Here is a 72,089-nt window from a genome sequence, read left to right as displayed (position 1 = left end):
GAGTATGTCTGTAAGAAAAAGTCCTCTTTCATGTGTGTGGTTCCAAGGCTGCAGAGGATATAGATGTAAATTTGGACCATTAACTACAAGAACGGCTCCTCTGTTCTCTTGAATTTGGCAGTTCAGATATTCTCACGTAAGCTAAGGAATGATATTTTCGCCATAGGCTCATTTAAGACATGTTCCCCTACCGATTCCCCAAGGAATGTGCGACTCTCCACATGATTCCTCCGAGTTCTTATAAACGCCTTCCTTTGACACAATCTTCCGTGGGCACACTGCCGCAAATGTGAAGAAGAACAACCTTGCTTTTCTGCAGTATAAACACTTGAAAGGTAGCTGGGCATCCATGGGAATATGCCATGCCGGCTGTCAGTGTGAATCCCGCTCCAGCAGTCAGGCCCCTTCCTCCACCCAGAGTGGGTGCAGAGGAGGCTGGGTGTGCGAGGAGGCCTGATGTGGGAGGCCGGGTGTGGGAGTAAGCTGGGTACGGGAGGAGGCCGGGTGCGGGAGGAGGCTTGATGTGGGAGGAGGCTGGGTACGGGAGGAGGCTGGGTGCGGGAGGAGGATTGATATGGGAGGCTGGGTGAGGGAGGAGGCCAGGTGAGGGAGGAAGCTTGATGAGGGAGGCCGGGTGAGGTGGGAGGAAGGGTGTAGGAGGAAGCTGGGTGTGGGAGGTGGCCTGGTGCGGGAGAAGGCCGGGTGTGGGAGGAAACCGGGTGCGGGAGGAGGCTGGCTGAGGGAGGAGACTCGGTGCAGGAGGTGGCCGGGTGGGGGAGGAGGCTTGATATGAGAGGCCAGGTGAGGGAGGAGGCCAGGTGAGGGAGGAGGCTTGATGAGGGAGTTTGGGTGTGGGAGGAGGCTTGATATGGCAGGCCTGGTGAGGGAGGAGGCTGGGTGGGGGAAGAGGCTTGATGTGGGAGGAGGCCGGGTGCGGGAGGAGGCTGTTGTGGGAGGAGGCGGGGTGAGGGAGGAGGCTGGGTGGAGAATGAGGCCGGGTGAGGGAGGAGGCTGGGTTTGGGACAGGCCCGGTGTGGGAGGAGGCTTGATGAGGGAGGGTGGGTGCGGGACGGTGCTTGATATAGCAGGCTGGGTGAGGGAGGAGGCTGGGTGTGGGATGAGGCTGAGAGAGGGAGGAGGCTTGATGTGGGAGGCAGGGTGCAGGAGGAGGGTTGATGTGGAAGGCCGGGTGAGGGAGGAGGCTTGATGAGGGAGGTTGGGTGCGGGAGGAGGTTTGATATGGGGGGCCAGGTGAGGGAGGAGGAGAGGAGCGGGAGGAGGCCTGGTAAGGGAGGAAGGTTGATCTGGGAGGCCGGGTGAGGGAAGAGGCTGGATGCAGGAGGAGGCCAGGTGAGGAAGGAGGCTGGGTGAGGGAGGAGGCCGGGTGAGGGAGGAGGCTGGGTGAGGGAGGAGACTGGGTGGGGGAGTTGGCCGGCTGAGGGAGGAGGCTGGGTGTGGGAGGAGGCTTGATGAGGGAGGCTGGGTGGGGGAGGAGGCTTGTTGTGGGAGGCAGGGTGAGGGAGGAGGCCAGGTGTGGGAGGAGTCCCTTCCACACAGGGATGGTAGTTTGTAAGTCTTATTACAATAAAGCCTACCTTTTCAAAGTCCATTCCCAGGAATTGAGAGGCATTTAAAACAGGATCCAAGGGGATTTTCACAGCTCAGCTCCCAGCAGCAAGGAGAGGAGGATGCTATCACAACACTGGATTTTACTTGTTTAATGTTATATTTTTAATTTATTCTACAGTTCTTTGAAGAGAAAACACAGTATGGATTTATGCATATATATTTGATTTTAAATGTTCTATTTAAGAATGCAGCACCGTTTTTCTATTTTCATAGATATAAATGCCTGAATACAGCAGTACCATGACATATTATGTTAATTTTTATAATTAATGAAGCAATCATTGCTATTTTCTGTTTTAGTTGAAGCAATGGCCCGGACAGGTTAAAATGAAAGGGCTTGCACATACTAAATTCTAAAGGCTAGCAGATTCTGGAACATTAACAGATACTGAGGAGATAAAATAAAAAGCTTGCCAGGTTCCTAATGGCTCGTGCCTGAAATCCTTGCTATTCGAAAGGCTGAGAGCTGAGGACCTAGGTTCAAAGACAGCCTGGGCAGGAAAGTCTATGAGCCTTATCGATGTTTTCTTCTTTATCACCCTCCTCTGATTCCCTTAATTTAACAAGAAGTTTCCACATTTTTGTGTAAGAAGGGCTAGATTATGAGAGAGAATCCAGCAAGGTTTGTTCAGATGCATTTATAAAACTAATAACTTCTCATTTTTCCATCAGCGACTTTAACCTCGTGTTTATAAATTTTGTCATGCATTTCAGACTGTTAGATTTCATCTCAATATTTAAATCTGTTCATTTACATAATAAAGTATACTAATACTTAAAGCACACAGTAGATTAAGAAATTTGCAGGAAAACTGTTAAAAAATATGACCTGAGTTTTTGAGATGTTAATTTTATGATACCCTGTGCTCATCTTAAAGTGTTTTTCTTAAATAATATAAATATGAACAATATTTTGGATGTAATGAATTTGGTTGACCATTATAATACTATATATTTTATAATTTAACTAGCAAAATTATTGGTTATAATACAAACTGAAAAAGAAAAGTAATTTTCCAGATTTTTGCTTCAACTTTTGTGGTGACTATGATGTTATTGTGCAAATAAATGAAAAGATAATTACTTATATTACATAATCACAAATTAAGAAGTTATATTTGCATTAATGTAAAAGTTACATAATTAAATATGATTATTAGTGGCTATTATTATTTTGTATTTGGTGTTTCATTATTTACTTGCCAAGAATTTTTGCACCAAGGTACATCAAGTATCAATATTTGAATGTAATATTTTGTGAATAATAAATTATATCCTAAATGGCCCTGTAAAATTTTTCACTGCTAGCAATTACTTGAATTTTTTTCTTCTATTCCTTTGTCTTGACCTGAGGCTTAGGCAATGGAGTAAATGGTTTTGCTTCATGGATGGTGCTCTACCACTTGAGTCGCACCTCCACATCCAGCTGTTTTGGTGGTTAATTGGCAATAAGAGTCTCACAGACATTCCTGCCCAGATTAACTTCAAGCTGCGATCCTCAGGTCTTAGCCTCTTGAGTGGCTAGGATTATAGGCACGAGACACTGGTGCCTGTCTACTTGAGGAATTTTTATGTAATAGTGAGAAAAAGTGAGCCTCCAATCCATCAGTCCTCCCACGTGGACTGGAGCTGTCTTTGTATGCTGAGTTTCCTTCTGATTAGTAGATGGGATCACTCCTTTGGATCTAACCACTCTTGACCATTCTTGGTGGGGTGAGATAGAATACCAGTATTGTTGTAATTTGCATATTCAGTATGGACATGCTTATTGGCCATTTTTCACTCTATTCTCGATATCTCTAATTAGCTCCTTTACCCATTCATTAATTGGTGTCTTGGTCCTTTGAGGCATTAGCTGTTTGAACTGTTGGCCTATTCTGGATATCAGGTCCTTGTCAGATGCACAGCAGGAAAAGATCTCCATTCTGAAGCCTGTCATTTTTGCTTAGGAACTGTGTCTTTTGCTGTGCAGAAATTCATAGCTGGATGCAATACCTTTTGTAAGTTCTCTCTCACATTTGCTGAGCTCTGGAATTCTATTCAGAAGTTCCTGCCTTTTCTAGTACATTCTTTCTCCTACTCCTTCTTCTAGTGGTTTCAAAGTCTCCACTTGAAGAATTAACTATTTTGTAAATGCAAAGTTCAATGTTTCTAGCTTTCTTCTACTTCCTTCTTGTCTACCTTTCACTATGGCACGCCTTTGAATTCCATGCCCAGCTCTTCCTGAGTCAAGAACTCAGTGATTGTTTCAGATTCCTGGAGATGAAGAAGAGTCTTTAATTCACCAAGATCTCTGACCATTTGCTGAGAGAACATTTGGACAGATTCAGTTTCTTTGGATAAATTTGTTTATTAATTAGGCCAGACAAAAATACAAAGTATCATCTGAAGTTGGATTCTCAAGGGAGAATTCACAGGATATAATTACTTGGAAAAACCAACTTGCAGTCCAACAAAATGAATACCAGGAACCTGTCACTTGGAAGCTGAGAGGGGCCAGGGAGGAGAGAGGGGAACACAGCGTAAGGGGGGGAGAATGTGATCACGATTTTCACAGCATGTTCTACCATTGGAGGGGTTGGGTTGGAATGGTAGGGGAGAAGGATACCAGGCTGGCTTCAGTCCAGATGTCATCTTGTCATCTGTATTTGTAAACTGATATGTTGAACAGTAACTCCTTTGTACAACTACCTGAAGATAATAAAATATAGATAATATATAAAAAATATCCAGAAGTTAAGAGAAGCATGTAAGGCATTATCACTAGTTGGGAAATATGTTTTTAATATTCAATGCTTATGTAAATATATTTCTTTGAATTTTAGAGGGGGATGCCAATTTTTTAATAAAATATGTTCTCATTTTTATTATATATCTAATGGAAGAATCAATGAAGCTGAAACATAATTAGTTTTAATTAAGAATACTTCGTGTAGCTAATCATTTATTTGGTTTTCCTTGTTTTACATTAAGTTTTGGGTAGTGAGTGACTGATTACCTGGATTTTTATAATTACGAGCATAACTATTCGCCATCATTTTCACTACATTATTGAGTGTCCTCAGATTCCGCACTCTAGGAACCCAGCTGATATAGAAAATACACTTCCTCCTACACTCCTCTACTGTTTCTGTCCATAATGTCAGGTGGGCAGCTGGGTTTGATAGAAAGCAATGCTAATTTGCTTCTTCATTCATTATTCTAATGCTCACCTCTAGCTATTGATTGGATGTTAGATGACAAGAAAAAAAAACAACAACACAGCAATCTGACTGCAAATAAATATCCACTGAAGGTTTACTAATGACAAAACTACAGAAACCAAAATAAACAATGAAAAAAAAAAGTCAGTACTGGTACTCTTACAACTAGCTCAGGGATAACATGGAACACTCAATAATTAAGGTAGTCTACAAAGAGAATTTCAGAGCTAGTTGTAATTCACAGATTAGGTTATTGAGTATCCGTGTTGTCAATGGATCAAACACCACACAGTTATAAAGTAGTAAAAGCAGGACATGATGTCATTTAAGCACACGGTCTGTAGTACTATGAACTCTGTGCATGATGTTTGCTCATGCAGAACCCCCAGTGTTCACACGGGCAGATCTCACATGATATTTTCACCCCATGAGTCTTCTTTAAGAAAGCAGCTCTTCAGCAATGACTGTTTTCTCTTTCACTGGATGAGCACCATCTAGGAAAAGGAAGTCATTTTCAGAAGTTAGGTCTACTTGGACCATTGCACTATGCAAGTTTTCACCTTAGGGATATTTGTTGAGTTGATATGCAAGAAACATTTTTTTCCAGTCCTGGTCCTTGAACTCAGGGCCTGAGCACTGTCCTTGGCTTCTTTTTTGCTCAAGGTTAGCACTCTGCCACTTGAGCCACAGTTCTGCATCTGGCCGTTTTCTATATATGTGGTGCTGAGGAATTGAACCCAAGGCTTCAGGTATACAAGGCAAGCACTCTTGCCACTAGGCCATATCCCCAGCCCTATATTTTTAAATTTTTAATATGATGATAAAAAACTTCCATAGCTCACTGTTGTGCACTTGAGGAATAGTCATGAACTATCCCACCAAGGGCTGTCCCCAGTCTTCCCTTACCACTGGCTGCAGTAAAACCACCAACATTAGCAGTGTCTGGTAGAATTGTGGACATCTGTCTTTCCGGAAGAATAGGTATTGGAAATGTCTTACAAATCACTGTAGATGAATAATTACCAGGTTTCCATTCCCGAGCTATCTTGAATGCACACGGTGATGGCACGCTGTCCTTCCTCCCAATGAATGTCAAGATGGTGCATGCGAATTCACCATCATTAGTTAGTTATTAAAAACACCGAATGCCAGTCAGCTATAAATGGTCCAACAGATAAGAAACTCTTTTGCACAGGTTCCTCTCATGTGAAGGAAGAAAAGGAATATTGCTATTCCATTTTTCTACCAGTTTTGACAGAATCAGACTCAGTTTTAAAGTGGCCTTTGAACATCATTCCTGATTTCTCTGAATTTCTTTTGATGCTGAATATAAGGATCTATTTAGGAAACACTCTATGAGCTTTGGAAAGATGTTCCTTGATTTTTCACATTTTAAAATCATTGCTCAGCATTGTGATAACTACACTGACCACATACAACGTGCAAGCTCACGCTAGAATGACTTGCACCACACAGTACTTTTTACCCCTTGGCTATGCTTTGTGCTCATGACCACTGACAGCACGGTGTTATGAAATCATGCATTAGTAGACAGAGTTACATCTTTTTTTTTTTTTTTTTTTGCCAGTCCTGGGCCTTGGACTCAGGGCCTGAGCACCTTCCCTGGCTTCTTCCTGCTCAAGGCTAGCACTCTGCCACTTGAGCCACAGCGCCACTTCTGGCCATTTTTTGCATATATGGTGCTGGGGAATTGAACCCAGGGCTTCATGTATACAAGGCAAGCACTCTTTGCCACTAGGCCAAATCCCCAGCCCCAGAGTTACATCTTGATGTGTCTGTTTTTTACCTGTACATGGATATATGTGTACACACAGATATTATCTTGCGTATCTACCTCAGAAACAACATTACTAGGACTTTGAATGTCATGCATTAGGACAGGAGCCCACGCTGTGACCTCAGTTAGCTGACCTTGGTTGAGAGTTTCCCATGGCAATCCCATGTGTGCAGTAAGCCCTGGCTCTTGTGGAGTCAGTTCTACAGCTAGCAGCCTTTCATAAGCTCACAGGTAAAGGGGAAAAATCAAGATTGCAGGTGAAAGGTGCTCCTTCAGCTAGAAAATTGCCCATTCAAAGAGAAACAAGCTGCCCTGTCGACTAAGCCTTATTCTAATTCAGCAGGACTGGCCTTGGATGGGAGAAAAAGAGCCCACCGTGTTGCAATTTTGTGATTCTGCCACACCCCCTCATTTGCCCTCAAATAGAGCCAGAAGGAAACCCCAGTCTTCAAAGGTTAGGTTTGGATACAGGGTAGAAAAAGCAGTGAGCATATTTTAATAATTTAAAGTAAATGCTATCATTTAAAACCGTCTAGCCTCAGAAATGTGGGATTTGGTGAGAGCCCATAACAGTTAGTAAATATTCTATTTTCACTTTTTATTTTACTAAGTGACGGTTTATAAAAAAAAAAAAAAGTGAGTGAAACTACCAGTGATGTCAGGTGTGAATGTTTGTTCATACACTGGAAGACCTGCAGCGGCATTAGGCCAAGGTGCGGAGCCAGTCCTGCCTGGCGGGAGTCAGTGCAAGGGACCAGGGCCCCCACATCTCACACACTTCAAACGACAACCTGCCCTCTGGAAAAAGTAAGGATTAAATTGCTTGGAGATGTCTGTGTTTATTTTAAAAAAACATTACATCCTTGGAAACAAATCGGATTGCTTCTCATCCAATGCAGCTCCTTGTGCATCTGAATCTCCCATGACGGTGTGTGACACTTGGTGCAGGAGACTTGGACGGGTGCCATGCTCACATCCAAACCAACATCTGTCATTGCATAGAGAAGCTCCTGGAACTTTCTGGAGCTTCCTAGAAGTTCCACCAGCTTCTCTGACTTCAGTGACCCTGTGCAGATTGAGGGAAATGGTGATTTCCTATAGTCCAAAAGTGATTGGGCTAGCCAGTGCCTGCCCTCATGTTTCTCAGCTCCCGACTATTACAGTGACTGGGGATGTGAACATTCACAGGCACCGGTGGCCCACACCTGTCATCCTAGCTACTCAAGAAGCTGAGATTAGAGGATCTCAGTTCAAAACTAGCCCAGGAGAGAAAATCCAGGAGACTCTTATCTCCAATTAATTACCACAAATCTGTAAGTGGAGCTATGGATTAAGTGGCAAAGCACCAGACTTGATCAAAAGAGGCTCAGGGACAGAGCACAGGCCCTGAATTCAACCCAAGGATTAGCACAACAAAAAAAGAAAACTTAACGGGCTGGGAATATAGCCTACCGGCAAGAGTGCTTTCCTCATATACATGAAGCCCTGGGTTCGATTCCCCAGCACCACATATATATAGAAAATGGCCAGAAGTGGCACTGTGGCTCAAGTGGCAGAGTGCTAGCCTTGAGCAAAAAGAAGCCAGGGACAGTGCTCAGGCCCTGAGTTCAAGCCTCGGTACTGGCAAAAAAGAAAAAAAAAAAAGAAAATTTAAGACTCGATTCTGTTGCGGTCCAGTCTGCGTTCAGCCGCTGTGTGAAGAAAGCGGCCGTAGCAGAGTGATGCACTCGCTGTCTCTTTATCTGTTCCCTCAAATGCAGTAAAGAAGGTGTAAAAGGAAAAGAGAGACCTCAGCGGGCCTCCCTCCCTGTGGGGATAGCAGGCTGAACACAGTGTACAGCAGAGGCAATGGCTCGAGACTCACAGATGCATCTGTCAGCTGGCTCCTGGCAGCTTCACCCAGAGGTAAACTCCTGCACCCTAAGACACCCTAAGACACACCCACTTCTCCCACCAGAGGGAGACTTCAACCATATAGTATGGAAGATGAGGGCTGGGGATATGGCCTAGTGGCAAGAGTGCTTGCCCCGTATACATGAGGCCCTGGGTTCAATTCCCCAGCACCACATATATAGAAAACGGCCAGAAGTGGCGCTGTGACTCAAGTGGCAGAGTGCTAGCCTTGAGCGGGAAGAAGCCAGAGACAGTGCTCAGGCCCTGAGTCCAAGGCCCAGGACTGGCCAAAACAAAACAAAACAAAAAAAAGTATGGAAGATGGAAGTACAGTGTGCAAACAATGGAACAACAACTACAAAGTGCAGTAGAAAATAGGAATAGCACAGTGTCACTCTTTAATAACCCCTCAATAAAGATGACTTATTATTTATCACTGTACTAATTATACTACCAATCATTTGTGTCTCTGGAAGATAAACACATCTTCCCTTACAAAATGATTATACTAAACATACACACATATAATAATTTATTAATGAGAAATAGGTCCAAGTATTAAAACATTCTTGATGTTTAAAATTGATTGCTATCCTAATATTACCCTTACAGAATATGATAAATCAATCTTAGATTTTCTTTGCTTTTCAAGTGATTTCATAACATTTTTATTAGAAAACGAGAATCAAATCAATTCCTCTTGCATATTTTGTAATTAAGTCAAATATTGCAAATATTTGAAGGTTGTTAGAATGATTAGAAGTGGATTTTCAGTGTGTGGCTATCATTCAGAATCCATTAAACATCTTAATTGGCAGTTGGCTCTGGCAGGAAAAGGCAGAAGAGGATCTTAGAAGCTTAGAAGGGACTGGCTTTTTGAAAGTACAATACAATCTGCAAAGGGATTGGACAGGCTCACACTCAGTGCTGTGCAATATGTCTCAGAAAACTCTCCATCCCTAAGTTCTGAGTGTGTGTGTGTGTGTGTGTGTAAAATCTCACTAAACTGAGAATGCTTAGAAAGTGAGTTGGTGTTAAAACTTTATTCATTGGTACAGCACTCTCAGAAAAGGACAGAGACGCATAAATCTCTCTCCAAAGTTAGACAAGGCTGGTGAGCAGCATGCAAGCGCTATTTTCGGCTCCCTTAACTCCAGGTCAGGTAAGGTATAGTGGCCTTGCGCTTGTGTGTTTCTATTTGCACATATACTCATGATTGATGGTCCTCTCCTGGAAAGAGGTAAAGTGAGCTCTCCTGTTATTTATTTATTCACTTCCGTCTGTGTGGATGGATGGATGCATGATGTATTTATCGACAACACTAGATTTGGAATTTAGGGCCTTGCGGTTGGCCAGGCCCGCGTGGACTCTACCACGTGGATCACGTCGTGGGCCCCTCAAGCTTCAGTGTCTGTTGATGAGCGTGGTGAGCATCTGCCTGCCCTGCACGAGTCTGGGTCCTCCTGCTGACACTTCCCTCACAGAGGGGCTTACGGGAACGAACCACTGCGCCGGGCATCATGATCGCATCTGCACATTTGAAAGTTATCCTTTGATAACTTCGGGTGAACCATCTCCTGCCAGATTCCTGTTAAAAGCCTTGGGGTTTTCTCAAGTACAAAGAAATGTTTTGCGGCGGCTGCCTGGCTTGCTGCCAGCCATTGTGCATGCGTGTCCCGGGAGAATGACGCGTTCTGTTGAGGTCTGCTGCACACAGAAGGCAGCTAACCCCCCATCTCTGCCGGGTCTGAGCATCAGCTGGCAGGACCGGCAGCTGCCTCCAGTCACAGGCCAGGATGAGGCTGGGGCATTAGCATTCCATTCATATGTGAGGCCAAAGTGATGCCATCTTATTAGCACACACTCTTCTGGTGGACTTTGAACATGCAAGCTGCTGTGGTCCTGTAGCTACAGAAGGTGCAGACTGCCCACGCCTTCCTCCGCGTGGACTTGCTTCTCCCTGTACTCATCCTCCCGAGAGCTCAGCTCTGCCATGAAGAATTCACATGACTCTGCTGTACGTTTCCTTTATGTGGATTGACTTGAAATAGTGTAAACACTCGTTTCACTCCTGCTTTCTGATTTTCCTGACTGGCGTAGTGTCTCCAGGGCCTTGGTGGGCTTCAGGTGCTCCTCCCTCCAGGGAGGGGGGTAAGTACCGGTGCCTTCTGACAGCTCTTCGTGCCCATGCAACTGAACTTCCTACGTGATTATTTCCTTGACACAAATAAACATATATAACACATATAATCAGATAGTAAGTATTATACAATACATTATCACTTGTAATTACCTATTTATACATATATATTCATAGAATACTGATGGAAAATTCTTCCAGAAAGATGAATCAGACTTTGGGGGCTGAGATAAGAGGTGAGATCCTTTGGGATTTGAAGGAGGAAGTGGGGCTGGGGCCTATGCCTGCAATCCCATCTTCTAGGCAGGCTGAGGTTGGGGAATTAATGGGTTGCACATCTTCCAAACAAGCCCAGGCAACAGAACAAAGCTGTGTTAGAAAAACACGTGGGGAGAAAAACAACCCAGAGACAGGAGGAAAACCACCATTTTAACCCCACCTCTTAAGTAAGCGGCGGGCGGGTCAAGGAAGAACTGTCTCTCTGGTTAAATGTGGAATTATTGTAAGTGCTCTTTGCCTAGGAATGGATTGACAAGTGTAAAGCAACATGAAACAAGGCCAAAGAAGTCATTATTGGAAAATTTGGCAAAAGATATAAAGATGTAAGATCCTCACTGGTAGTAGAGTTTTTAATAAGTAAGAGTTCAGCAAATTATTTTACACCAAACTCTTCTCATCACTTCGCTTAAAATTAAAACTTCCTAAGACACAGATGTATTTAAAGTATTGATAGCATGCTTAATGAATTTTTAATTAAGCTACTGGTAAGTTAATCTGCCCGTGATGTCTTTTAGGTACCAGAAGATATCAGAGACCATTATAAACACCCCAATTTTGAAAGTAAAGATGAAATGTCACTGTAAAATGAAAGGTGTGTCTGATAGTACACTTTGTGTGTGTATTTACTCAGTCATTTACCATGTGTTTATGCATTCTGCTGGTAGGAGGGACTCAGGCCTTGGTGCTCCCCTTTATCTTCTTTGATCAAAGCTGGTGCTCTGCCACCTGAGCCTTGGCTGGAGCTCAGTTTTCTGGTGGTTGAGAGACAAAAGAACTTCTTGAGTTTGCCCGCCTAGGTTGTCAAACCTGGATCCGGAGTTCCAAGGTCCCCAGCCCCCATGTCCCTGCCCAATGCTCGGCTTTCAGATGTGGCTGACCAGTGCTCTGGGAAGAAGAATGGCATTTCGTTTTTACACGTCACGTCCCCCTGGGGCTTCCTCTGTCCTCAGGTGGTCTACCATCTGGACCACTCAACATATGTGTGCTTATGCACATGTCCACTCTGACACTTGTGTGTACACGCACGCGTACCATTGTATGGTGTGTGTGCCCACGTCATGCATGAACACATACATGCTCACTTCAGGAGGACGTGGCTGCCATGTGCTTGTGTGAAAATACTTTACTCAAAAGAAAAAAGATTCCAACTTTCATTTAGAGGAGGCAAACGTGGATGGAAATTGAGCTCCTAGAAAATAAAACTCTTTTTCTGGGCACTGGTGGCTCACTCCTGTAATCCTAGTTACTCAGGAGGCTGAGAGCTGAGGATCACGGTTCAAAGTCAGGCCCAGCAGGAAAAGCCTGTAACACATTTATCTCCAATTAACCACCAGAAAACTGGAAGTGGCACTGTAGCTCCAGTGGTAGAGGGCTAGCTGTGAGTGAAAAGCTCAGAGACAGAGCCCAGGCCCAGAGTTCAGGGCCCACCACCTACAATACTCCTCCCCAAAAAAACTATCTTAGCCATTCAGAGCTAGCTTGCCTTTTACTTCCCCACAATGTGAATGGAACAAATCCAGAGGAATAAAATTGTACATATGAGAGATTTCACTTCTATTCTTTAAAATAGATTCCACATCGTCCTGCCAAAAAATGCGAGATGTTCCTTTTGATAATATGTCTGTTTCATCCTCCACTTCCGAGCTGATTGAGGGGGAGAAAGTGGAATGTAGGGCCCAGCAAATACAGGCCATCCCACACAACATTGTGTAAGATTCCTGCGCATCTTCTTCAGCAGACTTGATAAAATATAAATATGAAATTTTCACAAATATTCTATCTCCTCCATAACAGGTTCAGAGCATGAGTTGGGACCTCCTCCTTCATTTCCATTGATTTTTATGTGAAAAAGTTCATTTATTTTTCCAGCGTGGAATATTTCACATTTAAAATCACATGCCTCCCACCCGGAACTCTCGCAACTAAGGATTCCAGAAGAAAAGTCACAGACATCTTTTCTTTCTACATAGCACTACTTCTTACACCCAGGGATGCAGTGCTGTCAGCCCAAGGCTTGGTGGTCTGGGAGATGCCAAGACTCCTTTAAGAAATAAGAAGTGGCCAGGCGCTGGTACTCAGGCCTATAGTCCTAGCCTCTAGGGAGGCTGAGATATGAGGAACAAAGCCAGCCCAGAGCAAGAAAGGTCAGTGAGAAGTTATATGACACCATGGCCAAAGCAACCTTTTGGAAGAAAAAATAAATGTTTGCTTCAATAAGCCATGCGAATTCTAGGGGTTAATTTTCATGTAATAGACTCTCACCATACTGGTAGATAAAATGCCAATTTGTAATAAGGGTTTTGTTATAAATGACATATTTGAACTATATTATTCCTTTATCAAGACAGAATGGCATTTCTCAGTCTGAAAGTAAGATTTTAGAGGGAAGAGCAGCATTTTGGAATTAATTCGAAAACTAAGTCAAGCTCCAAACAGAATTTTAGTTACTTAGGTATCTTTTAAAATAGCATATATTCACTTTAAAGGTTTATTGTATTTCAATCATTTAATGCTTCCAAACCCAAACAATATAAAATCTATTAAAAATGAAGGTTTTGTATTTTTCAATGTTACTTTTTACGGAACTAGGAAAATTAGACAGGCCATAAGGCATGGGTTAATTCGTCCAATAAATGACGCAGGAACAAAAGTATCTACTTGGCTTAGATCCAACACAACATTAAATGCTAAGAAGCATAGGTATATGGGTGTTTTCTTAAGCTTTGGCGTGGAATTAGAGAGGTAGGTAGGTAGGTAGGTAGGTAGATAGATAGATAGATAGATAGATAGATAGATAGATAGATAGATAGATAGATCGATAGATAGCCAGGGCTGTCATTCCAGCTGCTTGCGTGGGGAGGCTTGAGAACCACAGATTCCCAGTCAGACTGGGCAGCATCTCAGACCTTCTCTGAGGAAAACAAAAATCTGAGAGCTACGTACTTATTACTAGAGATTTCTCTTCCATGTAGTCTTAGGAAAGGCGTTGGTGATGAACCGCCCGGTTTATTATAGATGCTCAGTGGATCCTAGCGTCCACCTGGCTTGCACACTTGGGTTGCACCCTGTGACCCTTTCCTAAGTCCGGGCTGGAAGCATTCCTGGGTGTGGGGAGCAGCCAGGGACAGCTTGTGGGGGCCAGGGGCGCATCTGGAGATGCGGGAAGCCGCCCCCCAGTGCTAGAAGCCCGCAGCAACACCTGCAAGGATAGGAGTGCTGGTGTCGGACACCCAGAGGCTGTGGACCTGATCCAGCCTACTTCTTTGATTTCCTTCCCAGCCCCAGCCCAGTCGCCTAGCCGCTGTGCTGGCCACCAGCACCGGAAGACTCTTCCTGCATCCTTGTATACTGATGAACAGAATGTCAGCCAAGATGAAGGACAGACAGTGCATGAAGATGGACAGACAGTGTGAGGTGATGAAGGACAGACAGCACATGGCAGTGCTTTCTTCTCCACTAGGAGCTCTAGGAAAGAGCCAGGAAGCTCCCAGTCGCCCGGCAGCTGCCTTTAGCTCCAAAGCGGCTCTGTACACAGTGCAGCCCAGCGGCGACAGCCTGTTCTTGGTTCTGGAGTGGAGCTCCTCTACTGAATTTTAATGAATGTTTTTCACTTCAGATAGGGTTTTTTTCTTCTCAGGTATGTGCATCCATTAAAATGAACAAATGACATCATTTCCATTTCATTGAGAACATAAAAATAAGCTCGCCTTGATCCCAAATGGAAATGTGGTGGCCGAAAACTCTGTGAACCTGAATTCATAAGCAGAATCGCCTAAGGGTGTACAATGAGAAAAGTCCTCCTACAGTTGATCAGCAAATGATGCTTTATGCTCCCTAAAGTATACATTGCATTGCATTATGTAGCTATAATTATTTTATTATATGCAATACTGCTATATTATTTTATTATGCAATTTTTATACAACGTGATATGATTTGTGTACCAAAAACTAAGTTTGTAATTTTCTGTTCACTTGACTGAATCACATGGTGACACGACTAGCTTCTCCTGTAATTCACTCTTTCCTGATTAATTCACTTTTCCTAATCTGACACTGCTTTGAGAAATGTCCTGTAAGAGTTTCCCACCTTGTGTAAGATATCGGGCATGCTGATGGAAAGAGCACGCACCCTTCACGGTTGTGGTGACCCAAGCGCCACGCACGCACTGGTGGAAGGCAGGTTGCATACCTGGCCTGCCACCACCCACGTGCCAGGCCCAGGCTCACCAGAAGCCACTTCTGCATCTCATGAAGCCGTAATTCATCTGCAAATCCTGTGACCTCCTCCCTTGTCTGTACGGGGCACATTTACTTCGCTTTTCTCTTTAGATGACCATAAACATGTAACACATACCTTAGTGTCAGGATTCCCCAAATGTAAGGATTTCCTTGATTTCACTCCTACTTAAACTTCTGAGGTCATATCAGACTCACCTACAAACATGGAAAAATAGCACACAAGTGTCTGTGCACATGGAACAGAGTACTATGGGAGGCGATCTTATTACTTTCTCAGCAGGAGAAGCCTCCTATCACTACCTGGATACAATCTGCTATGAAATGTTTCCAATATTTCAGTTGCTTTACAGTTTGTTTTTGCCCTGGCTTATTCTATAGGGTATAAATTTTCTGAAAATTTATCTTTCTTTTTTCTGGCACTGGGATGCCTCCTCAATTATAACACAGTCAAGTTGGATGGTTTCAGTGCAACAAAGCACATATATTGGTTATGGAGACAACTGCCCCTTACCAGCATTCGGTGGCTCATCCCTGTACCATGGTGGGCCTCTGAATTCTGGAGGGTGGGGCACGAATTTGGGGGACACAGGTGGGAGGGGAGACCCCACTGTGGGGGAGCGGCCTCAGAGAGAGCATCATGGGGGCTGTCCTGAACATCTCCGAACTCCAGAAACTTCACTCCCTGTCCACAGCCGAGGACAGCCTGCCACCACTCAGCATACACAGCAAGTCTTACATCTCACGTTAGCAAGGACGGATTGGCTGTGCTTTGTTTCCAGGCACCTCTGCAGAGTGATTCAAGTCAAATCAGATCACGCACTTGCGCTTTCTTAATGTGGAGAGTTTGCCAAGGAAGCCCTCACAAGAACTCACCTGTGATCTCTGCCACTTTGTGTTACCAAATACATCCAGCTCCATTTCTACTAACACGCTTATCACGGCCTGATGGGTCCTGGAGCCCCACCTGTGCTGGGTGCCCCACTGTCCCCCCCACATCCCCCAGGGTCAGCATATACCATGCTGGGCGCCCCACTGTCTCTCCACTCCCCCCAGGATCAGCACACATCTTGTTTGGTGCCCCACTGTCCCCCACTGCACCCCAGGATCAGCACACACCGTGCTGGGCGCCCCACTGCCCCCCCATGTCCCCCAGGATCAGCACACACCGTGCTGGGTGCCCCACTGTCCCCTCACATCCCCAGGATCAGCATATACAGTGCTGGGCGCCCCAATGTCTCTCCACTCCCCCCTTGATCAGCACACATCTTGCTGGGCACCCCACTGTCCATCACTGCACCCCATGAACAGCACACACCATGCTGGGCCCCCAACTGTCCCCCTACACCCCAGAATCAGCACACGCCAGGCTGGGTGCCCCACTGTCCCCCCACGTCCCCCAGGGTCAGCACACACTGTGCTGGGCACCCCACTGTCCCCCACGCACCCCAGGATAAGCACACACCATGCTGGGCACCCAAGGCTGAGCCCCAAGTTTTGCCCAGAGCGGACCATGGACGCGTGGTGGCACGGAGGGACTCCCCCACGTGCCAGCCCCGCTCAGTGCACGGTGTGCTCATCGTTCCCGTCGTCCCTGTTATGTCCTACAAGCAGAATCTTCACGATGAGGAAACAGAGCCGTCCTCCAGAGGACTAGACCACTTCAGGCTCCACTGGAGAATTCCCCGGGGTTCCTCTCTCAGGCACATTTACTCCTGTCAATTACACGATGACTGTGGCCGGAGATGGTGGCTCATGCCTGTAATTCCAGCTACTCAGGAGGCTGAGGTCGCAGGATCACCCTTCCAAGCCAGCCTGGGCAGCAAGGTCCGTGAGGCTCTCATCTCCAACTCATCACTAGAAAGCTGGAAGTGGTGCTGTGGCTCTAGTGTAGCTCTAGCCTTGAGCATAAGAGCTCAGGGACAGCGCCCACGCTCTGAGTTCAAGCCCCACTCCTGACTAAAGAAAAAGGCTTCCTGTCTAATATTTCCATTTTCAAACACAAATATTATTCCAGGTTTATTTAACCTGCCCTGATAAATTACTGAGAATGTCAATTATCTCCAAAGCAAAGTATTTTTTCTCCTATCTGAGTCATTTTTAATATTAAAAATGATTCTATAGTAAATATAATTAGCCACATAAGTTAACAATGTTCTACTGTGATGTAGTTTTACTTCCTCACGTTTGCTTATTTCAAGCCAACTGCAAGCTTTGACTCTTGGTGTTATTTTCCAGACTCTTACGGTTTCTGCACACGGTCCAGCTACTGGCTTCACCGTGTGTGACATAATATGTAATATACGTGAGCCATAGGGAGCAAGAACGAATCGTTGTCCTGGAATGCTTCTGCCACCTTCACTACTCCATTCCTCACATTTCCTTTCCTATTTTAAATCAACACTATCGACCTTCCCATGGTAGTCACAACATAAGCTCGCCATAACCGCAGATATAGTACTTCGCCACTGAACTGAAGGATTTTTTCCTGATGAATTACATTATAACATTTTAAATAGCAGCTCCACTTTCTAATCCTTTCAATAAAGAGAGTTTTCACACATTGCAAGTTGATTCTTTTCTGGTCCTTAGGCTCTGGCTCTCATTCAAGTAGGTATTGATTTATACATCAACACTTAAGGAAGCTAGTGGAATACCTGCTTATAAGCCTTGCTGTAGTTTACAATAACACCGAGCTTTCCCTCTTAATCTATTTGTTTATAAATGCAAATTCATGCATTTTGCCTGACTGAAAGCCGTATAAACTTCTGCTTAAGAACAAGCTCTGCAATACTTTTCTCCAGAAAATACCTACAGATTGATTGCAATTATTGTTTTTAAGAGCAAATCCTCACGTGTTTCATGTCTAAATCTTGAGCGATTTCATAATCAGCACTCAGCAAATTGTACCTGATTTTTATTTGCTTTGCAATCCCCTGAGCGTTCTCAATTCTTTTAATTATCTTTGGGAAAGTCATAGGGTAATACAATCTTTCAAAAGATGAAATGGAACCTCTGTCCTTTAATCAATGCTGATGTTTGTCATTTCATCTTCATTTTACTTAGATATTTTGAAATGTCACTATTTCTCCACTAGTACAGGAGTGTATAATAATGATTTTCATTCCGAAAAAATAAACAAGAAAATGTAAGCATTTTATTATAAGTAACTTGTCCATCCATAGGAGAATGTCTTTTTGTTTGTTGCATCTATTTCACTAGATATTAACAAACATGATTATCGAATCTGATCAAGGATGATAAGCCTTAACACCCTAAAATCATTTCTGATTAAAATATTATTACAGTGTCCTTTCAAAAATAAATTCTCCCCCAGAAACAATTTGTTTTACAAATGTAAATTAAATAACATGTAGAATATGGATTTCAGTCAATACAACCATGCCTACCTTAGAAACTTTGAAGAAAAGTGCTCTTTAATTCCCTCCAACCAAAAGTTTAATCAGGGTCATGAGAACCGGAAGTTCCTTTTACAATAGTCATTTCGGATATTTATTCCAACCACTACATTCAGAGTCTGCAAGGTGATCATAGAAAGCAACTTAGTAGATTCACCATGGAAAAGCTTCTGATACTGTATTTTATGCCAACTGTGTCCTAGATCTGAATTGTGGGTTGTGGACTCTTAAGACTTCCTGTTTATTGGATCTGGGTTCATTATCCATCTTTACAGGTTTATATTCTGAAGTGAAGAAGATGAAGACTTTTTTTTAAAAAAAGTTCTTATTTTTGAGACTATCAGACAATACAGAAATATTAAAAAAAAATGTATTTGAGAATAGAAACAGCAACCTATTTCCAGAAAGGAAAATCTCTAAACACACCATGGCCTTTAGCAGTACATGGAAGAGAATCTAATTTGAACAGAACCCAGACACCCCGTCAAAGCATTTCCCAGGCGAAGCAGGAGCTGCTCCCGGGACCGGCGCCGGGGAGGGTGCGTTTCGCTGAACGCGGGTCCCGAGCGACGCGGGACCCTGCGGAGGCGGCCCACGACCACCGCCCCAAACTGTGCGGGTTCCAGAGCAGCTGGCCGCGGCGCGCGAGTTAACAGCCCGCGCATGCGCATCCCGCCGCCGCGGAGGTCGGGCGAGGGGAAGCGAGCGTGCGGATGGTTACTAGGAGACGGGACGCTCCGGACGGGCGTCGAGACGCTGCGTGGGCTTGCGCCTGCGCGGCGCCGATGGGCCAGGAACAGGCCTCTCCTAGCCCTGAAAGAGGCTGGCCGGTGGAGCTTCGCGTCGCTACGGTGGCGCGCACGGCTTGTAGTCCCCGCGAGGGTGCGAGTCGAGCCAAGTACGCGTGCGCACGGGGCCTAGGGGCGCGCCGGACGGAAGTGGAGCGAAGGCGCCGGGGAGGTGGAAGAAGAGCCCCCCTCAGGTACAGAGCGTGAGGGCGGGGCCTACGGCGAGCCGGCCGGCGCTAACCGCCCCCCACTGCCTCCTTCCCGCCGGGCCCCGCCTAGACTCCGCCTAGACTCCGCCTCCGCCGGGCCTGAGCCAGGTCAACTTGGGGGTGGAAAGGGCGGAGAAAGGGGCGGAGGATGGAGACGGGGTGGGACCGGGGTCTCCGGCGGCGGGCTGAACCTGACAGTCTCGGGGATGAGCTCCGGGGTGGACGGTGGGCCCGACGGCCCGGGCAGGGCCCCGGAGCTCCAGGTAGGTGGAGGAGACACGCCGGGCCGGGGGCGAGCTGCGTGAGGGCCGGGGGGCGACTGCAGGCGGGCGCGGGCCGGCGGGCGCGGGCCGGCGGGCGGCGGGCCGGGGTCCGGGGGTCGCCCCGGTGGCGTCCCTCCGCCGGAGCCGCTGCTCGGAGCGGGCGGGAGCCGCGCGGCGGCCCGGGAAGCCCACCCGGAGCAGGTTTTCCCGTGCTGCGGCGTCGGGGTTCAGGGCCAAGCCCAGTTCCTAGGGTGACCGCTTGGCTCCCGCCGCGGCCCTCGGAGGGTGGGGTCCGCTCTGCTTAGGCACTGGGGAGGGGAGCTGAGGAGCTGGGCGTCCGCCATGCGAGAGCTCGGCCTCGGGGAGCTCCGGCCGGCGTTGGCCGGACACCCCCGTCGGGTGGGCTCGGTACACCAGAAAGGCCGGCCACGCGGGTTTGGGTCTGGAAAGCCGCTGGTCTCAAGTTGGTGGTGGTGGTGTAGCTGATAAATCACGGAGAATACACGCACGGGTGAATGTATGTACCTGTGTACTGTATGTGTGCAAACATATGGATATGACTATAACGTGATAGATAGTTATCGCCTTCCAAGCAAGGATCGTGGTTTCGGGAAAAGTCTGCATAGATGACAGCCTTCGTTTTCCTCCTTCCAGCCCAATCCCTTATGTCCCAGAATGTTTGCTACACTGGTTTTCAGCATCTCAGGTACTTGCTTACTTGTGAGGAAATAAAATAGCTATAGGTTTGAAGTAAATAGGAAAAAAACTTACAGGGAAAATATTGCATTCAACTCTGTTTCCATCCAGGGTAAAGCAAATACTTGTTTGTATTTCGATTGAGCAATGGACTCAGTCCATCAGTCTTATTTGTTGGGAGTAAGGAAAATAATTGCATTAGTGAAGCATTTAAATCCTAAACTTTGGTATTATCCAATAGCAACAACTCCTCAAACATACTTCATTTTGATTACTTTCTGAAGAAAAATTACTTTTAGTCCAGCATATAATTAGGTGTAGAGATTCTCTGTGCTTTCCCTTCTGTCTTGTTTTAGATTTATTTATTTTTTTAAGGATAATTTGGTTTTAAATTCTTCCATATGCAGAGATGGCAAATGTTATTTAGCATATCACGGATCTAACAGATCACATGCCCATTCCTTCCTTCTAAGAAAGCCACTTCTTTGCTTTTCCTTCTAGCCTGTCCATCTTTGTTTGTGAACAGTTACCTTCTAGTTTTACTTGCTTTGTAACTTTGCCAATGGAATTGTATATGCTGTAGCAAGTTGCTTCTTCTTGTGTGTGCTGCTCTTAAGCTTTTGTGCTCAAGGCAAGCACTCTACCACTTTGAGCCACAGCTCCATTTCAGGCTTCTTGGTAGTTTATTGGAGATGAGAGCCTCACTAGTTTCCTGACTGGCTTTGAATTTGGTCCTCACATCTCAGCTTCCTGAGCAGCGAGGATTATAGGCATGAGCCACTGGCACACAGCTGCATGTTGTTTCTTAACAATGTGTTTTTAAGATTTATCCTTAATCTTATTATGTTGCACTATTGAGAGTCTAATTTAGAGCATTTTTATTGGTAGGCAGGCATTCTTCTGAGCTACCCCTCCAGACCTTTTCTTCATTGCTTATTTTTGAGGTAGGGTCAACCTTCCTGCCTGGTATATGTCTGAGCCATAATCTGCCTATTTTAGACAGCTCATGGTTGAGAAGTAGATCTCATAAACTTTTTTGCCTGGGCTCTCCTTGAACTTCAGTCCTCCCGATTTCACCCTCCCAAGTAGCTAGGATAACAGCACCCAGCTTATTATTGCTTGCAATATGCTGGTTAGTGCTCCATAGTAAGGAGCTTGTACTGTTAGTGGACAGTAAGGGACAATATGAACAGCATTGCTGTGAACGTTCTTGTACATTTTGAATCTTTTGAAGTGAGCTAGTTAGTAAGTTGGTCCTTTTTGTCTTAGTCTTGCTTTTAGCATCACTCTTTTATATTACTAAATCCTTTTAGTCTAGAAGCTTCCTGGAAACAACTATCATTTATATTTGCAAGTGTTTCTTGATAAATACCACCTCTTTTTAGGGCATTGTTTCATGCTGCATTGAAGAGACAAGTTTCTTTACATTATAAAGGAGATTGCAGGAAACACTTTGGGGATTAGATGGAATGATTGGAATGATGAGAGTTCTTTTTCTTAAGCTAAACTGTGGCTTTACTGTTTTGTTTGAATTGAACTCCATAACATTTACTCACTTATTATTACTATTTTTTTAACCAGTCCTGCAGCTTGAACTCAGAGCCTGGACACTGTCCCTGAGCTTGTTTTGCTCAAGGCTAGCACTCTACCACTTGAGCCACAGAGCCACTTACAGCTTTTTCTGTTTATATGGTACTGAGGAATGGAACCCAGGGCTAGGCAAGCACTCTACCACTAAGCCATATTCCCAGCCCCCACTCATTTTTATTATTAAAAAAAAGCCTTCAAAATTATTTATAAACGATGTTTGTGTGTCCTGGTCCTGGAGTTTGAACTCAGGGCCTAGGTGATGTCCCTGAGGTTTTGTGCTCAAGGCTAGTACTCTACCATTAGACCCGCAGCTCTTCTTCTGGCTTTTTGGTGTTCAATTGGAGATAAGAGTATCAAAGATTTTCTTACTTGGGTTGACTCAAACCACTTTCCTCAGATCTCAACCTCCTGAGTAGCTAGGATTATAGGCGTGAACCACCAGCACCCAACCATTCATAACCCTTTTTTCTTTTTCTGGTCCTGGGGCATAAACTCAGGGCCTGGGTGCTGTCCCTGAGCCTCTGTGCTTGAGGCTACCGCTCTGCCACTTGAGCTACAACACCACTTCCTGCTTTTTTGGAGTAGTTTATTGGAGATAATAGTCTCATGGACTTTTTTTGCCCAGGCTGGCACGATCTTCAGATTTAGCCTCTTGAGTAGCTAGGATTGTAGGCATGAGCCACTATTGCCTGGTTATAAACTTTTGTATGATGTTCCATAACCTTTTGATAGTGAGGTTGTTCGTATTTCAAAATGTCTTTAAACTTTTGAAGACAGTTTTATTGCTTTAATTTTTGTGTGTGTGTGCGCGCGTGTGCATGCTAAAGCTTGAACTCGGCCTAGGAACTGTCTTTTAGCTATAGGAGGCTGGTGTTCTACCACTTAAGTCACAGCTCTACTTCTAGCTTTTTGATGTTTAACTGGAAATTGGACTCACAGGCGTTCCTGCCTGGCCTGGCTTGGAATTGCTATCTTCACATCTCAGCTTCTTGAATAGCCAGGATTACAGGCATGAGCCACTAGTGTCTGGATTGAAGACTATTTAAAAAAAAAAAAAAAAAAAAGACAACAGCTGAGGTGCCAGACTTTGAAGTCAGGCCCCACCACGTGAACCCCATTTTAGAATCGAACCCTGAGCCAACCAGATTTGTACCTGTGTTCTAATCTTGCTTGCACAGCTGATTGTTGTAACCTTGTTCTTTGCCTTTATAAGCCCTGTGTAATCACAGCTCGGGGCTCCCTCCTAACCTCCGCTGTGTCGGTGGGTAGGACGAGGCCCGAGTTGGCAGCTCGTTAAATAAAGCCTTGCCTTGCTTTTGCATTTTGGAAATGTCTGAGTCTCGGTGGTCTTCTTGGTGGTGGTCTTGCGACTTGGCACAACACAGCTAGTTGAGATTCCATGGAACAAGATTTCCAAACTGCATGTAGACCCATGTTTTCAGTAGACATTTGTAGAGCATGTGCAATATGCCTCATTATTTTGCTTACACTGATAATACCTTTCAATATACTGTGTGTGAGTGCCTGTACCTGCCTGCCTGCCTGTGCCTGTGTGTGCATATGCCTTGAACATGCTTGAACGGAGGGCCTCCTGCTCTTGCTTGGCCTTTTGTTCACTGCTGCCACTCTACGAGTTGAGCTAGTCCCAGCTTTGTTTTGGTAGTTGGAGAGTCTCTTGTACTTTTCTGGCCAGGCTGGCTTCAATCCTCAGATTCCAGCCTCCTGAGTAGCTAATTTAAGTAGTAGTAGGCTTAAGTCACTAGCACTTGGCCCTAATTGACAGTTGTTACAATATATTAGACATTGCCAGAAACCACGCAGACATCCAGGTACAAAAGAACAAAGGAAAGGTTTATTGCCAGCAAAGGGATGGGCAAGACCCCTTCTTACAAGGCAGAAGTGAGAACAAGTGCTGTCTAATTGTGTTAGATGACCTCTATAAACTCTTTATTGAAAAACTAGAATCCTAGACAGGAAATCGCCATATTCCTACCTGTCCCTTCTTTCCTTACTGCTATTTTAAAGGACCATGCACACTTTTTACCTGGCTTTTCTTACACTACCTAGCTTGCTTGCTTTCTCCACTAATTAGCACTAACAAATGTCTTAGGAATTGTTTCTGTATCTTGGAGCCTCTTTACCTGTAAACACCTCAGGGACATTGTAAAGTCTTGCATATATGGATTGAGTATCATTTATCCAGACTACAAAACCAGAAATATTTTAGATAATCAGGTTTTGGAATCTTGCATGAGATATCTTAGTGATAGAATCCAAATGTAAGCACAAATTTCTTTTATATCTCATCTGAATTTTCTGCATGTAGACTGATGGAATTTTATACATTTTGTTGTTTCTGGGTTTGGACAGCAGCCCCTCACATGAGGTCAGATGTGGAATTCTGTTGGAGTTAGGAAAATATTGGATTTTGAAGCATTTCAGGTTTAAGATATTCAGATACAGAATATGTAATATGTAACCTGTATTTGGGTTTTCCTCAAAAGAGAATCCAGAGATTTTGTTTTGATTCTGAAAGGGATCCTTGACTGAAAGAGAACTCAGAAACATTGTTTTTCCCCCTCTTGTAATGATCCTTCTACAACTCTCACCATTCTCTAACTTTAATTTTACTTTTCTTCCTTTTACAATCAAGTTTCTTAGAAGAGGTTTACATTTTCTTTTTGATTTTTTAAAATCTTCACTCTTTCATTAGTTTTCTTACCCTAGTCCTGTCACTTGAAGATTTTTATTGGGTGTTTATTCAATAATAAATATTTACTTACTAATTAAACATTTAATTGTTGAGTAAATATGAAGTAAGTAACTTTGAGTAACTGTAGTGGACAGTTTTTGTGTTTTTTGGTTTTTGGTTTTTTTTGCCAGTCCTGAGGCTTGAACTCAGGGCCTGAGCACTGTCCCTGGCTTCTTTATGCTCAAGGCTAGCACTCTACCACTTGAGCCACAGCACAACTTCTGGCTTTTTTTCCAGCTTTTTTTCTATATATGTAGTGCTGAGGAATCGAACCCAGGGCTTCATGTATATGAGATGAACATTTTACCACTAGGCCATATTCCTAGCCCCTGTAGTGGACAGTTTTTAAACATTTGAGATGATATAATGACCAGAAAAGAGCCTAAATATCTTAGACATTATCACCTAGTAGGGATAGGCAGGTGATAAACAAGTGAACATTTAGTGGTAATAAATGAAAATAGTCTAAATAGAGAGTGACTGGGAAAGAGGCTACTGTAGGTAAAATGCCAAGGAAAACCTTGTAGGGAGCAATAAATGGAGCAGGAAGACTGATAGGTAACTTGGAATAAGCTAGGTGTGTGGGAAAGCTAGGTGACTTGGCCTAGGGTAAAGAAAACGTATACAACTAGATGGGTTTAGGTTATATTATGGAGCTGGAACCAACAAGGCTCTCTTGATAAATTAGATAAGAGTCGGATATGTTCACAAATGATAGTGACATTTTACTACGAGAAAACCTGGAAAGGATGTTGTAGAGGCAGGACTGAAAGCAAAGGTGCATTTAAGGGATTTAAGAGGGTTATTTTAGACTTATTAAAGTTGCTATGACTTATAGACATCAAGTAAAGGCAATATAATGTGTTAAGTGCTCCAATAGGGATATGTTCATAGCTTTTGGGGGAATGGAGAGTAGATCCTCAATCAAATACTTCTTCATAGCCATTTTCTCTGTTCCCTTAGCTTATACATTACTTGGTCATAGTAGTAATCCTTTCTGTCATAGTAGTAATCTCTGTTTTGTTTTGTGCCAGTACTGGGGTTGAATTCAGGACCTGGAACTTTTTCCCTCAAAGTTATCACTCTACCACTTGTGCCACAACTCTATTTCTGGCAATTTAGACATAAGGGTCTCATGGACATCCTTACCCACCAAATCTCATTCTAATGGTTATTGATATTAGAGGTCACTGAAAGGTGGGGAGGGGCCCTGAGGTGCAAAAATTGGCAGGCCCATCATGGGAATTTTCAGATATATTTATCTTTCCACAACTGGCAATATTAACTAGAAAGCTGGTAGGAAAGTATTAAACTCCAGCATGATTACTCACAATTGTCAGGTGGATTTATTTTTAATTGCTCGACTAGTCCCTACTTGACTGACTGTTCACTTTACCAAAGACAGGTGTCTACTTTAGCACACTGAATTATTATCAACCTCAGTAAATTTTTATTGACACTTTCCTGTTATGTAAAGAACTCTGTAGGTTGGGAGAGATGCAGAGAACTTTCAGATGTTGCTTGTTCTTTAGATTATCATGTCATGAGGAAGAAATATCTAGAAAAAATAGATAGCTGTGTAGATTGTTGTATAGTCAACATATACAGAAGTCTCCGTGATGAAGTGGTCATTATAATGGAGAAGACAAAGAAAACTTTAAGAATATGGAATTTGAGCTAAGCCTTACAAGTAACTAGTCAGAGAGAAAAGTCTTAAGTATATGTATTCAGAATGTATATAGTAGTTTGTCTTTAATAGAGGGATTCTGCAAAGTATCAAGTAGGACATAAAGTTAGGAGAAGTGAGAACAAATTATGAGGAACTTAGTGTTGGGAAGTTTAGACTTTATTCAAATAGATCTTTGCAATCATAAATATAGTACTAACTATACAGCGTTTGCAGGGCTGCTTTTTAGAAATTCAGAATCTCTGCACTATGAATAAGAATCTTCATTTAGTGCAGGGAATGTAGCTTAGTGGTAGAGTGCTTGCGTAGCATGCATAAAGCCCTGAGTTCAATTCCTCAGTACCACATAAACAGAAAAAGCCAGAAGTGGCACTGTGGCTCAAGTGGTAGAGTGCTAGCCATGAGCAAAAAGAAGCCAGGGACAGTGCCCATGCCCAGGCCTTGAGTTCAAGCCCCAGGACTGGCAAAAAAAAAAAAAAAAAAGGAATCTTCATTTAAACAAAATTTTCATGTGGTTCATATGTTCACTAAACCTTTAAATATACCACTGAGGTAAGCCATTTTATTTTGTTATCCTAATTCTAGTGTTTGTAATGAGGAACATACATCTTAACAGAAATTATATGAAATGATGGAAATTTGATATAGCCTATAAAGACCTAAGTGATTCCTAACTTCAATTACTGTTTGAGAATTTATTTATGCTGTTGTTTCAGGTAGGTAGTAACCTTGAGCAGAAAAGTAGATTTGTATTTTGTTTATAGAAAGAAGAAACAAATCTGCCAGCCTGCTTGAGTGCCAGGTTGCGCAGGGTATAACACAGGGTTAATTGATGGAGAAAATTCTGAGTCTATAATTTACTGAGGGAGATTTTGTTGAGCAGCTACTGTGTTGAAAGGAAAGACATATGATACAATGGTAGCCTTTATCAGGAAAAGAAAAAGTTGTTTTCCTAAATTATACTATCTCATAGATAGTTAAGTGATACCGAATACTGTGAAGTAGTATGTACATTATGTCAACCTGAAAAACCTTTAACTTTTTTTTTGCCAGTCCTGAGGCTTGAACTCAGGGTGTCAGCCCTGTCCCTGGCCTCTTTTTTCTTTTTGCTCAAGGCTAGCACTCTACCACTTGAGCCACATTGCCGCTTCTGGCTATTTCTATGTATATGGTGCTGAGGAATTGAACCCAAGGCTTCACGTATGCGAGGCAAGCACTCTACTACTAGGCCATATTCCCAGTCCCTACCTTTTAACACTTTTATTTTGTAGATGTACAAGTGTATCTATGTGATAAGTTTCTAGAAACTGAACTCTGTTTGGACAGGAACTATATATGTATTTCTTTCAATTTATTATTAAGTAGTTGAACAAAGGAGTTTTACTATCATTTAATGTTTATTTTACTATTATTTAAATTTTATTATAAAGGTGGTATGCAGAGGGGGTTACAGTTATATAAGTCTGATAATGAGTACATTTCTTTTTGAGTAGTGTTACCCCCTTCCTCATTTTCTACTACTTTTTCCCTTCCTGACTCCTGCTCCCTCCCAAGTTGTAAACATCACTTCCAGCAGTGTCTAGCGAGTATCACTGTTGAATTGGTTCACCCTTGGTCTTACCTTTCTGTGATTCCTCTTCCCTTACCCCCAATCAGATAAACTAATATACAAGACAAAGGGCACAGAAATAAGAAACAGTGACAACAGGGAATAAATCAATGGAGAAAAAAGAAATAAATTCTAATGGTACAATAAAAAAGCTGTTGTTTCCATTTCTTGGAGTTCATTTCTCTAAGCATCATTTTATATGATCATATGTACATTGCTAGTGAGCCATTATGATCCTCTCCTAAAATTATCCTCCTAACAAAGAATTTTAAATCTACATGTCATTTTTGAGTACAGTGCATCATAATCACTGTCATCCTGTCCCCAGAACTTACAGGGAAAATAAATTTATCATTGCATGTTACAATAGCAAAATATGATAGGTTTTATTATAGGAACGTGTAAGAGACCAAAAGAACATTCTAGTAGGGTCTATTTATTTTTTAGGATAGGTGGTAATTTTATAGAGGAAATAACACAGGATCTTCAAGGAATATGGAACGATTCATACTTTCCACACTTGAGGTACTTTCAACTTTATGTATCTCTCATTCCAGATGCCACATAGTGAGCTCTGAACATCTCCATATCATTGTGTATTTGTATTTTAATATCAATAGTTTTTGCACACATTTTCTCCATACTTTATCAATTACACTGCCACCAGTTAAGTATAAGATAATACTAAGTTAAATGTCCAATTCATTTGCCAAGGTGATGATTATGATAAGGTACTTCACTATGGTTAGTTTGCTTGTTTATTTATTTATGCCAGTTCTGGGGCTTGAACCTTAGGGTCTTGTCCTCTTTGTTCATCTTGCTCACTGCTGGCACTTTCACTCAAGTCACACCTCCAGTCCTGCACTTTGGTAGTTTAGTGTGCTGGCTTAAAGCCACGATCTTCTGATCTCAGTCTCCTGAATAGATAGGATTAAAAGTTTGAGTCACTGACACCTACTCAGTATATGTTTTAATTTTTATGACTTTATAAAGACTGAAAATTGAATGCTTTTGTAAATTTCCATCTTCTTTACCAGATTTCCTATTTGGATATTTTCTTTATTTATAGGAGTTATCTATAGTTAGGGAAATTAGCCCTTTGTGATACGGCTAAGAACCTTTTTGTTACTAGACAATAGCAACAGCAAACCTGTAGATAATGATGACCATATTGGACAAAACAGGCCTAGATGTAGATTGCTTAATTTAGTACAGACTCATTTTTTAGGACAGGTGGATTAGAGCTTATCTTTGAAGAAAATACTCAATGTCATAGTTTTGTATTTGAAAAGCACAGTTACATTTTATAGCAAAATTTTAAGTAACTAAAGATGAATAAAATCCTCTTGACTAATGGAGCATAGTTCAAAACATATCTAAGAATGTTAATAATTTTTTGTGTATGTGTGTCAGTGCCTGTCCTGGGGCTTGAACTCCAGGCCTGGGCATGGTCTCTGAGCTTTTTTTGCTTAAGGCTAGCAATATATCACTTGAGCCACAGTTCCACTTCAGCTTTTTGGGGGCTAACTGAAGATAAGAGTGTCATGGATTTTCCTGCCCTGGATGGTTTTGAAATGCAGTCATTAGATCCCAGCCTCCTGAGTAGCTAGGCATGAGCCATCAGTGCCCAGGTGTTACTAATTTTCATTGATGTGAAAAATTACAAGCTGTTTTAAACTAAATGTCTCTAATATTTCCCATTCTTTCCATAGGTTACCACCAAAGAACATCATTTTGGTCTAGGGGCTCCATTTTCTGAAGCTGAAAAATATCAGAATACTCTCCAGCTAGAACAAGAAGTGAGAAACCAAGATAGATTCATCTCTACACTGAAATTACAGGTTACCTTTAGTTTACATACTTGTTTCTCTAAATTACCTTGGGATGGAGGCCTATTTTAAAGAAAGAACAGCCGCCCAGCTAGCTCAGTCGGTAGAGTCCATGAGACTCTTAAAGAAAGAAGATGGAAAATAAATATTAATTCAGAACTCATTTAAATCTAATGGGTCTATAATCATTCAAATTTTATCCTAATCATTTGGTACACATGGATTCAAAGTTTATGAGTACAAACTATGTGTTAAGTGTTACATCAGATGCTTTCAAATGCAGAGTACATAATCATACTTAATCCTTCACAAAGTTATGAAGGATTAAGTGTGGTTATTTTATATGATATTATTTCTGCTGATTAATGTAATTCTCACATCCAGTTAATGAATAGCAGCTAGAATTTCTGTATATTTCCAAGTTAGAATGTAATTTGTACCTAGGTCTCTGGACTCCATGTTCATTATTGTGTCTGTTCTTCTACCTGATAATAGTGTAACTATTAATAAAGGCTATTAAAAAAAACTTCTGGAAAAACTAAGTGGACTTAACTTTTCCTCATTCTTCCATCATATACAATTCAAAACTCAATTGTATGTATATATGTATGTATATGTGTGCGTGTACATATATAATGCATATATGTGTGTGTTATATGTATACACATACACACATATACACATGTATATTATATACATAGTATGTATAATATGTGATTTATAATACATATATAGTGTAAGTATATATAATATATAGTATCCACATGTACATATATAGTATACATATATAATATATACTTATACACATAGTATAAACATATACTATATACATATATACACATATATATGTGAGGTTAGGAACCTCATGGCATAAAGAATGGCATGCTAGTAAGTTCCTGTATTTTCTTTTTCTTCATATATGCTAGAGTGCTAAAATAACTTGCAATTAGAAATGACAAGGGGCAATTAAAACAACAAAAACAGGAACCTGAGAAAGTCATCCCTCCCTAAACAAAGGGCTTACCTCATAAGGAGATGACTTTTAGACAATAAGTTCTCCAAACACCACAGAAAAAAACTATAGCCACAATTTCTTCCATAATAGGTCGAATAGAGAGCTAATGTTTGATCCTTGCCAGAATGTAATTAAGAAGTTATTTTGGAATTTTGCCTCCTCTAGTGTTTTTCCATCCTGGCCAGGTCATCAGGAAACTCCATTTGTTATAGGCGATATTCCCTTCTCCTACCTTAGGGTGGGATTAGAGGAGATCTAGTGCAAAAAGACTAGACTTTTACCACTTATCAGCAGTCATGAGGCCACACATTCACAGTGTCAGTGGAGTCCACGTGGGAATCAGTAATGAAGCACCTTTTCTTCCTGATGGTAGTAGCAGAGGCATAGTGGAGAGCCTGTACTCTCACACTCCTGCCTCCCAACAAGGAGCCCATTATCCTCAAGTATAAACAAAGACTAAGTAAAGAAACTGGACTTCCACTTTCACCTAGCAACAATGAGACAATGTCTGTTTTACTTTGGGTGTTCGATTATAGGATGCCTGCTAAAATATAAGATTCAGAGTATTGTAATACTTGGTCTCAGAAAAATTCACAAGAATATCTGAGAGGGCTGGGGATATAGCCTAGTGACAAGAGCGCTTGCCTCGTATACATGAAGCCCTGGGTTCGATTCCCCAGCACCACATATAGAGAAAATGGCCAGAAGTGGCGCTGTGCCTCAAGTGGCAGAGTGCTAGCCTTGAGCAAAAAGAAGCCAGGGACAGTGCTCAGGCCCTGGAATGGCAAAAAATAAATAAATAAATAAAAATAAGAATATCTGAGAAAAGATATTCAAGAGATGTTAACACTGAAATACACCAAAGATTTTGTGTGTGTGCATGTGTATGTATGTGTGTGTGTGTGTACATGTGCCAGCACCTGGTTCAAATTTAGCTTTTTGGTGGCTAATTGGAGATAAGAGTGTGATGGATTTGCCTGGGCTGGCTTTGAATTACTATCTTCAGCCTCAGCCTTCTCAGTAGCTTGGATTACATGTATGAGCCACTAGTGCCCAGCTCACTTTGACAAAGATTTTGACGTAGTTATCTTACAGATGTTTTAACAGACGAATATGAACCTACTTGAAACAAATGAGAAAATTAAATCTTCACACATGTTTATAGCAGCATTATAATCACCAAAACCTGGAAGCAACCAAGATGCCTTTCAGTAGGCAAATAAACAAGTTATAATGCTTCCATATAGTGGATTAAGACTTGGTAATAAGAAATAAAATGTTGGAAGCATATTTAAAGTGAAATAAAGTCCAAAAGGGTTACAAACCATATGATTCAATTTATTTGACATCCTGAACACAGAACTGTAGGGCTGAGAAAAGCATTTATTGCAAGGTATCTGATGGTGGGAGGCATTGGTAAATGGTACACCAGGGGTTTGTTGGGCAGTAATATTCATTATGAGATGGTAATATTCTGTATTTGTCAAAACCCCCAGAATGTATAACAGTAATTTAAATAGGCAATAAATACATGAAAGGATGTTCAATATCATCATATATTAAAGAAGTGTACTAATCAAAATCACAATGTGGTACTATGTCATATCCATTAGGGTGACTATTATCAATATAACAAGATAGTGTATTGGTGAGGACACTAGAGAACTGGAATATGTGTTGTAGGTAGGAATATAAAGTGATACAGCCATGCTGGTAAATAGTTCAGTGTTTCTCAAAATGCTAATATAATTCATCAATTCCATTCCTAAGCACATATCCTAAAGAATCAACACTCAGATATTTATATACAGATGCTTATAGCAGCATTATTCACGGCAGCCAAAAGTTGGAATCAACAAATGAACCAATAAATAAAGTGTGTAGCTGGCTGTGGAGGCATACATATAGTACCAGCTACTCAGGAAGTAGAAGTATCACCTGAGCCCAGGCATACCAGGCAGCCTAGTCAGTAAAGCAAGACCCCATCTAAAAAAACAACAGGTAAGCAATGTGGTATGTATATTTGAAGGGATGCAAGCCTTTAAAAAGGAATCCATTTCCAACCTGGCACAGTGATTTCATGCTTGTGTTTCAGCTACGCAGAAGGCAGAGATCAGAAGGTTCATGGTTCAAGGTCAAACTAGGGAAAAAGTTGACAAGACTCCCGTCTTAATGAACAAGCTGCAGGTGGTGGTATATGCCTGTATTCTGGCTACACGGGAGGCATTGCTGTCCAAGGCTGATTCTAGAATAAAAGCACATGACCTAAGCTAAAGCAAAATGGGCTAGTGATATGATTCCAGTGGTAGAGCTCTTGCCTAGCAAGAGGCTTGAATTTCTCAGTCCTTAGTACTGTCAGAAGAAGGAAAAGGAAATTATGAAATTGTTATACATGCAATATGGATGAGTTTTGAAATATGCTAAATACAGTAAAGCAAACAGGATAAAGATTCTTTGCTTCCATTTATACCTCAAATAGGGAAATTCATAAGAGACAGACTTATTTCTTGCTTTTGTGGTATGATAGAATTTTTAGTAATAGATAATGGTAATAGTTGCATGACGTTATGAATATATTTCATGCCACTAAATTGTATACTTAAAATGGTAAAGTATATATTATACCATAGAAAAGATGTTTTCAAAACACAGCAGCTAAATTACAATTTCAGCATTCTCAAATAACAGAATGGAAAGGAAAACATCATTAAATATCAGAATAGAAAAACAGAAATTACCTACTCTGAACTACAAAGATGGATGGATTAAAGACTGTTAATAGAAGCTTAGAGTCAGGTGAAACTAACAGAAGACTTAAATATTTGAATCACTACAATTACAGAAGGAAAAATGAGTGGGCTGAGAAAATATTCTGAGAGGTAATGGTAGAAAGTTTCCCTAATAAAAAACATAGTGGGGAAAAAAGTAAGTGAACACTTAATAGCACCCAGTGAAATCCATATGAAGACATGTCATAATTAAACTTCTGAAAGTTGAAGGAAAAAAAACTCAGGAAATCACTCAGAGAAAATGCTCTGGATAGAGGAACATCAGTTCAAAAGACTGCACATTTTTAAAGTTTGAAACCATGAAGGTCAGAAGTAAATGGTACAGCATCCTTTTAAGTGCTAGGAAAAAAAAGAACTGTTTATTCATTATTCTACCACCAACAAAAATATCCTTGAGGAATGAAGGCAAAACTGAAAACTTGTCAATAGAGCTACCCTAAAGCAATAGCTAAAGGAATTTTTCTAACTAGGAAAGTAGTAGTTGTGCCTCAAATGGTAGAGTAGCACCGTTTGAGCAAGCAAGCTGAATAAGTCTGGACCTTTTATTCAAACCCCATTACTATCAACAAAACAAGACAAAACATGGGACACCATGGAGATCAAAATTATTGGTAAATGCAATATAATTTCCATTATTTTTAAATTTAGTGTTCAAAATTATGTTTGAAAATGTTTTCAGTGCATGTAGAGGGCAGGCAGAAAGTAAAGACCCCCAAAATAACCCTCAAAAAGCAAAGCTAGAATTGTGGCTCCACAGTACAGTACTTGCCTTGCAAGCAGAAGAAACTTGGATTCAGACTCAAATACTACCAAAAAAAAGGTGTGTGTGTATGTATGTGCGTGTGTGTAGACACACACAAAATTGAACAAAAACCAGAAATCGGGCTGGGAATATGGCCTAGTGGTAAAGTGCTCGCCTCTTACACATTCCTCAGCACCACATATGTAGAAAAAAGCTGGGTGGCTCTGTGGCTCAAGAAGTAGAGTGCTGGGGCTGGGGATATGGCCTAGTGGCAAGAGTGCCTGCCTCATATACATGAGGCCCTGGGTTCGATTCCCCAGCACCACATATACAGAAAATGGCCAGAAGTGGCGCTGTGGCTCAAGAGGCAGAGTGCTAGCCTTGAGCAAAAGGAAGCCAGGGGCAGTGCTCAGGCCCTGAGTCCAAGCCCCAGGACTGGCCCTCCAAAAAAATAAATAAATAAAAAATAAAAAAAGAAGTAGAGTGCTAGCCTTGAGCAAAAGGAAGTCAGGGACAGTGCTCAGGCCCCCAGTCCACGCCCTAGGACTGGCAACAAAAACAAAACAATTTAAAAAAACAAAACAAAGGGCTGGGGATATGGCCTAGTGGCAAGAGTGCCTGCCTCGGATACATGAGGCCCTAGGTTCGATTCCCCAGCACCACATATACAGAAAACCGCCAGAAGCGGTGCTGTGGCTCAAGCGGCAGAGTGCTAGCCTTGAGCGAGAAGAAGCCAGGGACAGTGCTCAGGCCCTGAGTCCAAGGCCCAGGACTGGCAAAAATAAATAAATAAATAAAAATAAAATAAAATTTAAAAAAAGAGAAGTCTGGCTGGGAATGTAGCTTAATGGTAGAGTGCTTGCCTTGCATGCATGAATCCCTGAGTTCGATTCCTTAGTACCACATAAACAGAAAAAGCTGGAAGTGCTGCTGGCTCAAGTTGTAGAGTGCTGGCCTTGAGCCAAAGAAGCTCAGGGGCAGTGCCCAGGCCCTGAGTTCAAGCCCCAGGACTGGACAAAAAGAAATCAGAAGTCATGCTTACGCCTTAACATATATGCTTACATGAAATATAGTTTGAATCTACAAACTGAAAGAGACTAGCAAAGTCAATTTAAAAGCATGAACCAGGTTTATGCTGTGTATAAGTAGTATAATCAATTATGATGATTAGCCAGGTCAAAAGACAGACATAGCCAAAGAAAGAAATGAAATGTCCCTTTTTTTCATATGACCTGGTCTAACAAAATAAGTACAGACTTAGGTTCTAAAAACTGAAAACACCAATGAATGAATGAAAACAAGTATTTACATAATTGGAGAGACAGGTTCATGGATTAGATTTGTCAGTTTAGTGAAGATATCAATTCTTCCCAAATTGACATGTAGGTTTAATGCAATTCTATCAAAATCCCAACAAAAACACTTGAAAAAGAACAAACTGCAAAGGATCACTCTTCTCAGTTTCAACACTCAGTTTATAGCCGCAGTACTCAAAACTGTATATTGATAGAGATAAAGATCAAGCAACGATACAATTACTTGTTGTTGTTGTTGCTGAGTCTCTGGTTTTGAGATAAGTGTAATGCTGCCTTCATAGAATGAGTTTGGTAGTGATCCCTCACTTTGTTTTGTTGAGGAGTTTGAGTACTATTCGTCTTAGTTTTGCTTTAAAGGGCTTGTAGAAGTCAGTTATGAAAACTATGAGGAACTGGACTTGACTTAGGTGAAAGGTCTTTTATTGCCATTTTAGTTTCATTACTTGTTATGTATCTGTTCAAGTGGTTTATTTCCTCCCAGCTCAGTTTAGGTATATTGATGTTATCTAGGAATGCATCTACTTCTGCCAGAACAGATACAGAGATACATTTCATTAAGAAAAAGTTTTTTTTCAACTTGGTTCTAAAAAAACTGGATACCTAGTAGCAGAAAAAGTGAACTTCCATCTAAACTTTACAACTTATGCAAAAATTAAATGAAAAATAGGCCATACATTTAGTTTTAAAGCATAAAGCTGTAAAACCTTTAGGAGATAACAGGAAAAAAATCTTTAGGACCTTGGGCCTGGTGAAGAACACCTAGTCAAGCTGGACATTGGTGGCTTAGGCCTGTAATCCTAGCTACTCAGGAGGCTGAGATCTAAGGATCATGGTTTGAAGCCAGCCTAGACAGGAAAGTCCCTGAGACTGTCATCTTTCATAAACTATTCAGAAAAGGTTGAAAGTGGCACTATGGTTCAGTTGGTAGAGGGGAGAGTGCCCAGGCCCTGAGTTCAAGCTCCAGGACTGGCAAATAAAACCCCCAAAAGGTATAATACCAAAAGTGTGTTTCATTAAAAAAAAATGATAATTTGGACTTCCAAATGTAATCTTCTTAAAAATAAGAATAACATCAAAGTTTATTAAAAGTAATAAAGTTTAAGTTGAACACTGGTGGCTCAGGCCTTTAATACTAGCTATTCAAGGGATGGAGGTTTGAAGCTGGCCTGTGAGAAAACTGTGAAACTTGTCTCCAATTAACCAGAAAGACAAAACAAATTCCCAGGAAGTGGAGTTGTGGCTTAAATGGTAGAGCACCTCCTTGAGTTAAAAAAGCCAAGTGAGAGCGTGAGAGCATGAGGTCTTGAGTTCAAGCCCAAGGACCAGAAAACACACATGCATAAACCCATGTACACACAAAGAATTATGAAATTTATTCAGAGGTGAAAATGAGCCATTCTCAGAGTGTTCTCATTGAGAACAACTATTCTTTATATGTTGATTCAAGCTTTTATTGAAATTTAAGGGATTTATAGCACTAAGTCCTTCCCCAAGAAAATCACAAATCACTCATTATCCTACCCTGGGGGAGGAAGGAGAAATTTTAAAAGTAACATGAGATTACGACATGGAGAAAGAACAATTCTCTGTCAAAGCAGCCTATTGTAACAATATTATACCAAGTCCTTAGTTTTCCTCTCAGAATAAGTTAAATGCAGTCCAGAACAAACTCAGTCTTGAAGAGGATTTGGCTATATCAGGCCTTCTCCTTATCAATTCCTCTCTGCTGGTCATATTTACACTTCACAGGTATTTTACAAGCATGTAGAACCAGAAGCCTACATCTAGAAAACTTTAGCTTGTGCCAGATAAGCAAGAAGGCAATGCAAAAGAGAGCAGGGATCTCAGCATGGATGCACTGATCCAAAGAGTCTCCATTTCAAGTTTCCTTTGCTTTTCCCCATCACTACCCCATAAGTAGCTAACTGCTACCTGTAATTTTCTACTCAAGAACTTGGGACTGAAATTTTTTACAGAATGGGAAGTCAAAGTCAAATTCTTGAAGACTGAGTACTTAGAAGAGTTGTCCTAACTACGTCTTAAGTGAAAAAAAATTTACAGTGGCTATGGCTAGAATGTTTACAAGTTTAGCAACTGGCAGAAAGGTCTAGTTATTTTGAGTTCATACAGCATTTTAGGATAATAATGATGATGGACATTATCATATCAGCATCAGCAAGCTAGTACTTTTGTTTTGTCTTTTGCCAGTCCTGAGGCTTAAACTGAGGGCCTGGCACTGTCCTTGAGTCTCTACTTTACCACTTGAGCCATAGTGCCACTTCCAGCTTTTTCTGAGTAGTTTATTTGAGATAAGAGTCTTAAGGGACTTTTCTGTCACGGCTGGTTTTGAACTGCAGTCCTCAGATCTCAGCCTCCTGACTAGCTGGGAGTACAGGCATGAGCCACCAGGCACCTGGCTCATCAAGCTTATTACAGGGACACAACCTTGCAAAAGACTAGCATCAATAGCAAGTTTTAATGTGGAGGATACCTGTTTGGTGAATTGTTTTCCTAAGATTTTTACTTTAAAAGATAAGTACATGAAGACATAAATGCATTTAACACATAGAAGCCAGCAACAGTTAGCATCATTGATGTTATATGTACATATATGTGTATATAAAACACTTTGGTCTTTACCTCTGGAGTGAAACGTAGAATCTTGATAATTATACAGCACTGACAAAAATGCAATCTTTAGATCTCATAAATTTAGGATCTGTTACCAGAGACCCCCAAATAGATATATTTCCTAACATACAAGTGTATCTCATATGTACAATAATGCTAGGCAAGCACTCTACCACTTGAGCCACACCCTCATCCTTTTGCTTTCTTTAGTTATTTTTCCGGTAGGATCTTGCATTTAGGTCCAGCTTCGGATTGCCCTATACCCCCTCACATAGTTGGGACCATGGGCACATACTATTTCCATTCAGCTTTCTGGTTGAGATAGGGTCTTGAAAACTTTTTACCCATACAGTTGTTAAACAATAATGCTTCCATTTTTTGCCTCCCAAGTAGCTTAGATCATAGATATTAGCCACTATACCCAGCAAAAGTTAGGTTTAAAAATCTACTTGTTAAATATGAACAACTTCACAAACTTTGAGTGTTTTAGTTAACTACAATTTGCAAATTTTAAGGTTTCTCTCCATTTAGCAGATGGGGATCAAGACACCCTTATTTTTCTGAAACCAGATGCATCTCTTAGGACCAAGAAAGAATAATTTGCCATAGTTACATAACTGTTAAAGAACTAGAGCAGATTTATATTTAACTACCAATGTTCAAAGTCTGTAACCCTCCTGTTATTCTAGACTGAGTCTCTAAAGTACTTGTGTTTTGGAATTAAGTAAAAGTAGAGTGTGGGGTTCGAGGTAAGAGGAGTATCCATTTATTAGTGATTTATTTGTCTTATTCATTTAATAATGATGTGAGTATTAGATGTGTATAACATATAATGCATGATAAAGAAATGAATGCTATTATTTATGTTGCTTACAAATCATTGGAAGGGGCAAGAAAATAAAAAATACTTTAGTACATATTATAAAATACCAACAAGATAAAGCTTATGCCAGATGCTTTATCTTAATACATATGGGAAGAGAAGCATTGAACTCCTGCTACAGAGGGAGTGTACAAACATTTTATGTTCTTTTGCTGATGAAAAGTGAGGCACAGTAGATACCACACAAGCAAAAAACATGTAGATAGGCAAAGTACATGTTTTAAAAAAAATTACCATCCCTTTATTGTCTCACCTGCTTCCATCACTAACAAATTTTGTTAGCTAAACAATGTGGGATAAACTGCAATTTGTGACAGCAAAAAGATCATTGCCTGGTTCTGTGCAAGTTGTTATAGTTGGACTGAATATTTTTTAAGTCCTATGAAGCAATGCAAAAAGGGAATATTAAATATCCCATGGCTATTAGGGTAAGAACAAAGTTTCCAAAAGAGGAATGTATTTGCCTAAAATTGAGGCTATATTGAAGTTTTCCCTGAAGATATTCCTAAGGAAGGTTCTATGCCATACAATATATAACATCACGATAACTTGCCTAAAATGAGTTTAGTGTGATTGTTTCTTATAGTATGGCTGGAGCTTAGGAATATATATTGCTGATAGTAAGATTGCTGATGATAGGAAGTTAGGTTGGACAGGTAAGTAGAACTAAAATTGTGACATTTTCATCATGTTTAGAGTATGATCAAGCCCTATAAGCCTATAGAAGTGACTTAATTTTGCATTTTCAGTTTTTTAAATCAATATATGTGAATAGACCAAAAGAGAGGAGTGTAAGAGCTATTTTAAAAACTCAGGCCAGGGGCTGGGGATATGGCCTAGTGGCAAGAGTGCCTGCCTCATATACATGAGGCCCTGGGTTCGATTCCCCAGCACCACATATACAGAAAACGGCCAGAAGTGGCGCTGTGGCTCAAGTGGCAGAGTGCTAGCCTTGAGCAAAAAGAAGCCAGGGACAGTGCTCAGGCCCTAAGTCCACACCCCAGGACTGGCAACAAAAACAAAAAAACAAAACAGACTTCAGAAGGTACAAAAAAATTATGTGCTTAGGTCATCTTTCCAGAAAAGCAAATCTCCCTTTCTGACACCAATCACCTTGGTAGTTGTTCTCAGAAGGAAGCTAAGGAAGTCTTTTAATGTGATTATTTTCTTTTTAATGATAACAGATTGAAGATCTCAAACAAACAAATCATGGAAGAATATGTTAGGAACCTCTTGGATAGTAAGGAGGTGGTAAGCAGTCAAGTAGACGATTTAACCAACCACAATGAGCATCTTTGTAATGAATTAATTAAAATCGACCAACTAACAGAGCAACTAGAAAAAGAGAATATTTTTGTGGTGGATTCTGCCAAAAAGGAACTTGAAGAAGCAAAGGTACTAAATTTATCACTGAAATTTTTATTTCTGTGATTATTAATTTTGTTGGAAAATGACATTCTTGTCATTTGAAAGATTTTTAGCTTTGACATAACTAAAACCTACATTACAGGTTAAATAAATTATAATTCTCACATTTTATTCCTTTGAAGATTTTTTTTCTGAGAAAACTTTTTATGTAAAATTTGCCAAAGGTTTTAAAGCAACAGGAATGTTTTGTAAATAGAATGTTAATCCTCTCCCCAATTCTCTCTTTAGATATTTACAAACAGGTTTATTTTCATCTTCTATTATCACTCACATAATTTATTTTTGATGCTTTTTGTGGTAGGCCTCTGCCACTTAAGTCATATGCCCAGCCCATTTTTGCTTTAGTTATTTTTCAGGAAAGCTCTCATTGTTTCTGTTTGAGGCTGGTCTCAGACCTTGATCCTTCTATCTTTGAGAGCATATAGTTGGGACCACAAGGTATGTAATATTTTGTTTGTCTTAGTGGTTGAGATTGTGTCTTTCTTTGTGCCCAGCTGGACTCTAACTTTGATCCTACTGAATTCTACTTCCTGAGTTGCTAGGGTTACAGCCATGAACCACTGCACCTGGCTATACTTCATACTTTAAGGTTTTCTTTTTGTGTGTGTGTGTGGGGGGGTGTCAGTCATGAGGCTTGAACTCAAGGTCTAGTTGCTGTCTGTGAGCTCTTTTGCTCAAGGCAAGCACTCCACCACTTTGAGCCAGTGGTAGAGTGCTTGCTTAGCATGCCCTGTTCCCTTAATTCAATTTCCAGGCTACATGAGGATGAGGATGAGGATGATAGGTTTTAGTCCACATAGTAGAGTGTAGAAAATAACATCTACCACAATCATACCTGCTCTGCTTAGACATTATCTTTCTGTTTGCCTACTAGTGGTTATTTTTCATCTATATCTAGGAATTGTGTTCTGTCTCTTTCCTTTCCCCTCCCTTCCTCCCACCCTCCCTTCCTTTCTGTCTCTTTCTCTCATTAAATTTCTTTCCTTCCTCCCCTTCCTACTGCAAGTCTTCTAAGCCACAGAGAAGTCCTCTCATTCCAACTTCATCATTTTAATGTTTCACATGATTGTTTTGAATGTTCTTTAAAAAAAACTATTATTCTTAAGTAGTTGCACAAAAGGATTAATGTTGATTTGTGAGTACAACACATCTTGATCAGTGTCATCCCTTTCATCATTCTCCCCATCTCTCCCAGCCCCACTCATCTCCTCAATTCACCTAGTCCTATTTTCATATATGTATATTGAATATTAGGGCGAAATTTTCCTACTCATTCTCTATTGATTTTCCATGACCTTGACCACACACACACACACACACCCCTCTGCCACCAACACATGCTTCAGCTTCCTGGTAATCATTTTGCTAAACAGTAAATTACTTTCTCAGAGAGTTACAACATCAGAATCCTTCCCTACATAGCTTATGCTTTAGTTAATATACACACATTTATTATTTAAGTCTAACATCTCCATATGAGAGAAAACATGAATCCTTTGTCTTTCTGAGCTAAAGTCAATACCAAAAAGGGTCTCAAATGGGTAAATTCAACATAGAAATACAAGAAATATAAAAAACCAGGGGAAACACAACATTTCCAGAAAGCAGTAACTATAAAATGAAGGAACAGAATGACAGCAAAATGGAGGAGATCTCACACACTGTTGAAAATGTTTTTAATTCTGCATTTGTTTCTTCTCCCAATACCTTCTTCCCTATTTACATTAGGGTAAAACAAGTGAAGACAGAGACAATGAAAAGATACAAAAATAATTTTTCTTAATCACTATGTAGAGCAGGATCTATATCTATATCTATATATCTAATACATAGTTGGTGAATATGTGCATTTATAGTTGGGAAGAGAGTGAGCTTTATTTCCAGACTCACTGGGTTTGCATCTTGAAAATTACATTTTATACTTGAGAGAATTTAGGATGTTGCTTAATCTGTCTGCCTCAGTTTTATCATGGATAAAACATGAAAAAATATCCTCTACCTTTAAAGTTAGTGTGAAAATTAAATGCATTAGCAAGTAGTCAGGGCTAAAAATAGCTCCTAGGACATATAACACATCTCATTAAGTGCTGAGATTTCCTACACAATGTCACATTGTACTTATTGAAATAATGAGATGGGTATTTCCTGGCTTAAACCTGAGCAATTTCAAGGTCATGGGACTTGGTCACAGAAAAAAAGATGTCTTTACCTTAAACAGATTAGGTTTGAAGATACTTAAGAGATATTTTCAAAGAAACACATTTAGTTTGTATATTACTAAAGGTTATGAGTTTCATAAAAGATCAAAATCACCTTCTCTATTTGAATGATGGGAAAAGATTGAATGAGGTTAAATGAACCTTTATCAAAACGTATCCCTGACTCCTGGGAAAAGTGATAGAGGCAGTTTATGTCCAGATGTACTGGCAGCAGCCCAGTGAAAGCTCTACAGAAACAGCTGTGATCCAGCACTTAAAATTGGGTCTGGAATGGTTCTTTTTCTTTTTTGTTGCATAGTCAGATTTTGCAAGTTACACACTAAAACTTCCAATAAGGAAGAAGGAGCATTCTTCTGTCTTCTTGTCTTCTGTATTGTTGTTGAGATTATTATCACATTAGCAATTTGGAATTATGAGAAAAAGTTGTGGGCGTCGAATGAGGAAAAACAAAAACCCCGAGCAACAAAGAGAGCTGTGTATCTTATTTGTACATTTGGTGAGTTGATATACTCACTCAGGACAATCAGGCAGAAATCTTCCAGCCCAAGGTTAATTTTGTCTCTGATGAGGAAATGAAAATGGCCAAGAGACATACGAAAAAGTGCTCTACATCACTGGCCATAAAAGAAATGCAAATCAAAACAACATTGAGATTCCATCTCACCCCAGTAAGAATGTCCTATATCAAGAAAACTAACAGTAACAGTTGTTGGAGGGGATGTGGCCAAAAGGGAACCCTACTTCATTGTTGGTGGGAATGTAAACTGGTTCAGCCACTCTGGCAAGCAGTATGGAGATTCCTCAGAAGGCTAAATGTAGAACTCCCCTATGACCCAGCAACCCCACTTTTGGGTATTTATCCAAAAAACCACAAACAAAATCACAGTAAAGCCACCAGCACAACAATGTTCATTGCAGCGCAATTTGTCATAGTGAGAATCTGGAACCAACCCAGATGCCCCTCCGTAGACGAATGGATCAGGAAAATGTGGTACATATACACAATGGAATTTTATGCCTCTATCAGAAAGAATGACACTGCCCCATTTGTAAGGAAATGGAAGGACTTGGAAAAAATTATGCTAAGTGAAGTGAGACAGACCCAAAGAAACATGGACTCTATGGTCTCCCTTATTGGGAATAATTAGCACAGGTTTAGGCAAGTCATAGCAGAGCATCACAAGAGCCCAATAGCTATACCCTTATGATCACATAAGATGATGCTAAGTGAAATGAACTCCATTTTATGGAAATGATTGTTACATCAGAGTTGTAACTACTTTCAACATCCCATGTGTATCTGTAGTTTCTACTATTGATGATATTCTTGTATCACCTTCTTGTGATTGTATCTACACTATCTCTGTAATCTTATCTGAGTGTATTGGAAACCGTGTATACTGGTATTAGAATTAGGAAATTGAAAGGGAATACCAAAATTGAGAGACAAAGGGTAAAAAAAGAGAAACAATAACACAAGCAATACTTGCAAAACTGTTTGGTGTAAGTGAACTGAACACCTCAGGGGGGGAAAGGGGGAGGGGGAGGGGGGTATTAGGGACAAGGTAACAAACAGTACAAGAAATGTATCCAATGTCTAACGTATGAAACTGTTACCTCTCTGTACATCAGTTTTATAATAAAAAATTTTTTAAAAAAGAAATGAAAGAAGTAAGAAAGCTCAGTGCAGGTGGCTCATACCTTTAATTCTCGCTACTCAGGAGGCTGAGATCTGAGGATCATGGTTGGAAGCCAGCCCAGGCAGGAAAGTCCATGAGACTCTTATCTCCAATAAACTACTCAGAAAAAGCCAGAAGCTGCACTGTGACTCAAGTAGTAGAGTGCTAGGCTTGAGCACAAAGAGACTCAGGGACACAGCCCAGGCCCTGAGTTCAAGCTCCAGAACTGGCAAAAAAAAAAAAGGAAGGAAGGAAGGAAGGAAGGAAGGAAGGAAGGAAGGAAGGAAGGAAGGAAGGAAGGAAAGAAGGAAGGAAAGAAGTGAGGGAGGAAGAAGGGAGGGAGGGAGGGAGAGAGGAAAGGGAAGGGGAAAAAGAAAAGAGAAAGAAAAGAAGGCAGTGTTGCATGCCCTCTACCTCAGGTCCTCCAGCCTCTCTCTCAAAACCAGTTGATCTGGCCAGCTCTAAATGCAGCTGGCCTTCCGTCCTGGCCTTCCCTCCCACTTCACTTCCCAGAGCTGTGTTTTACCCCTAGCCACCAGCTGTATCAGGGAATACTGCCTAACTGTAACTGTTAAAATCAGAAAACCCCACCCTGGCTTTATGTCATCTTTAGTGTTCATTTGCTTGTGCATGCAGGGGAGTTCCTTTACTTCCTGCCCCTAGCCCTTTACTATATATTTGACCCTGAACAAAGGACTTACACCATTTCTCCCTCTCCCATGGGAGAAGTGGCTTTGTCAGCCTCCGCTGGCAAAGAACTGCTTTCTCTGTATATAACTGTGTCCATGTGTTGTTCTTCTGGGATGGGTGCTTTCAGATGGGAGCCTCACTCTATGTTTAATGGCATTCACACAATGTATTTCCTCATTACTGAATTTATGAAATGTATATAATGCAGCTTAATGTTTGTGTATAATCTTCTCCTTATAAATTACAATATTTGAAGGTTGGACACCAGTGGCTCACACTTGTAATGCTAGCTACACAGGAAGGCGAAATCTGAGGATCACTGTTCAAAGCTAGCTTGGGCAAGAAAGTTTACCTGTCTATAATGAACCAGCAAAAATCCAGAAGTGAAGCTGTGGTTCAGGTGGTAGAGTGCTGGGTGCTGGTGTGTCAAGCCTGTAATCCCAGGTACTCAAGAGTCTGAGATCTGAGGATTGTGGTTTGAAGCCAGCCCATGAAGGAAAGTCTGTGAGAGTCTTTTCTCCAATAAACTACCCAGAAAAAACCGAAAGTGGCACTGTGGCTCAAGTGGTAGAGTTGCTAGGTTTGAATACAAACAGGCTCAGGGACAGAGCCCAGGCTCAGAATTCAAGCCCTGTGACAGGAAAAAAAAAGTAAAAGATAGTGCCTAGGCCATGATTTCAACCCTCAGTAACACACACACACACACACACGTGCGCGTTTTTGTACATTCTTTTCAGTTGTTCCCTTCCTTTACCTCTCCTTCCCTTTCTTCCCTTGTACCCTTACAATACCATACATACTCAAGCATATAACCAGAAAGGAGTATACCTGTTTGTAAAAGGAAAAACTCATAGGTAAAGAAGGATGTTTAAACTAAGGTTGACAGCAGTACATGAAGAATCATAAATGGAACTTTTGTTTTCAAATAATTAATTAGAAATATGTAAGCAAATTGGGTGCCAAGGAGAGCTGATAGATATATTTAGATATTATAAGATACAATCCAGGTCAAAATTGGACAATTAGCTATTGACATTATCTTAATTTACTAGATATTGGCTTTGTTCTACTTTGAACTGTATAAGCACAACTGCAAGAGTGTTTCTGTGTATTCTGAGAGTGTATCTTCACAAAGTGCAGTTGTTAATTTCATTAACATTGGACAATGTTTGGGGCAGTTACTTTTCCTTTAATAACCATAGTGAATACATTTACTGCTTACCAGGCTGAGAATCATACAAGCCAAAAGGCTGTCCTATTGTACTTTCAAAAAGAAAGTACACATTTTAATGTAAGGTTTTCTCCAGTCCTGTCCTATGCTGCATGCACCAAGGAATCCCACAATTCAATGCAATTATGAACTATAAGATTGTTTCCAGTTTGGAACAATCACACGCGCATGTTCGTGAGTGTGCGCACACACACACCCACACAATGGCATTGCTATGCTAGTTTGTTGTATAGGATACAACTCAGGAACAATGAGATGGGAGAGACTGGGCAGCGGATAGAGTGAGAGGCTTTCCACTCTCCATTTCCTGGTGGTTGGTGGGGAAAGACTAAAGGTTTCAAGCCTTCAATCTTTTTTAAAAAATCACCTAGTTATCTAAGGTTCTTACTCTAAGCAATTATATTAGCATAAATTCAGGTGTTGAAAGGGGCTCATTATAAATAACAAAAGACATACATATCACCCAGGAAATTCTGAGAACTTTAGGATCTCTGTTTCAGGAATCAAGGACAAAGATCAAATACATTTCTTCTTAAAAGTGCATATGTATCTTTGAGCACTAATTTAACCCATGACTCCATAAAGTGGGTGCTGTTGGTATAGACATATGATAGCCTAAGTGATTATCAGAAGCACTAGATGATTTACTTATAAACATAAAATTCATGGGTAGTACAACATAGATTTTTAATTTAATCAATCTGGCTTTGGAAAAATCTGTAAAGTCACTATCATGATATCTATATCTATCAATGGCTGTCATTGGAAAAAGTCTTCTTCCCTTGATGAGTCTGGCACTGCTCCCTCCTGTTCCTGCACAAGGTCTTCTTTTCCTCATCCTCTAACCCACAGAATGAACAGGATGAGTGTTGCTCTGGCTCATGCCTACAGGGTGGTCTAACATCTCCATTCAGTCCTTCCAGAAGACCTTTCTATGTTTGTTTTGTTACAAGTGGATATATTTGCAAGTATGATTCTCTACCTCTTTGTTCAGATGGGCCAAATGTGGTCTTTAAAAAGGTTTAGAGAAGTTGCCAGCAGCCTTTTTAATCATAGGCACAGATCCACAAACCAAAAGAATCTTCGGGAGATTCTGGTGGGCACATGTCACTCTACCATTTCTTGGGTGACAACAGTCCAACTGTCTAGGCCACCAAATATTGCACCTGCTGACCTCTGGGGCTTCTAGTTGGACCCATGCATTTAGGGCTTGACGTTGCACTTGTGTTGCACCAGCCATCATCATCTGACTGTTCTTGCTGCACCTGTCATTCAGAGCCATTACTGCCTTCTCCATCTCCTTCTTTGTCCCAGTCCTGGGGCTTGAACTCAGGGCCTTCCTGATCAAGGCTAGCACTCTACCACTTTTGAGCCACAGTTCCACATATGGCCTTTTCTGAATAGTTTATTAGGGTTAAGAGTCTCATGGACTTTTCTGTGCTGGCTTGGAAATGTCGAACCTCAGATCTCAGCCTCTTAAGCAGCTATGATTACAGGTGTGAGCCACTAGTGGCCAGCTCCACCCAGAGCTTCTGGTTGCACACATCAATATCCAGAGCTTAGCATTGCATTCCAGTATGAGAAAAAGTCTTTTGTATCCAAATGCAGTACTTTGCTTCCTGTTAATCTTGGAAGAATTTGGATCGGTTTCTGCCTTACTCAGCTGGCTTGGGCTTTGTTAATTATATTTTAGTTACATCCTTTTCCTGAGCACTTTAAGACATGCTGTTAGACGTGCCTTGAATTTTAAGTACATCCTGTTAATTAGACCACATCCTGAGCTTAGCCAGTGTGAGCAGAAGAGTGGGGCCTGCTGGGTTAGGGGCAGAAGACTGCTTGCTCCCCAGCATTTGGGCCTAAGGTTTACCCTTCTGCAGAAGTAAACTTTGCGGAGTTCAAGTAGGTGTCCTTATTCCCTTGCGACACCCCAACATCCAGTTATTTCTAACCCAGTTATCTGGGATTTCTAGTTGCTTCTCTGCCATCCAGGGCTTCTCATTGCACTCTAGTCATCGGGGACTTCATGTGCATTCGCCACCTCTGGCATCCTACTGGCACCATCCACTTCTTCGGGGAGCATCCGCTGTCATCCTGGACTTCTCGTGGTACCCACATCCGGTCCTTCGCCTTGCACCTGCCAACATGGGGCGTCACGTGGCACCGGCCAACATCTGGGACTTCTTTGCTCACCATCCAGGACCATTAGGGCCTGCACCTGCTCTTGGTCTTGGCTGAAGTCTCCCCTCTGGTCCAGGGAGTTCAGCCCACGTTCACATGTCAGCGAGCTCCATGGCCAAGAATGCCGGTGAGTCTCCTAAGCCGTCAGCCTTCTCTGTCCTCCATCTCCTGAAGTCCTCTGCCGTTCTTCTCACCTTGCAGCGCCAGGCCTGCAGCAGTCCAAGGACGCCATGTTCTTGGCAGCGCAGCCGGTCAGGGCCTTTCCCTGGGCTGGCAAGGTGAAGGCCAGGTTGGAGAGACCATGGCGGCCATCAAGTCACTGCGGTGTGGTGAGGGGATTCAAGGAGTTCCCCTGGCACAGACAGGGCTCCCGTGTCTGCCGCACGAAAGGCTTTGGCCTGCCCCTGCATCTTCAGGTCACCCTACTCAGGCCTGTCCATGAGTTACCCTGCTGAAGGCCTATCCGAGGGCCCCTGGGCCCGGATCCCTGGTTCACCCTGGGGCTTGTCATCAGTCGCCCTGCTGTGGCCAGTCTCTGGGTCCCTGGCTTAGGGTCCCAGGAACCCCTGGTCACCTCGGCAGGTCTTTTTCCCGTGTTCCTGTATTTATCCTGGTTTCCTGGCTTATCCAGAGGCCAGAGCAGCCTGGTGCCAAGGGCTCCACTGGAGGAGATCATCCTCAGCCCCTCTGTCCTGAACCATCTCACTGTGCTGTTGTTTCTTAGTATATAGACAAGCTTTTTAAGTGCTGATGTTTATCCTGCTATATTGCCAAAAATGTTTATAAGATGCAGGGGAATTTTGGTGGACTATTTATAGCTTTATAGGCTTACATATCATCTTCTAACAGAGATAATGAGTTCTTCCTTTCCTATTTGAGTTTTTAAAAATTTCTCTTACTTTATTGCTTTGTTAAGGAATTCCAATGCTGTATTGAAAAAGAGTAGTTAGAGCAGTTTCATTTTCTCATCTGATTTCTAGGGGAAATTATTTAGGTGTTTCCCCATTTAGTATGATGTTGGCTGCAGCTATAACTGTGTTATATTTAGCTTTCTGTTCAGGTAATTTCTTTCTTTTTATGATATTTCAGATGTATTTTACACATGATAAGCCTTTCCATTCCCTGGATTTCTCAGTCTCCTCAGCTTTCACTGAGGTTTCTTATGCTGTCATTTTACACAGTTGTACTTTATCACAAAATTAATTTTTTATCTTTCTATTCCCTTCTGAAAAATTATACTAAGTGAAGTAAGCCAGAGCCAAAGAAACACAGCCTGCATGCTTTCCATCATTTGTAATAATTAGAATGTGCCAAAAAATATACAGGCAAACCCAATGGATAGTAAAAGGCAAATTATTAGACCTGGGCATGATTTAAACAACAGTTTAAATATTCAGACAGGGGAATATCCTTAGGATTGCAAGGGCTCAATAGTTATGTGCATATGATCATATCAAACTAAACTCCAAGAAATGGAAGTTTCTTTTTTTTTATTATGTTGTTTGCTGTTCTTTTCTGTTTTCTTTTCTTCTATCCCCTTTTCTTCGGTTTATTCCCTTCTGTTGCTTTTCTTTTTTTTACTTCTGTGCTCTTTGCCTTGTACATAAGTTTATCTGATTTGGCAAGGCAAAGAGGAAGGACAGAAATGGTGGGAAAAAGGGTGAGGCAATTCGGCAGTGAAACCCATAGATGCTATGTTGGAAATGAACTATACGACTGCGGGTGGGGGATAAACAAAACCAAACCAAAATTATTTACGATCTTGTTTTCTTTTACCTCCCTTTCCGCTTATCCTCTACATAATTAGAATTGTATCCTAAGTGTATAAATATGTATATGCATATCTATATGGACAAAAACATGTAATTTTTTTTTCAGCTTGGCTTATCTGGCTCAAAATGATGTTCTCCAATTCCATCCATTTTTCCACCTAAATGGCACTTAATTTTTCTTTATGGTTATGTAATATTCCATGGTATATATGTATAATGAATATATGTATGAATTCAGAGAATATAGTGATTTGGCTGTTGTGAATAGGGCTTACAGATAGTTTTCTTGATTTATACTCCTTCAGATATAAGCCTAGTATGGTTTGGAAGAGTTAGAGGATAGTTCTATTTTTACTTTCTTGAGGGAACTACATATTGATTTCCATAGTGGCTCCACTAGTTAATATTCCCACCATCAATGTACAAGAGTCTTTCCCCTGCTAAATTCTCAACAGCATTTGTTGTTTGCTTTTTTGATGGTTGTCATTGTGACTGTAGTAGATGGAACCTTTGAAATTTCCTTTGGTAGAACTTTTGACTCATATTTCCTATGGCTAAGGATTTAGAATGCTTCTTAATTAGATTTCTTAATCTGAAAATGGTTCGGTTTTCTTACCCATTAATTACTTGAATTATTTATTCCTTTTCTGTTCAGTTTTTCAGAGCTTTGTATATGCTAGACATTTACTGATTCTTTTAACTGTTGAATATCTTGTGAATACTTTTATTCAGCGGATTGTTCTGGTTGTTTCTTTTGCTGTACATAAACTTTTTAATTTGATGTACTCCTACTTGTTATTGTTTTCTGGGTAATTGGAATCTGATTCAAAAAATAATTAATCTGTGCCTGTATCTTCCCAGGAAATCTCTTGGTTCTCCTGTAGTAGATTTAGAGTTTTAGATCATACGCTGAGATTTTTGGTCTATTTGGAGTTAATTTTTAGACAAAGTGAGATTAAGAGTCGACTGTCAGTGTCCTTCAAGTGGCCAGCCAGTTTTCGTAGCCCTATTTGTGTCTATTTCTTCTCTAGTGTATGTTTTTTGTTTTCTTGTTGAAAATTAGGTGATTGTACCTGTGTGGTTTTGTTCCAGGGTCTTTTTGTTAAGGTTTATTATTAGTATTTGGGTCTGTTTTGTGCCAGTACCAATCTGTTTTTGTACTATGTTTCTGGTTTTTATTTTACTTTTTGCCATTCATGGGGCTTGAACTCAGGGCCTGAGCACTGTCCCTGGCTTCTTTTTGCTCAAGGCTAGCACTCTACCACTTGAGCCACAGCACCACTTCTGACCTTTTCTGTATATGTGGTGCTGAGGAATCGAAACCAGGGCTTCATGTATACAAGGCAAGCACTCTTGCCACTAGGCCATATTCCCAGCCCTGAAGTACAATTTTTTATGATAAAATTAAACATTCATGCAGAAGTATAATGCTTTAGTGAGCCTCTCTCTATCTCTCCTCAAACTATGGGGAAGATTCTGTTCTGTTCTCTTACCTGTCACACTTTATGATATGGAAGCAAATCCTAGACATGTTACTTTACCTGGAAACCTTTGTTATGCAAACAAAAGGACAGGAGTCTTTACAAAAACTAGTATAGTTATTACTCTTTGCAACTAACAGCAATTTCATAATTCCATTTAACATGCTGGCATTTTGTTTTACAAATGACATAAATACACCCCAGTAATTGCTTAATGCCTTTTAAGTTTTAACCCTTTGCATCTTTTTCCTTCCTAATTTTTGTTTGTCCTTTAGAATTTTCTATGACCAGATTGTTCTCTGTGAGTGTTCTCTTATTGTTTCATGGTGTAGTTTAATAAGTTCCTCTGCCTTTTTTATTTTCTGAAAATTGATAATTAAGTGTTCAAGGTTTTATCCAATTTAGGTTAGACTAGTTTGGATTAGGATATAGTCCTCCATCTTCAATACAAGACAAGAAAGATACAGATTTATAATGTGTGCTTCTGTGTTTGACATTCTGATTCTCTGTCTCTGTCTCTCTGAAATGAGAAAAAATGATCATCAGTGCTTACATAAATTAGTTCATTAAGGGATGATCAATGCTGAGTGTCTAGAATGCTTTTATAAAGAAAAACATGCACTGTTTGCTTAAAAACATGATTGTAATTTGTGTAACAAAAGGAGGGCTAATATTTAATTTTTAACTTTTATTTATAAATTTTTGGAATGATGTATTTATTGTTCTTCAAGAGGGAAAGTAAGGGTTGACCACATCTCATTAGTTATTATGGCTAATTTTATGCATCAACTTGAGTGGGCTAAGGATTTCCAGATAGCTGACAAAGCTATTTTGGGGTGAGTATGAGGATGTTCCTAGGAGAGATAGTATTTTTGATAAGTAGATTGAGTAAATATCACCCTTATCAATGTTGATATCTACCTTGGACCACTCCTACCTTCACTAGCAATATTTTAGGAGCTTAATGTTAGGTGTTATCATTTTTACTTTAATATATTTCAGTGCAATTCTACTGTCTGCAAGAGATAAACTCAGTACATATATGCTGTCCTATAAATGACCAATTTAGCAAATGGCATTACTCTTTTTTTTCAGTGCATTTTTAGTATCTTAAAGTAGTTGTATTAAGAAATTACCATTCAAAAAAGCACTTTATGAACACAATGCATCTTGATCAATGTCACCCTTTCATCATTTTCCCCATTCCTCCTAATTTTACTCCTCTGAATTTTCTTAATTTTTTAAGATAAGCATTGAATTTTATGACTGCATTCTTTCCCTTTTCTCTTCATTTGTCTACTTCCCTCTCCTTCATCCCTTCCTCTTATGAGAACTCATTTATTTTGTTAGACTATGAGTCAAGTTTTCTTAGGAATTATGGCGTGAGTTCTACCCTACATATACCAGATTTTTGCTGATACATTTGTACACATTTGCATACCACTCTAAGTGTGTTTGCTTATATATTTATAAATGAATTCTAGCTTCCACATATGAGAGAAAACATACAATTTTTGTCTCTCTGAGCCTGACTTACTTCATTTAGCATGATTATTTTCTAGGTCCTTCCATTTCTTCGCACATGACACAATATCATTCTTTCCATAGGATGAGAAAAATTCTGTTATGTAATTTTCTTCATCCTAGTAAAGGGCACCTGGGCACCATACTTTGGCTATGATGAATAATATTGCAATGAACATGATTGCACAGGTCTCTTTACTATATCCTAGTTTATAATATTTAAGAGTAGAATTGCTAGATTATTGTGTAGTTCTTTGTTTAGTTTTTTTTTTTTTTTGAGGATCTTCTATACTACTTTCCAGTGTGGTTGAATAAGTTTACATTCCTCCCAGCAGTGTACTAGGTTTCCTTTTACTCACATTCATGAGAGCATCTATTATTGTTCATATTCTTGATGATGTCCATTCTAACAAGTGAGATAGATCCTCAGATGTCTTATGTAGCCCAGGCTGGTCCTCAAGTTTCATCTTCTTGTCTCTACCTCCAGAGTTAGTTGGGATTGCAGGTATCTGGTACCATGCCCAAATTGCTTCCTATTTTAAAACTTTCAGGTTTCTATGAATATGAATTTCCTCATAATCAGTAATAGCTATCATCTTTTTGTTGTTGTTGCTGTTGGTCATGGGGCTTGAACTCAGGGCCTGGGTGCTGTCTCTGAGTGTTTTTGCTCAAGGCTAGCACTCCATCACTTTGAGCCACCACACCACTTTTGGTCTTCTGATTTTTAATTGGGGAAAAGAATTATACCTGTGTGGTCTTTGAACTACAATCCTCAGATACCAGCCTTCTGAGTAGTTATGATTGTAGGCACAAGTCCCCAGTACCCACCTGGTATCATCATTTTTAATGTATACTTCCCCAAGGTATGACAAAGTACTACCCAGCATCTCAGACCGTGTCCTTCTTTGGAAATTGTATCATTGTATACATACTTAAGATTAATATTCGGGTAGGGTAGTACATTTATCAGAACTGATCAGCATCATTACAAAAAAGGAAAATAAAGGGACACATGCAGAGAGAAGAAGATATTAAAAGATGGTATCAGAGTGGTTAAAGTAGAAGACAAAGAATTAAAAAAAATTTTTTTCCTTTGGCCAGTTCTGGGCCTTGGACTCAGGACCCGAGCACTGTCCCTGGTTTCCTTTTGCTCAAGGCTAGCACTCTGCCACTTGAGCCACAGTGCCATTTCTGGCCATTTGCTATGTATGTGGTGCTGAGGAATCAAACCCAGCGCATCACGTAGATGAGGCAAGCACTCTTGCCACTAGGCCATATTCTCAGCTCCCAGAATATGAAAATTTAATGGTCATCACCAGAGCTAGGAAGAAGCAGGAGGAGCAAAGCTCTTCTGGCACCTGGACTTTAGACTTGGAGTCTCCAAAGCTGTGAGACTTCATATTTTGTGCTGCAAGCTGCTCACTTTGTTATTCTTCGTTCCAGTCACCCTCAGCACCCAATGTAACCATCTTTACCAGCGATGTAGTCTATGAAACAGTCTTTATAATTTAATAGTAGATGATTTTTTAATAGATGATTCAATTTTGATTTTTTTTTGGTTTTGTTATTGCCTTTTAAATTGGAAAATAATTTTTTTAGTTTGTAGTGAGCAGAGAGCAGAGTAACTGAAACTTTGGATTAAAACTTCAGAATAGGGCTGGGGATATAGCCTAGTGGCAAGAGCGCCTGCCTCAGATACACGAGGCCCTAGGTTCGATTCCCCAGCACCACATATATAGAAAAACGGCCAGAAGCGGCGCTGTGGCTCAAGAGGCGGAGTGCTAGCCTTGAGCGGGAAGAAGCCAGGGACAGTGCTCAGGCCCTGAGTCCAAGGCCCAGGACTGGCCAAAAAAACAAACAAAAAAAAAAAACTTCAGAATACAGTGAAGCCTCAGAGGGGACGTTGCTTGGCAAAGATAGTATGTAAAATAAACAGCTATAACTGAGATCTGTGGCTGCACCATTCTCTGTCTTTTGTAAAGTTGGGGTCTTTCAATTGTTGCAAACTCCTTTTTTGGCCTAGATTATTTCTCTTTGCCTCTTTCTGTCTTTGCAGTGACATTTTAGTGACCTGCAATACAGTATGTTTAGTGGAGTATTGCACAAAGCTCAGATCGTGCTGAGGAATCGAACCCAGGGCTTCATGCATGCTAGGTAAGCACTCCTTTAATAAGCCATATTCCAAGCCCTCAGTGAACACACAGTACCAGTGAGAGGAGAGGAAAGAAGACTTAAGTTCATATTTTTTCAGGCATAGGTTTCTGCGAAGTGAGCAAGTGTTCTCACAAGCCACAGCTTGAGCAGTTCTGCATTTATTTATTGTCTTGTAAACTATAAACAAATATAAAATATGTTAGTAATTATATTAATATCAAATAACTATAATATATAATAATTACATTTGTTAGAGATCATATTTGATTATATTTGTTGAAGAATCCATTGTTGAAATTTAGCATTATTTAGCATATTGGGGAGGCAGTAGAGTAAAAAAGGGCTGGCTAGAGCATCAACAAGCTGAAGGCAATACAAAGCTTGCTGCAGCAACATATACTGTGTACTAAGATTGAAATGAGGCAGAGAATAGCATGGATCCTGTATAAGGATGATAAGAAAATTACTGAAGCATTCCATATTTTAAAATACTGTAGGGGCTGGGAATATGGCCTACTGGCAAGAGTACTTGCCACGTATACATGAAGCCCTAGGTTCAATTCCTCAGCACCATATATATAGAAAAGTCCAGAAGTGGCCATGTGGCTCAAATGGCAGTGCTAGCCTTGAGAAAAAGAAGCGTGGGACAGTGCCCAGGCCCTGAATTCAAGCCCCAGGACTGGCAAAAATAAATAAATAAAATTCTGCAAATGTATGGCTATATGACAAGAAAAGGAAAACCCAAATGTATAGAGCCAACCTCAGAATTTTTAGAAGTCTAGGACTACCTATAGACTATAAAGAAATGACAATATATACATTAGTGTCTCCCAAGATATTACTGTCTCCTCAATCCATTTAGTATGCCGAGCAATTTTTTAGTTTTAGGAGATATTTTGAGATATTTAACGGATTCAAGCCCAAGTTTAATTGAAATGCAGTTGTTTCATGTCAGTAAATAAGAATTACTTAAAAATGATGAGATAATCTTTTGTGGAAAATACTATAATTAGTGAAGTACACTGAGGTTTCTAGTTTCCACCATTGTGAGAAATATTGCCATTAACTGATGTGAATATGTTTGGGTTTTTGTGAGTAATGTAAATTACTATGGAGAATTTGCTTGGAGGGACCCAAACACACTTGATAGTTCTAAATTCAATATTATTGGAAAGAGAGATGCCCAGTGCCCACCAAAGAGAGAAGAGAGCATAATACCTGCCACCAAAGGAAATGAAATAAAGAAGCCCATGCTCCTTGTTCATGAATACTAAGTGAAAATTACCTCAAATAGGTGATTGTGTTGTGCTGTTTCTAAAATCTGTTCTGTAGGTGTTTATTTTTTTTCTGTAAACTTTTGTCTTTCCCTGATAGATAAGATATCCCAATACACAGAAAATGAATCTAATATGTAAATTTAGTGTAGGTTGAAAGAGAAGAGATTTTTGTTGGAGTAGGATAACTGCTTAACTTATTTGCATCCAACCCTCCTACTCTGAGAGGATTTTGTGGGATCTGTCATTACACCTTCTGTTCAGTTAGGCTTTGTGAGGTTATGCATGCATTCCTCACATATTCTATCTAGTTGCTTCACAATCCTTTTATTTCCATGTTCCTACTGAAGAAAGTAGTAGCCTTTACTGTGTTAATGTCCTACTCTTCTTTCTTCTTGTGTTAGCTGAAAAGTACTCTGAAATGGCAAGTGGGAAGAAATTGGAGAAGTCTCAGGGTTCCGAAAATGGATTCAAGAGTCTCTATTAGTAAGAGTAATGTTAAATATATTCTGATAGCATTATTGACAGCAAAAAAGAAACCCATAAATTCCCTGGAGAACTAAGGGATCATCACTTCAAAGTTTATCTTTTGCTTTCTGAGGGCCTAACATCTTTGCTCTAACGTGTGTTTTACATCCAAGCTCTCTCGTTGAAGCCTGAAACTAGTTCAGATTCACCTTCGGTTAGGTCAAAGGGAGCTCGGTTTGATTCAGCTAGTGTGTAGATAAATCATATTATAGCTAGGGGTCATGCTGGGAGAATTATTCAGATATATTCTTGAGACATTGATAGGGATAATATTGAGAATGGTCCAGCTAATAGTATTATTGATAGGAGGATGATTGCTAGGCTTACTTCATATGAAATGGTTTGAGCTATAGCTCGTAATGCTCCAAATATAGCGTATTTTGAATTGGATGCTCATCCTGATCATAAAATTGAATATACTGATATGCTTGATGCTGCTAAGATGAATAGGCTCTTTAATGAACAGTTTTATAGCATCCGAGAACAGTTGAAAAACACCGTATGGACATACAATGTTAAGACCTTTTTGTAATTGTATATAGCCTAGGATCTTGCATTCCAGTAGGGTTAAGAAGGCTATTGCTAATAAAATTGGAATAATAAATACAAGTAAATTTAAAATAAACAAGATGTTAGGAAGAGGAGTTGAACCTCTGATAATAAAGTTTTAAATCTTACGCAATTGACGAGCTCTGCCATCCTAACAGTTCCTTATCTTGGAACTTATTTTGGGCATGCTAATTTAATGAATAAATAAATCATTAATTAAGCATTAAGGCACTTTGGGAAAAATTGGCCTTATTTCTCTGGTCCTTTCGTACTACGAAAAATAGTAAATAGATAGAAACCGACATGGATTTCTCCGGTCTGAACTCCGATCACGTAGGACTTTAATCGTTGAACAAAGGAACCTCCAATAGCTGCTGCACCATTTGGATGTCCTGATCCAACATCGAGGGCGTAAACCTCATTATCAATATGGACTATTTCATGAGATTGCGCTGTTATCCCTAGGGTAACTTGGTCCATTGATCAGAAATTCTGGATCAAAGGTGACATAGCTTAACTTTGACTTGTAAGTCCAGGTCTAGGTCTTTCGGAGGATTATTTTTTCTCCGAGGTCACCCCAACCAAAATTTTCTTTCTAGCTTGTTACTGTTTACCTCAGCTAGAGTGAGTTTAAGTTTTTAATAGAAAGTTAATTTAAGGTCCATAGGGTCTTTTTGTCTTATTTAATTTCGCCTCTTCACGGAAAGGTCAATTTCATGGGCTAAATGTAAGAGACAGTTAAGCCCTCATTATGCCGTTCATACTAGTCACTAATTAAGAAACAAGTGATTATGCTACCTTTGCACGGTTAGGATACCACGGCCATTTAACGTTAGTCACTGGGCAGGCGGTGCCTCTAATACTTGTGATGCTAGAGGTGATGTTTTTGGTACACAGGCGGGGCTTGTGTTTGCCGAGTTCCTTTTATATTTTTAAATCTTTCTTTGTTGACATACCTGTGTTGGATTAACATTAGTTTGTATGGGTTTAAGATTAATATGGGTTTTTTAATGTTAATTTTAATTATCAGTGACTTATTCGGGCGGATATACACTTATGTCAGGAGAAATTATTCTTATTACTTATACTAACATTGGTGCATCTAATGTAATTGGCCCACTGTATTTGTAGGAATTGTTATAGGTTTTAGTAATATTTATATTTAACTTGTGTTGAGCTTGAACGCTTTCTTAATTGGTGGCTGCTTTCAGGCCAATTATGATTATTTATTCACTAGAAAAGGTTGAATCCTAATTCTGAAGAGCTGTAACTCTTTAGATTAACATTAAAATTTACATTTAATTTATTAATAGTTTAGGTAAATTTTAAGTTGAACTAAAATTCTTTGGCTGGGCAACCAGCTATCATCAGGCTCAGTAGGCTCTTCACCTCTACCTTTAAATTATCTCACTATTTTGTGACATAGACAAGTTGGCTCTGGTTAGCCATTTAAAGTTAGCGCGTCTGATTTTGGGGTGTTTGGCGAAAACACTTTTTGTCAAATTTATTCTAGTTAGTCCATTATGCAAAAGGTCGAAGGTTTTATCTTTGCTTTGTTATACTTTAATTATATCTTTCATCTTTCCTTTGCGGTACTCTTTCTATAGCTCTAATGAGCATAAGGAATAGCTGTCAGGGTCTGAGAGGCCATTTGCCTGGTGACACCATGGCACTTTCAAGTCCCTCCATCGCCCAGTATTACCTTGGAGCAGGGCCAGCCAGGGTCTGGTTGCTTCAGTCCCAGCCACACTGGTTGCTCAGCTCCTAAACTAAACCCAGTGGCCATGTTTTCATACCAGATCCTTGTCACCTTCTCCCTCATGCCTCCTCATATGATTGTGATTCAATGATTAGAGGGTCTTAGAACTTTGACGGACAGTGATGCCAACTTCAGAATGTTTTTGAATGGGTGTCACTTCTTCAGGGGAGGGAGTGTCATTCAAGCCACTTTTCTACATTGGGCCATACTTCCAGATACTACACTCAAAATTCCAAGTGTATGTACTCCATGTTTTCTGCTGATACTAGACACATTTTGCCCTCAAAGTACTTACAGGCAGAAGAAGTCAACAGGCAACAAAGAATGGGCATGCTGGAACTACTCCCCAGGGAAGCAGGATCCTATATAGGCGACAAGGGAAGAACAAAACAGAAAGTCACACTGGAGGTCCTTACTAGAAAACTTGAATAAAACCAGTCTAAAGGAACTGACTGGGTTATATTAAAGGGGTGAGGTTCAGTGTTGAGTTGCTTGCCTAGGTTGTGGGGAGGCACTGAAACAATAAATTTTACATTCACCAAAAAGAAACTTATATGCTTTCTATGCTGAACAAAATATGTGTAAGACCTATGTAATAAAAATAAAATATTTTCCACACAGCCCCTCAGCCCCTAACTCACAATCACAGAGCAAGACATGACCAAAAGCAGAAATGAATACATAGCAAAGAGTCAGAAGCTTGGGCAGGGGCCTAGGGTCACTGAAGTTGTTCTGATCAGCACCAACATATGAAGCAGTAAAAGATAAGCTGCCCTTCCTCACACATGCCTTCACCTCCTTCTCCAGGCCCCAGGATGGATATGAAAGTATAAATGTAAACTTGATGCAGACTTGAACATAGGCCAGGGGCCTGGGCAAGGCATGATTTTTCCAGAGCAGGTTCTAATGGGGTGCATCCACACTGTTCTACCTTGGGCTATAGAGCCAGAACCTCTATTCAGGATTCCAAGCTTCCAGGCTCTACACATTTTATTCTGACACCCTGTGCATTTTCTCTCCGAAATGCCTACAAAGGCAGCATAAAAAGAACCAGGGCTAAGAGCTGAGGTACTTGCCTAGCTTGTGGAAGGCCCTGGAACACAATACCACTGGAAATCACTAAAAAGAAAGTGAAATAGTTTTGTATGCCTAATAAAATGTGGCTCACTCCTGTCATCCTAGCTACTCAGGAGGCTGAGACAAGAGGATCCAGGTTCAAAGCCAGCTCAGGCAGGAAAGTTCATAAGACTGTTATCTCCAACGACCCACTAGAAAACCACAAGTGGTGCTGTGGCTCAGGTGGTAGAGCACTAGACTTCAACTGAAGACCTCAAGGACAGAACCCAGGCACAGAATTCACACCCCACATTCGGCAAAGAAAAAAATTTTAAATAAATTAAAGTTTAAAAATAAATGTGTAGGCGCCAGCGACCACACAGGAAGATAGCGGAACAGAGTCCAAAATCCGTAATATTTGTGTGTCTAGGTAACATTTGCCAGTCACCCATCATAGAAGCAGTTTTCAGAAAACTTGTAGCAGACCAAAATTTTTCAGATAATTGGGCCATTGACAGCGGTGCTGTTTCCGACTGGAACGTGGGTCGTGCCCCAGATCCAAGAGCTATGAGCTGCCTAACAAATCATGACATTAGCACAGCCCATAAGGCAAGACAGGTCACCAAAGACGAAGTAATCAAGTTAAAAACTGCAAAGCTAAAATTGAACTACTTGGGAGCTATGATCCACAAAAACAACTCATGATTAAAGATCCCTATTATGGAAACGACTCCGACTTCGAGCTGGTCCATCAGCAGGGCCTCCAGTATTGCAAGGCCTTCCTAGAGAAGGCCCACTAGGTTAGCAATGCCCACAGCCATGCCAACAACTCACCGACTAGTCCTGTGCCTAAGTGTAGAAGCTTTCCTTAGCCCCAAGCCCCTGTTGTTTCTTCAGCTGACTTACTCTTAAACATAATTGTAGGTGACAAATTAGTTTTATTTACCCAAGAAGTTAATTGACTTCTCATTTTCTCCTGATTACCAAACAGTGGAACAAGGAAATAGGGAAGAACAAAATACAACCCTGAGAAGTAATAATGACCTGAGCTCAGGAAGACCTGGACAGTATGGCCTACCTGGCATGTTGAATGCCTAGCACTGCCCAGTGCTACTGCTTACCTTGTACCTTGCTGACCTGGGCTCTTACAGAGTCACAATAGCTCTACTGATAGCAGCTCCTCTGCTCTCAGAAACGTTTTAACTCAGTTTACTCATGGAGCACACTTGTATGTTTGAGATAGAAGCAAGGAATGGTGGTGCCTGTAAATCCAGCACTAGGGAGGCTGAAGCAGGAGGATCATAAGTTCAAGGCCAGCCTGGGCTATAACATGCCTCAAAATACAAAATAAAAACACAAAATAAGAGGAAGACGGGTGGAATAAATCTTTAGTATTCTTACTACTTGTTGCTTTGTATTTAGTTTATTTCATGGGAGTCAGCTTATTTTCTCCAATTTAAGCCACTTTATCTTTAAGAATTGAATTCTATATTGAAAGTTCACTTGTATGCAGGTTACCTTCCGTCAGTGGAGAGAATGTTTTCCATACACATCAACTCAAGTGTCCAACCAAATTTGACCAGTCATGAAGTTTTAAAAACTGCAGGGTGCAGTCACCAACCTCTGCCCCAGATTCAGGGAGCCTCTTCTAGCCCCTGGCTCTCTCAGCAGTCTCACTTCCCCCTCCTACCAAACCTTCCCACTGTGCAGCACAACCTGCCCATGCAAGCACAGAGATCTTCTGCTGAAACCAGAGAGCTGAGGGAGGCCCTGCTAAAGATCTTCCCTGACTCCAAGCAGAGGCGGAAAATCGACCAGATCTTGGTGGCCCATCCATACATGAAAGATCTGAATGTCATCAATGCCATGATGTTGGACTGAAGGTTGTGCTGAGAAGCTTGAGCTCAGGGCCCACTGATAACACTCAAGCTGACTGACACCTGCGATGGAAAAAATGTGAAGAAACCTTTTCTCCGGTGTAAACATTGTTATATTGTAAAGGGAAAAGAAAAAAAATGTTTTGTGTATACAAAAATCTGGGTTTTCAAAGACAGCTTTTATATAAAATGCTGCTATTACAGATTTAACATTTTCTATAAAAAGGAAAGTATACATTTTCTGCCTGTTCAGAACTGTTTAATAGCAGTTACTCTTCAGCGTACTTACATTTTTATGTTTTCTAAACTATTTACCTTAAAGTTGAAGATATTAGTAAATGGATATGGTAGCCATTCTAAAATAATAATGAAAGGGTCATTTTCTTAAAAAAAATTACAGGGTGCCATTAGGTTTGTGTGCTATAATAATATGTTAGTAACTATTCTTTCATCAGCATTTAGAAACTTCCAGACAAACAGGTAATTCTGGTGTACCATCAATTAGCTCACCTCAAATTATAAGGATATTTCAGAAAATACTATTTTCAAAATAAACAACTATGGAGTTATATAAGATAAAAAAAAAACGTGTGTAAGACTTATATGATAAAAAATGAAAATCTTTTTTTTTTTGCAAATCCTACAGCTTGAAATAGGGGTCTAGGCACTGTCCCTGAGGTTCTTTTGCTCAAGGGTAGTACTCTACCACTTGAGCCACAGCACCACTTCCTGCTTTTTCTGTGTATGTGGTACTGAGGAATCAAACGTAGGGTTTCATGAATACTAGGTGAGCACCCTACCACTAAGCCACATTCCCACCCCCAAAAATCTTTCTCCGCTGGTCCTGGGGCTTGAACTCAGGCATGAGCACTCTACCACTTGAGACACAGCTCTGCTTCTACTAGAGGTTTGTTGTTATTGTTGTTGATTGGTGATAAAGAGCCTCATAGACTTTCCTACTGCAATCAACAGGTCTTGGCCTCCTGAGTACATAGGATTACAGGCATCTGGAAAAAACATTTTCTACACATCCCCTCCACCCTAACCTCCATGCCCTATGCAAGACCTGGGGGTCTTGGGGTTGATGTTCTATTAACCAAGATTTGTTGGGGTCCACTGAGCCCATCCTACATTGGACTGGACACCTAGATCCAACACCTACCATTCCAATCCTCAACACTTAGGCCTCTCCTCTGTTCAGTGGGATCAGAGCATGGCTGATGGAAGGAAAAACAGGAAAAGGCCATTTAGACCACACTTTCTGCTCCTGCCTTCTGCTACCTCCCTCCAGCTCCTAATGGGACAAGTCTCAGGCCAGGCCTGGGGGCAGTGATGGGAAACGACTCGGTATGAAGGTGCTTGCCTGGCTGGCGAGGCATGCTCCAAAAACTAGACAAAATACCTTGGTATGCCAAGTAAAATGTGGAATAAACAAGACAGGCAGGCTGAACTTCTCCACACACTTTCACAAATACCCCCACAACCATGTCCTGAGCCTGCCCAGACTTAAAACACCATCTAAAGTCTCTGCAGTGACTGGGAGCTGAATCTAGAAGCCTGGTTTGGGCCTGTTATAATATAAATTATCAGAGAAACCACATTTTGAAGGATCCAATCTTGAAGTCTATTAAAATGCTAGCAGTCTATAGGCAGCCAATTGTTACAAAGGCCTGCTACCCCCAAATATATTAATCACTGCTAGGAAACACACCAGAGAAGAAAGAAAAAACAAAAACTATACTAACAAACCAACTGAGCTCCAAGCGCTGATTTGGGACACCATGTTGACCAGAGATAAGCCAGGGGACAACACAGGATGCAAACACGGAGATGTGTGGTATGGTGTAATGGCACCTGTGCTTGTCTGGGCCTAAATAAGGTAAAGTCAGGGGACAGGGTAATAGGAAGCTCCTATTCCCAAGCCCTGGACTGACTGGTTCAGTAACCTATAAGGGAAGTGCTCACCCCTGTCTCCAGGAATTCAGGCACAACCATCACCTGGAGGTCAGAATTCCCTCCCTCTACCATGAAGACGAGATGCCAGACCCTACAATTCAACATGTCTGTGACCAAGATGGCAGTGACCAGACCTGACTTCCCTCCTGCAGGGCTTGGGTACCCTGAAGCCACCACAAGAAGAGCACAAGCAAGCAAGCAGGGAGGTGGGCCACGCTCCTCCACACACACTGTCACACCCACCCCATGCCCATGCCCCGGGCCGCACCGGACAGGATGCTCTGCTTATTTGGCTGCGCTTGGATAGTCTCCCAGAGTCGCCTCAAGATCGGCAGGAGGTGCTCCAGTCCGCTCTCCATGGGCCTTGGCTCTGCTGACCTCGGCTCTTTCCTCCCACCCACAGCTCGGCTGCCTGGCCTCCATTGTCCACAGGCCCGGAGCTCTGGCCTCCTCTGTCCGCAGGCCCCTGCTCTCCTCTTGTCCTCCGTCCTCAAGCCTGGCCCCGCTCTCCTCTAGCCCGCAGGCCTGCGAGTCCAGCATGCAGCACTAGGCTCTCAAGGATGTGGCGTTCCCACGTCTCAGGTCCCTTTCCCGGAAGTACCGCCCTAGCAGGGTGGAGGGGGAGGTTCAGGTCCCCTCCACGTGGGGCGGGGCCTCTCCCAAGCTCTGCATTGGAGCGGGGCAACCAGGGGTGGAGCAGTGGCAGTGACATGGGGAGGGGCCGTGATGCCACCAGGGGCGGGGCCAGGAAGACAGAGTGGGGCGGGGCACAGACACTGTCAGGGGTGAGGATCTCCACATTTGGGCCTAGGACTGTCGACCCTTGACCTGTGCAAATGCACTTGTCCTCACCATCGCCAAAACCATTGCCCTCAGGGCCGTGTTCGGGCCAGGCGCTCACCCCGCGGGGCCTTGCTACATTGGACTGGACACCTAGATCCAACACCTACCATTCCAATCCTCAGCACTTAGGCCTCTCCTCTGTTGAGGGGGATCAGAGCCCGGGCTGATGGAAGGAAAAACAGGAAAAGGCCATTTAGACCACACTTTCTGTTCCTGCCTTCTGCTACCTCCATCCAGCTCCTAATAGGACATCTCACGCCAGGCCTGGGGGCAGTGATGGTCCACTGAGACCACCAGGGGACACGACTCAGTATAAAGGTGGTTGCCTGGCTGGCAAGGCATGCTCGAAAAACTAGACAAAATATCTTGGCATGCCAAGTAAAATGTGGAATAAACAAGAGAGGCAGGCCGAACTTCTCCACACACTTTCACAAATACCCCCACACCCATGCCTGTGCCTGCCTAGACTGAAAGCACCATCTAAAGTCTCTGCAGTGACTGGGAGCTGGAGCCAGAAGCCTGGTTTGGGTCCTGGTGCAGGACAGTCCACAAGCCTTCAGGGTCTCTCCAACCCCTACAACTATGGAACACAATGGCACAAGCAGGCTTAAGCTAGGGACGGCGGCTAGGGGCATCACATGGCCACTTCCACTCATCCCAGATTACTGTCACAATCAGACTTGGCAGATGAGGGGACAAGGGGAGGGAGAACAGAGAGGAAGACAGACAATACCAGAGAGCAAAACAAGAATAAGCAGGCTGGGTTTTTGATGATGTTTATTCATTACTCCATTTTCCAGGTAGAAGGGAGAAATACCTTTTTTATCACATGGGTCTCTGTTAGACCTTTACAGCAATCTAGTTGGTGAAGGATGAATTTAAATTAAAACATTCAATCTTCTCCTGACTTCATTAACCAATATTTCTTTCAAAAATTTAAAACAAGAAGACAGGCAAACAGCCATGGAAAACAATAGTCAAGAATTCATATGCAACAAGCACTATCTTCACAAAAAGCTTCCATCCAAGATTAGTTTATTTGGAGCTTCGTGCTCCCTCATAAACTGCAAAAACCTGTACTCTGCCTCTCCCTCCCTGCCTCCTTCCTTCCCTCACTCTGACCTCATCCCTGCTTGCCCAAATAATACTCTAGAAACAGAGTAAGGAGATCTTTAAAGATGAAATTCATGCTGGAAAACACAGAGACAAAATAAATACACACACACACACATACACATACACACACACACACTTTGACAAAATGAAACCAGAAGACAGGCTGGGGCTCAAGCAGTGCAGCACAATCTTAAGTAGAAAAGCTGAAGAACAGAACCCAAGTCCTAAATTCAAAACTTATTAACAGGGCTGGGAATATGGCCTAGTGGCAAGAGTGCTTGCCTCATATACATGAAGCCCGGGGTTCGATTCCCCAGCACCACACATATAGAAAATGGCCAGAAATGGCACTGTGGCTCAAGCCCTGAGTCCAAGGCCCAGGACTGGCACAAAAAACAACAACAACAAAACAAAAAAACTATTAGCACACACACACACTTAGACAAAATAAAGCCAGAAGACGGGCTGTGGCTCAAGCACTGCAGCACAATCTAAAGTAGAAAAGCTAAAGAACAGCACCCAAGTCCTAAATTCAATCCCTATTAACAGCACACACACACACACACACACACACAGAATTAAGGGGGAAAAAAACACTGTTTCACACATTTACATGTCACACCTGTCATTTTTCCAAGAAAACAGCAGAGGGCGCCATAGCACTTGGGACAGCGCCATAGAGCCCCACTCTGACTCCCGATGGACAATTTGCACAGGTTCCTACTGACAGTCTCTTTGGTGCCTTCTCATTGAAGCACCCAGGGAGTCACTGAGCATAGGGCAGAGTCCAACTATTGGGGAAATACCTAAAGGTAGAACAAATGGGTCATAGCATAAGATATCTGTTTTAATTCTACAATGGCTTCCCAAATTTTAGACTGAGAATGTGGAAATTAACAAAATATAAAAGTCATTCAAGACTTGGTTAGCACATGTGAGTGGCCATGATTCAATAGCCAACCCTAAAATATAGTATAGAAGGTAGAAATGGTAGATGAACTCAGAACTACTGGGCAGTTTCCTTACTAATACCTAAAATACACTATGGAGATTCAACAAGTAGTCACATTTCTTTCCTTGTTCAAATCTTTGGACTGTGTGTCTCTCAGGTCATTCAGTGGTTTACTATATATTTATTGAATCTCCGTTCTTAGGAATTAACGGGTGCTTTGTCTCTGGAGGGTTTGGCAGCCTATCCTGGGTGCTTTGGAGATTTTGGCAACTTCTCTTCCTGGAAATCTTAGGAGGTTTGTACTGATTTCCTTTGAAGCAGTTCAATTTACCGGACTCTTCTTTAATGGCTAGTGGATTTTCTATCACCCACCATAGCACCAAATAATCTCCACGCTTCAGCTTTGTCCAGCCCAAACATCACAATAGCCTTTCCTGACCTCTTCTGTTTAGCCTCTGAAGCTTCAGTGCTCAGTGGGCACCGGTAGAGGCTAGACACTCATGGATGCCCTTCTGCAGGTTGTGCTCCAGATGGACAGCATCTCCTTACAGCCAGATACTGTGAGCCTCCACCTCCATGTCTCCTGGGATGGACATGGCGTGGCTATCTGCACAGATTCAGTGATCCTCCAACACCAGTGGCTTCACACAAGCCTTCATATATATATATATATATATATATGTGTGTGTGTGTGTGTGTGTGTGTGTACATATATGTATATACATATATACATATATGTATATATACATATGTGTGTGTGTTATATATATATATATATATATATATATATATATATATATATATATATATATACCCTAGCAAATCCAAAGGTGAGCAAGACCCCAAAATCAAGTTGCCCCATGCTCTGTTGGATGATTGCAGCCATCTGGTGTGCCTTGAAGATCATGAGTTCTGGTGTGCCATGAAGATCATGAGTTCAAGGCCACACAGTGAAACCCTACCACCCACCCACCCCCAAAAAAAAGAAAAGAAAAAACTCATTCAACATCATTTACCCATGAGGGAAATAAGAATCAAAACCACATCAATTCAGAAACAGAAAAAACATGTAAAAATGATCAAGTATTGGTGACAAAAAATAAAAAAGTGGATATTGATCATAGTAATGGGAAAATGTGTGGCAGCTGCGGACAACAGTTTGGCACATGTGAAACAAAAGCTAACACTTGAATTTCCATAGGATCCAACAATTCTATTCCTACATATACTGACACAAGTGAAAACATTCACACAGAAATGTGTAACTAGATAAATGTTTAGCAGCATTATGCACAACAGCAATTCAATGGAAATAAGCCAGTATCTAGGACAAATAGACACACAACATGGGCAGTGTGCATCACTAAAATGTTCAAGTCCTTCTGTATCATGTGAACTTTACTTCAATCTTTGAAAACTGAGTTCCCAGAATACACTTAGGATGAATTCTCTTCCCATTGTTACTCATATCTGACACAAATGAGATTCTTTCTCCCTCTACAAACTATGGAACCAATAACAAAACCAAGAGCTAATGCAGTGTTGGGGAGTTTATACTTCAGCAAGAAATAGGAAAAATCTGTGGGAGAAACAGAGCCCCCATTTCTCATCTAAGAGGTGGGGTCCTTTTAAGACTAAGGTCAAAAGAGACATTTTAACTGGCCACATGGGGTGGGTGGGAACACTACAGATCTGGGGGGGGGGGGGTCACCTGTGTCTGGCCCTGAAGTGGCAGATTCTATGTGAAGCATCTGGAGCCTCACTAGCCAGAGCCTCCCAGAGGCTGGGCCCTGGAAGTGGATCCGCACTTGTGTTTTACACTTGGTTACACATGAGGATGCCTACTCCTCTCTTCTGCCCATACCTCTCCCACACTGGATGCTAAAGACCTATTCTGGGCATGCTTTACTCCCACTGACCAGGATCTGGCCACCGAGGTTCACCAGGAAATTCTGTGGTCTCTGCAGATCACAAGAGCAATACCTACCTCAGCTAGGAAAAGCTTTGGCCTTAGGGAGCCCTCTAGCTGCAACTACTTTCTGCCCAGGTCACAGGGAAACTTCAAGTCCCAAGGAGGTATCCCAATGTCTCAGTGCCCAGAGACAGACTAGGCTCTGTCTGATCCTGCTCCAAACCTTAGTGTCCCCAGAACTCACTGAAATACATCACTGTATCACTCAAAGTCCAGTACTCAGGGTCAGCAGGGATCTGCCTACGGAATGAGAGTGGCATTGTAATGGGTGTGTCCCCTAAATTCATACGTGAAAGTTCTCCAGTACCTCCTATGAATGTGATCATATACAGAAATGGGCTCTTGGCAAGTGTTGTTAGGGTCATCCCTAAGTCACGTTTTTTGTGCTTTCTTGTGTACAGTGTCTTCTGTTCCCTCACTTCCACTCTAAATCACTATTATTGTGCCCCTTAAAAGGTGGAAACTGGTGCTGGGAGTACGGCCTAGTGGCAAGAGTGCTTGCCTCATATACATGAAGCCCTGAGTTTGATTCCTCAGCACCACATACATAGAAAACAGCGAGAAGTGACACTGGGGATCAAGTGGCAGAGTGCTAGCCTTGAGCAAAAAGAAGCCAGGGGCAGTGCTCTTGCTTTGAGTTCAAGGCCTAGGACTGCAAAACAAAACAGGTGGAAACTCAGTCACAGAAATGCATCCAGGAAAGTTACTCTACAAACTACGCTATTCCCTAACAGATTTAGAAACCAAGACAAGACCTGGAAAAACACCATACCCTTGGCACCTCACAAGGGAATGTGGCCTATAATACACCTTGCTACCACACTGCTGGACTTCAGAGCTGTGAAACATCTACAGAGTTCCCAGTATGCAGTGCCTTGTCATAGCAACCCTAGGGAAATAACACAGAAATGTCTTGTTCTTTCTACACTCTCTCCAGAACATGTGTACCTCCCTCAAGATAACCCTTCACAGGCCATGGCTACTGCCAGGGGGTCGTTTCAGTCTGTCTGCCATCCCTGGCCTCAGCTCTCAATCTCAGGGGCAGTGGGAAAATTAAGACGAGTAAGAGGTATAACTTTCTGAATCTGGTAAGCCTCTATCCTGATGATGCTGCATCAGCAGGACCCAGAGCTTGGTCATCTACACTTTGGAAGAGACAAGACATCCCTTGTAAACTCAGTTTGGAATGTGACTCAGGAAGATGCATGAAGAGGCTGTTCCACCTGGTCATGGCATCTCACCTGTGTCAACAGAGCCCGGGCTGGGCCTTTAAAGGGGGAAGCATAGAACAGGATGTTTATCCACACCCTTCTCAGAGGGGCCTGAGGCAAAACCAGAAGGGGAAAAAGGAGGAAAGAGGCTGGGTGTCAGGATGTTAAGGGTAGGGACCCTTCCCCACAGAACTGAGGATTGATAAAGGGCTTCTGTACAGTGTGCAAGTGACCTTCTCAGGAGGCCAAGGCCCACCAACACTCAGAAACAGGGGTATTAATTCACTTTCCTCAATGTGGACATGAAGCAGCTGGACAGGTCAGAGAGAACCTGCTGCCTGCCCAGAATGGGAGAAAGGAAAATGCACTTTGAGTCCTCAAGCAGTCTGCACCTCTGACTGTGGCCAACTTCCTTACAAGTAGCCCTTTGCTGGGTATCTGGGCTCTGCTGGATATAGGAAAGACCACAGGCCTGGAATGGGCCTCGAGTTCTCCATGTGGAACACAGACAGATATAACTCACCGCAGCAACCTACAATGCAGTAGTCATTGCTGCCTCCCCCTGACTCTGGAAGAGGCAGCATGGTAGGAGAAAGGGATCCAGTCCTCCTGGGGAAGGCAGACAGAGAGCTTCCCACCTCTCCTGCCCCACCCCCATACCTGCCCTCTGCTGCCAACACATCATCCCTGGAGCTCAGGAACCCCTGGGTGGACAGGCCCTGTGCCTTCCTCCTCAACCAGGCAGGAGGACTGCCAGGGGTGCACTGGCTATAGGTAAGCAGTGTGATGGCCTCCCAGGTTCCTGGCCAGGAGTTCCTTGCAGGCTGTAGAGAGCCTCTATCAGCCCCTGCCCAGGCCTGAAGCAGATGACAGGGTGCAGGTGAGGATTCAGGCAGCATGCTGGGACCCACTCTGACAACAGCAGCCTGCTCTTCTCTAGGAAGCTTTTTCATGTCCAAATCCACTGCTGAAGTGTCACCAATACCCACAAGACTCTATATCCCTCAGAAGATGTCATCCTGGTCTCAGTCCAGGAACTGGAGTCCCTCCAAGTCCCTTTCTGCTCCCCAGCCCTAGCTCAGTAGTCTGCACCAGGGTGCAAATGTTTATAGGTGCCAAAACCAGGGAAGACACCGGAGGAAGAGCTGCCCTCAGCCTTCTAGAAGCAGCAACAGAAAGTGGATACCTATCCCAGTATACACACAGGACAGGAAACAAAGTCAGGATACATCTGTGGAGGCA

General features: G+C 41.6%; 1 long non-coding RNA gene and 1 pseudogene across 2 annotated transcripts; both read left to right on the top strand.

The window, feature by feature from the left end:
* Positions 1 to 19,522: 19,522 nt before the first annotated feature.
* Positions 19,523 to 40,599, top strand: LOC125340066. 2 transcript variants are annotated; one of them, XR_007208676.1, is made up of 3 exons: positions 19,523 to 19,581; positions 29,906 to 30,034; positions 40,583 to 40,599. It is a non-coding gene; the product is annotated as an uncharacterized LOC125340066 (long non-coding RNA). The 2 variants fall into 2 exon arrangements; XR_007208677.1 differs by lacking the exon at positions 19,523 to 19,581 and adding an exon at positions 19,788 to 19,859.
* Positions 40,600 to 56,139: 15,540 nt separating this feature from the next.
* On the top strand, positions 56,140 to 56,240 carry LOC125340239 (annotated as a pseudogene).
* The last annotated feature ends 15,849 nt before the right edge of the window (positions 56,241 to 72,089 follow it).

The sequence above is a fragment of the Perognathus longimembris genome, chromosome 22 (genome assembly GCF_023159225.1).
Source record: "Perognathus longimembris pacificus isolate PPM17 chromosome 22, ASM2315922v1, whole genome shotgun sequence".
NCBI lineage: Eukaryota > Metazoa > Chordata > Mammalia > Rodentia > Heteromyidae > Perognathus > Perognathus longimembris.
Note: the sequence above shows the minus strand (reverse complement) of the source record. Positions and strands in the feature narration are given on the sequence as shown.